This window comes from Cyanistes caeruleus, chromosome 23, assembly GCF_971803275.1.
Source record: "Cyanistes caeruleus chromosome 23, bCyaCae1.hap1.1, whole genome shotgun sequence".
Lineage (NCBI taxonomy): Eukaryota > Metazoa > Chordata > Aves > Passeriformes > Paridae > Cyanistes > Cyanistes caeruleus.
In genome coordinates, this window is record NC_141723.1 from 3,552,491 (window position 1) to 3,613,016 (window position 60,526).

Consider the following 60,526-nt stretch of genomic DNA (forward strand, 5'->3'; position numbering starts at 1 on the left):
TTTGGAGCCAGAAAAGCTCTTTGTGTTTATCCTTAGCCCAGGGTTCTTCTCTTTACAACAACAAACACACACAGAGGGCTGTCCTTGCCCCAAGGATTTAAACAGGAGTGCAAAAATGAAGTTATTGCACACCACAAAAATAGATGAACAAAATCAAGCCTAAATATTTTATGATCAGGGTCTTCTGCCAACAGTAGATCATCGCTTATCCAGGTTTTAATTTGTATAAAATGAAGAGACAGTGAATCTGGCTTGGTAAGTACAAAGAATTAAGAGTTTAACAGGAAAATGTGTGAGGGAAATTAAAGATTGGACTCTACAAAGAAAATGTTTTCTTCCAATTTAGATACAGATTTAGATTTACTGCTGAGCACTGCTGGAAAACCAGGCTGCTGCAGAGGGACAGCAAAATTATCTGTTGGTTCCCAAATTCTCACTTCTGGCATAAACTTCAGGGATCACCCCGAGCTGACTGCCTAAGTTTAGCTGCTCACCCTGTTAAATTAAATTCACTGCATTCAGCAGCATCCTGAAACATGATGTATGTGTTAACTCAGCTCAAAAAAGCAAAAATAAAACCATTGACCCAGCAGTACAACATCTCCAACAGGAACTGCGGGCACTGGGATAATTATATTGAGATTTGGAGCCATGTGTTTTTGAACTAAACTCGTCAATGACTTCACAGATTTCCTTACTTTCTTCCCTCCTGCAAAGAATTATGTTCTCTGTAATGCCAAGCTCCTTTACATTTCCAGCCCACGGGAGAGTTCACAGCATTACTAATTTTGTTCCTCCAAGCCAGCAGGTTTTGATTTAATAAAGGGTAACAGCGTTTTGCCAGCGATATTCCAGGATAATCCAGCAGCATTTCCACAGGGCTGGGATCCCACTGTGAGCTCGGGGCTTTGCCAGCTCAGAGGGGCTTTGGGGGATCCAGGAGAACTGAATTTCCTCCCTGATGTTGTCATGGAGTCAGGGGTGATTTCCTGGTGCTCTTCTGAAATCTGTGCCAGTTATTCCACTCTCAGGGGCACTTTCAGCTGCTCTTGCAGGTGGCTCTAATTCTCTGCACCCCATCCCATCAGCAGGGAACGGGGAGGAATCTCTCCAGATTTCTAAGGGGTGAAGCTGCTGTGGGCTCCTGGGGGCTGGGTTGGCCTGGGGGGGTTGATAATTCCTCTGTTGAGGAAAAGAACAACCCTTGGAGGCAGCAGCAGCACAAAACTGCCCATCAGGAGGAGTTCAGGGAGGAAAACAGGAGGACAAAGTGATTCCCTTTGGGACCAGACCCAGCAGGAGGAGTTCAGGGAGGAGAAGAGGAGGACAAAGTGATTCCCTTTGGGACCAGACCCACCAGCAGGGCCTGAAGGAGGTTTTTGGGCACCACCACCCAAGGGAAAACAGCTCTGGAGGCTGCCAAAATATTCCTGGTGCAAAGAGACAGCAACACCTCTGTGCTGTGTGAGCTGAGGGGAGGGCGAGCAGGAAAAACAAAAAGCTTTTTTCTCCTCTTCCCCACCATCCATTATTCATTTTAAACATTAACCTTTTAGGGAAGTAGAAAACAATCACACATGCTGGAAAGAAAAATTGGTTTGGTCTTTTCTGTAATGGCTTTTTCAGCTCCAAGAAAACGTGAAAGTTAATTTTAAAAACAAAGGCAGAACAGGGAAGGGCTGGGAGGGAGAGGAAGGTGAGATTTTGTTCCTTCCTTCAGCACTCACAGGGCTGCAGAAGGATCAGCTCAAACTCAGCAGCACAAAGCACTTGATTAATGTGAAGAAAACAGGAAACTTTTCCCCGTGGGGAGAAGAGTAAACCAAACCTATGAGGTGACAGAAAACAGTGATTTCATTTTCAGGTTCCTTTTTACTGAGCTAAGATTTTTATTGGGGTAAATAATGGGCACCCTCTTTGCTCCTAGTGCTGTCAGAGCAGCTCTCCAGCCATCTTTTGCATATTTAACAGCAGAAAGGAGGAGAAAGGGGTAGAATTTATAGAAGATGCCATTAATTACTGCTCACCCTTCTGTTCTGATGGCAGAAAGTGATGTATTTGTAAGAGGTGTGCACCACAGGCACAGTAAACAGGCAACAAGCCTGTGACACTCGCAGTGCTGGAAAGGAAATTGTCAGCTAAAAAATCCCCCCACAAACCTGTCAGGAGGAGTTTTATCAGAAGTCATATAAATTCAGTTTATGACCTTTGTTTATGTCTTTGTTCACTTCCACTGATACGGTCAGAGATTTTTAGTTTAGTCAGGGGAAGCTGTGGCATTCCAGGCTTGGGAGATGCCTGGGAGCGTTAAATGCCATCAGAGGAGAGATGGAGGGAGGGAAGAAAAATAGAGGCAGCTGAAATCTGGGCCATGTGTCTTTCAGGAGACAGAAGCTTCATTTAAAATGGGTGGCACGGTTTGAAAGGAAGCGCTGAGCACCTGGCAATGTTTCTGGGGGCTGGGCAGGAGAAACCCTGAGACCTGCTCGGCTTTGAACTGGGCTTGGTTTGCAAAGTCCTGGCTCTGAGGTGTGAAAAAGGGCAGGGGGAGAGGGAACAGAGCCAGGTCAGGGCAAAGCAATCACAAAATAAATACATTTTCCTCAAAAAGATCTTCAATTACTCAGGTACCTTTTAGGAGCAATTGAAGAGACTCAACCTGATGCTTTTGGGATGCTCTTGGAGCACCTTACACAGCAAAGCATCTGCCCTGAAAGCAGTTTCACTCGTGAATTTTGGATTTCTTTCTCCTCTCTGCTGCTTCTGCCCCAGGGCTGGGCTGCCAGCACCCAGGTGCGACTGCAGAGGAAAAGCAGAGCAGCTCCTGGAGGGAGCCCAGGGACATCAGGGACTCCTCTGCTCACACCTGGAGGGAGCCCAGGGACATCAGGGACTCCTCTGCTCACACCTGGAGAGGCAGCCAGGGACATCAGGGACTCCTCTGCTCACACCTGGAGGGAGCCCAGGGACATCAGGGACTCCTCTGCTCACACCTGGAGGGAGCCCAGGGACATCAGGGACTCCTCTGCTCACACCTGGAGAGGCAGCCAGGGACATCAGGGGCACCTGTCTGAAATCCCTGCCCCTCCAAAGAGCTGCTCGCCCTGGGCAGAGACATTCCAGCAGCCACAGGTTCCCCTGGCATCCTCCAGAGGTTTCATTCTCCCCCACTCCTGTGTGTCCTGGACAGTCACCAGTTACACCTTCCACAGCAGATAGGACACTGGCAAAGTGAGGGAAGCAACGTCTGGCACCTCGGTACAGAAAATCTCCTGACACTTACTCATCCCCATCCACTCTGCTATTCATTTCGCTCTTCCTGCCTTAATTATGCTGCTGGCTGAATGTGTGACTTATAACTCCTTTCTTCCCTTCCCACAGACTAATTCTGGAAGCTGAGCCAGCCTCAGAAGGAAAAGCTGCTTGTCCCTCTCAATGGAAGGCTCCCTCCACTTATCTCATTGCCACAGAAAAATGTCTGCTGGAAAGTTTTGGGAATGAAAAGGTGCAAATCTTGGCTTTGTGCTCTCATTCCTCCCCACTCCCTGAAATCCCAGCACCTGTGGAGGAGGCCATGAACTATGTGAGGAGTGCCAGGTGTCAGGAGAATTAATCCACAAACACCACAGGGTTCTGTCCAGAAAGGAGACAGAGGAGCTGTGACTTTATTGGAATAAAGGGAGAGCCCATGGAGGTTTCCCTTGGGGGGCTCTCAGATTTTTAGAGGATTCAGCCTCCTTTTTATCCCAATTTCCCAACCACATTTCCCTTCTTCACCTGAAGGTACTTGAGGTCCAGACTTCCCAAATCACCCAATACAGACCCCTTTGAATGTGTACCCCCCCTTTTCTTTTCCTTGTGCCAATCAATGGAATTTCTCTGGAATTTCTGATTCTTCCCATTGATCCTTTCACAGCATCTATTTATCAGCAGACCCACAGTTTGTTTGGAAGGACAAACCCCTCTCATTCCTTCCACAGGTTGGGCTGACAACACCCAGGTGCTCCTGAAGGGGAAAAGCAGAGCAGGTTCTGGAGGGCCACAGCACCTCAGGGACTCCCAAATTCCACACAAAAAAAAAGCAGAATTTCCCCTGGAGGCAAGGGGAATCAATTAAAATATCTGTTTCAGGAGGTAGAAGGTGTTTATGCCACGGCAGGGATTTTTCCCCAGAGCACCTGAGTTTCATTTTTAGCTTCTGGAAATCTCCTCGCCCTCTCCCAGCCCTATTAATAAATCTGGTTGGCTGTGCCACAGGGCTCTGATGGACCAGCACCTCAGGCAGAGCCAGGAAAAGGCTCTGAGCATGGAAGGCAGGTGAAATAAATGACATTTTGTGTTTCCCCTGCAGTTTTATTCCTTGCCAATTTGCAGACCTCCACAGCAAGTCCCTGTGCGGAGCTGGCTGGGGGCACTAGGGAAATCTGCTGGAGAATGAGAACAGTGCTTTGGAAACTCCACATTAGCTGTGCTCTGGGATAAACTCCACCGCTTCTTTTAGGGATAAAATCCCTCTTTTGCCAAGCAGTTGGCTTTTAGGAAACTTAATTATGAGAGTTTGCCCCGAAACTCTGGATTTGAGCAGCATCCTGTGCCAAATCTCTCTGGCAGCTGCTGTTTGTGCTCAGGTAAAGCAGAATTTCCTTGGCTTTTCCCTCCTTGTTCCATCAGTGCTCCCATTCCTGGTTCTGTGTCCTCTGCAGTTTGCTCCCTGTTTTACCCAGCACAGTCTGTGGGAGCTGTTTCAGCTCTCCAGCAGCATTATTTATTCCTCTCACCTTGTTAATATTTCCTCCCAATCCATGGCTCTCTCTGAAGGGGATGCAAGAAATCCAGGAAAAGCCTGGTGCTTGTTCCTGGAAGTGTTCCCATGTGCTGGCTAATTGAAAGGGGAGAGAAAAATCAGCCAGTGCTTTGCAGCAGTGCTGCAGCAGAACTCTGTTAAAGAGGTGTAAGATCTTCAAAAATTATTGGCTTTTCACATGCTGGCTTTCTGCATTTCTAAATCAGTCCTGGGTTAAGCAGGAAGCATCAATAATTGGGATTTTTTAAAATTTTTCTCTAGAGTTTTGTGGGTTTTTTTTCACAGGGATTGTGTTCACAAAGCAACAAGATGAGGATCTGGGGCTAAAAACTCCCACAGAAGAAAAGCACCACACTGGGTTTTTCCTCTATCAGAATATTTTCATGCAGTTAAGCAAAAGAATTTGATAAAAAGGTTTAATATCTTGCTTCAGCAGTCAGGCAGGACAAAAGTGTGCCAGCTCCTGAGGTTGCTGGAAATGTATTATTTATTTATTGATATAAGTGGGAGGGGTGGTGCCTGTTCACAGTGAGTCCTCCTAGGAACAGCTCCTCAATTTCCAACACTTTGGGATTGATGTGCCACAGATTTTATTTTTTTGTGGCTCATGTTTTATTTGCCTTGCTGTTCTTTTGGTTTGCAAAAATAAAATAATCTCTGATTTAAAAAAAAAATAAAAATTAAAAATCAGGTGATTTTGGGTTTATTTTAATGTGAATTGTAGCTAAGAGTGTTAAATGGTTTTTTTGTTGTCCACATGAAGGTGGGGTGAATGCAAGGGGTTCAAATCTAGGAATATTCACAAAATTAACTTCAGGTTAATTGAGAGGTCAAACCACACATAACAAAACTGTGTTAGATTATTTTCCCTATATATTATAAATATATATTGTAGATCTATATATATATATATATATTATTTTATTTCCAGTGCTGCAACATTTACCTCAGCCCTGCACTCCATCCAGATTAGCCCTTATTTAATTAATCAGAGCTGATTTGCTGGGATTTTCCCAGGAAAAAAAGCAATGAAACTGTTTTTCCACCACCTGAAACAGGTACCAGAAAAGAGATTCCAAACCAGGTCACCGAAACCTCAAGTTTTAGGTTTCCTTGTGTTCTCAAGGACTGATGTTCTCAATTTGATTGTTGAATTGATGTTCTCAATTCAAAGTTTTTTCCCCCTGCAGCGGAGCTCTGGCTGTGATATTCCATCCCCAGTGCTGATCCTTTTTGCATTGTCAGAAGTGATTTCTAACCACTATAAACCCTATTTATAAACCCCCTGTTCCAAATGGATCTCTGCAGGAAGCTCTGCAGCAAATACCTGTCCTCCCTTAAAAATAAAAATATTTTATATTTATTCACTTTTATTTATGTTTTATATTTTACATATGAAAATATTTTATACACTGAAAATATATTATACATTAAATATATTACATTAAATATATTACATTAAATATATTAATATATAACATTAAATATATTGTACATTACAATATTTTCTCTATTTAAACTATTAAATCTTTTAAATATAATTATCTATTTATTATATATAATTACACAATTAAATATAACAAATATATTAAAATACATTCTATATTAAATATATATTAATATATTAAAATATTTTCTATTTCTATATATTTGTAATATTTCATGGTTTATATATTTATATTCATAATATTTTGTAATATTTTTTATTTATTTATTTATATTTATCTATATATCAACCTAGAGCTGAGGAATTGACAAAGGAACAAGTAACTACAGGAAAAAGGGAAGAGCTGAGTTGTTCTCCAAGCAGAGAATCCAGCTCAGAAATGCAGCTCAGCACTTGAGACCATCCCTTTTCCACACCCAGGAACCCTGACGCCTCCTGAGCTCTTTTATTTCCCCAAATTTTAAGTTTCTTGTGAATCAGAGCTCTCTTCTTCAGGGCCTCCACTCCATCAAAATGTGAAACCTGTGTTAAAAAACTCAAACAACAAAACCAAACAAACACAAAACCTAAACAAATAAATTTAAAGAATCAATATTTGAAGCAAACACCTTCTTGCTTTAAACAAAACAAGAGAATGAATCAATAAAGGGTGGCACTTCCACACCTCACTGACTTTAAGGAAAGTAAAAATAACTTTTGCTACCTGGAAAAATGAATATCTTGATTTTTTGGGGGTGCATCTCCGTTTTTAAAACCTTCCTGCGACTTTTATTTGAGGAAGCTGGGGATTAGACGAGGTAAATGTTATCCTTAGAGGTCATTAGCACCCAAGGAATTCTCTTTTGGAAGAGGCAGCACAGCAGATGGTGCTTCTGAGCACAAGGTGGAAAACAGCTGCTCCCCTGCTTATTTATTTCTTGGCTGGCACAGCCCACAGCTTTGGATTGAGGGAGAGGTGTAGAAAGGGATGTGCTGAAGTTGATGTTTTTTGTCCTAATTCTGTTCAAGTAGAGCTCCAAGGTGTGCTCTAAGTTCTTTAAGGGGATTTCAGCAGGAACATTAATGTAGTGATCAACAAGATAAAGGCACTTTGCTGTCCTGGGTCACCTCAGGAGAGCTGGGGATGCACATACTGGTGCTTTTTGGGGATACCTAAAACAGAGGCCAGACAAAATTAAGGGAATAAAAAGCAATTCTATTTATTAAAGGGCTTTCAGGTGCATTTAGGGCAAACAAAGCCCCCCAGGGGCTGCACCCAGAATGGACCATGGGTCACAGGTTTGACACTTTTCTAAGTTTGGTCCATTTGCACATTGGGGTTCATCTCCCAGTTCCAGCTTCAGGGAATGAAGGAATTTCCCCCAAGTTTGCTGCCCCCAACTCCCTTTTGTTCCCATCTCTGGGGCCTGAGGCAGTGAGGTGTCCTTGATTGCCAGGCCTGGAGAGGAATTGTGTGTGCCCAAAGTGGGGAAGCAGCAGCTCCCAGTGTGTGTGGAGTTTGGAGTCACACACTGAGGAATGGCAGGAGTACAGATGTGTGAGAAACAGAAAAGCTGAAATCCTGAGGCATCACAGCAGAGGGGACATCGAGGGAGAAACTTAAACTGGGGCTTCTGAGAAGGAAAGAGCTGAAGGAGAGGGACAAGAACGAGGTGTTTTCTACTTGTGGCACAGCTGGGAATGGGACCAAAGCTGCCATCAGTGCCCCAGAGCAGGGACTGAGCAGCACCCAGGGCAGGAGCTGTTCCAGGGGCTGCTCAGGTCCCTTGAGCAGGCAGAAAAGGCAGTTCAGCAGCTCAGGGTGCTGCTCATGACCTTCCCTTGGCATTTTCCCCCTCCCTGTGCAGCTCCAGCACAGCCCTGCAGCCCCTCTTGGCTCTGCCTGCTCCTCTTTGTGCCTCTCCCTGAAGGATTTTTGCCCCCAGCTGGAGTTTTGGGCAGAAGAAGCCTCAGCATTCTGGGGAGTGCTTAGGTCAGCTCTGAGACCCCTGGAGGAGCCACATGGATGGCACAGAGCTGCAGCAACCAAATTAAAGACTTTTCCTCAGCTTATTCCTCCCAGTCTGTTCAGGAGGAACCTCAGCAGAGCCAGATCACCACTGTCAGCTCCTTGGCACCCCAGAGAGCCCTCCCAGTCCCCACATCTGTGGGTGGGCAGTGCCAGCCCATCCCCTCCTTCCCTCCCTTACCCACTTCCAGCTGCAGCCAAGGCCTCACTGGAGGCAGTGAAAGTGGCTTTTATTGACCCACAGATACAAAGAGCACACAAAGCAAACACTTCCAGCAGCAAAACTGGAGCCCCTTGCTCACCAAGCCTCCCCCACAGCACCCACCACCACCATCATGCATCTGTAAGCATTTACTGCTTTTATAATTGATAGATTTAGGTTGGTAACACTGATGCTGCTCATAATTCTCTTGGACCATTAAACAGAGCAAGTTATTACAACCAGGGGCAGGGAAATCAAACAATGAAAGGAAGATACAAAGCTGCACCTTTGCAGGGTTTCAAAAGGGAGCTTTTACAATCCCAGTGAGAGCAGAGCCAAACAATCCTCACAAGGTGCTTGCTAAGGGAACAGAACCACTTCATTTCCCTGCTCCACCCCTGCCAGAGGGAATGTCTTCTGTGCTCCACGCAGGGTGCAAGCCAGCCAGGAACATGCAGCAGTCAAGCACTTTTAAAGATGACAAAAATAACATCCTCTTATTGTATATAAGAAACACTGTCTTTACCAGTTGTTTTTTTTTTCTTTTTTTGCAGGTATCACACTGGGCACTTGATCCTTTTCCAGCCCACAGGAGCCTCACTTTTGGCTGCTGACTGCACCAGGCTCAGCTTTAGGTTTTATTTCTGGGGTCTTGAGGTTCTTCAGCCACCTGCAGAGAGTGCAGTGCCCTGCCCTGTGCACCCTGCTGCTGGGTCTCTTGTGTAACCCCGAGCTGCTCTTCGCTGTCCCCTGCGTGGTCTCCACTGCAGGCTGCAGAGGGAGGTCCCTCTGTGTCCCCTCTGTGTCCCCTCCAGCTGCCTCAGCTCCTCCCTGAGTCACAGCACGAGTTTTCCCATCTGGATTCATGGCAGGGGGATTGTCCCCAAGCTCCTGCAGCTCTGAGCTTCTCACCATTCCCTGGGCCACTGGTGAGGACCAGGAGGGCATTTGGCTTTTCCTTCCTTGCTCTTCGCCGTGCAGCCCTGCAGCAGCACCCTGGGGTCTCTCGTTCTTAGGGAGGCTCACACTGCCCCAAATCCCTGCACCCTGGGCTGGCTGGGCCCTGGGGACAGCAGGGACATCAGGGACAGCTGTTCTCTCCTCAGCTGGCAGCCTCTCAAACCTCCTGAACCTCCTGCACCAGTACTGCCTGTGGCTGATCTCGTTCCCCATGGCGTGCAGAGCAAGTCCTGCTCACAGCTTCTCCAGGGAATCCCGAGGCTCTGGGGGCACCAACACAGCCTTTAGGAGCAGGCACAGATCCTCAGCCCAGCCTTGCTGAGCTGCCAGGCCACTCCTGTGCCACCTGCAAGAGAGGAAACACCCAACAGAAGCCACTCAGCCCTGTGTCATCTTCCCCTTAAAGATGAAGAACAGATTCCCATTTAATTTCTCAGCCCTGTGTCAGAGCAGAAAGCGCCCCTCTAAAATCAAATTCCATTTCATTTCAGAGCTGCAGGTTTTATTGTTTTTAAGTCAGTCTTAGGAACAGCCTTTTGATGCCACTGAGAGCATTTAGGAAGTCACTCCCTCCCCAAGACTCTCAGCCCACACTGCACTTCACAGTTATTAGTTTATATTCCCAAAGTAAATACTATTTAGGTCTCCTCTTGTTTCCTAAACCATTTATTAATTCTACAAAGAAGTTCACATTTAGCCAAGGAAGCCATTCATAGGCCTGGTAAAATATGGAAGGGAGGAGAAAGGAAAGAAAAAGAAAAAGATCTCCTTATTGAGAGGTGAGAAATAAGTGGATTTCAGGCCCTTGGGTCATTAATTCACTTTTTTAGAAGCCACAGCAATGCCACTGCTTCAAACTCAAACATTAAAGAGGGGCAGCACATTCTGCATGCAGAGAAACATTTCCCTCAGGTTATGTTTGTAAAGGGCCTTTGTACAAGTGCAGCATTGCCAGAAAACTGGGAAGGAGCAGGAGGAATTTGTGTGCAAAAGGGAAAGAGGGACCTGCACCAATTCCCTTTGGAATCTGCCATGCAGATTGCTAGAAAGAGGCTAAAAGCTCATCATTAGGAAGGATAAAATGCCCTGTTTCTGACAGCCACAAAGCAAACATGAATTAAAGCATTTCTTTGCAACACCTCAGCCTTTACTCCTGGCTCAGGGTGATAAAGTTCTGTTCTTGACGAGGGCAGCCAGCAAGTTCAACCCATTTCCCACACCTCAGCCTGTTCCACTCCACATCCTGGGCCACTTTTTATCACTAAATATTTAAAGTAGGAGAGAAGTGCCACAAAACATGATCTGATTACGGCTGTGCTGCAGAGAGCTCAGCTAGGGCAGAGCGAGAGGAGCAGCGGAAAAACAGATCCATAATTTAGGAATTACAGTTTTTAAAGTGGAGCTAATGGATCCAGAGCAGTTTTGCTGCACTGTTTGAGCTGCTTTTATGGGTGGAATCTGTAAAAATATGTGATTCCATGGTGGTTAGGCACTCACTTATAAGACTACATGAACTTAATCACTTAAAACTACAGAGCTGCAAGAAAGGAAAAGCAAGAAAAATGAACCCATCCGCTTCTAGTGGAGGAGAAAAACCAAAATAAAATTAGAGAGAGAGAGAGAGAGAGAGAGAGAGAGAGAGAGAGAGATGCTCTTTGATATCAAAGCTGCAAAAAGGCCAGGTAACAAATAAATGAATGTTTTGTAAGCAATTGCTGCACCAGCAGCAAGGATTTTGTGTAAGTGAATATATCCAGGATATGTTTTGTAGCATTTTGGTAAGGCAGTAAAATGCCAGGAGAGGAAAGGGAAATAATCACTTATTTTCTGTTATACTTAACTTATTTGTCAACACTGCAAAAGCAGCTCAGAATATGACAAAAGACAGAGTCTACTGCTGCTGTCTCCGAAGAGGGTTTGATTTTAAAGACAGAGATATTTATTACCTTAAGATACCAGTTATTTTCATATGTAGGAAAATTATTTCCCCTTCCTCATTTGACCATTTCATGCTGTGAATGTTTCATTTTCAGTCCCATTTTGCCACCAGCAGAATTTTGTTCGAAGCCAAAGACACAAGAAAGGATAATTACAGTTCTACAGGAACCCTTAAAGGCAGAGCTCTCCCTCACTCAGAGAAATCAAACAAAACCCTCAAAAATAAAGTATAAAAAAACCTTCCTTTCCAAAAAAATAACCCCAAAACTCAAATTTGTGCCACTCAGTGTCCACACTCACTTGCAAAGGAAGCACTTCCAGAAGCTCCCAGTAGAGATTGAGAAGGATCACCTGGACCTTAAATAAGGCAGGGCAGCAACACTGAATTTCTTCCACCCAAACCTAATGATTTAATTAATTACTGCTTCCTTCCACAGCTGCCTGGAAGGTGGGGAGCTGTTCCTGCTCCTTGCTTATGAAATATCATAGAAACTTCCACATCAGAGGGTTCTGTGTATTTAGATATTATTTTCCTTTTTTCCCCTGAAGTATTTACACAGAGCTGGAGGGAAATGTTTTGGGGTCTCTTTTTGAGGGATTTACACAGAATAGAGGGAAATCTTTTGTGGTCTCTATTTAAAGGATTTACACAGAGCTGGAGGGAAATGTTTTGGGGTCTCTTTTTGAAGATTTACACAGAGCTGGAGGGAAATGTTTTGGGGTCTCTCTTTGAGGATTTACACAGATCTGGAGGGAAATGTTTTGGGGTCTCCATTTATGGGATTTACACAGATCTGGAGGGAAATGTTTTGGGGTCTCTTTTTGAGGATTTACACAGAGCTGGAGGGAAATGTGGGGTCTCTCTCTGCACAGCACAGGTTGGAGAGATTTCTGACAAGAAGGGGAGAAGGGGGAATGGCTCCAGAGTGACAGAGAATAGTTTAGAGGGGGGATTTAGGAAGAAATCCTTCTTTGTGAGGGTGGGGAGGCCCTGGCACAGAGCAGCTGTGGCTGCCCCATCTCTGGAAGTGCCCCAGGCCAGGTTGGATGGGGCTTGGGGCACCCTGGGGCAGTGGAAGATGCCCATGGCAGGGGATGAAGAGAGATGATTTTTAAGATCCTTTTCAAACCGAACCAGCCTGGGATTTGGTGGCTGCAGAGCAGCAGCAGCACGATAGAATTTAGGAAAAACCCTTTCAGATGAGGTGTTGCAGGCACAGAACATCCTCCCTATCCACAGGAACAGCTCTTGGGTGCTTTTCATCTCCTGTGAGGTGCTGCAGCAGCAAAGGAGGCAGAGCTGGGGGAGATTTGTGATCATGTTTTCTCTCTCTCTCTCAGAAAGGATGTTTTGAGAGGCTTTTGATTCAGAACTTTTCAAACTTTCACATTGTGGTTGGGCCTGGTTTTCAGATCGCTGCAGATTTGGTGATTTTTCCTTGGCTGGAAGGGAGGGAGGGAGGGAGGGAGGGAGGGAGGGAGGGAGGGAGGGAGGGAGGGAGGGAGGGAGGGAGGGAGGGAGGGAGGGAGGGAGGGAGGGAGGGAGGGAGGGAGGGAGGGAGGGAGGAAGGAAGGAAGGAAGGAAGGAAGGAAGGAAGGAAGGAAGGAAGGAAGGAAGGAAGGAAGGAAGGAAGGAAGGAAGGAAGGAAGGAAGGAAGGAAGGAAGGAAGGAAGGAAGGAAGGAAGGAAGGAAGGAAGGAAGGAAGGAAGGAAGGAAGGAAGGAAGGAAGGAAGGAAGGAAGGAAGGAAGGAAGGAAGGAAGGAAGGAAGGAAGGAAGGAAGGAAGGAAGGAAGGAAGGAAGGAAGGAAGGAAGGAAGGAAGGAAGGAAGGAAGGAAGGAAGGAAGGAAGGAAGGAAGGAAGGAAGGAAGGAAGGAAGGAAGGAAGGAAGGAAGGAAGGAAGGAAGGAAGGAAGGAAGGAAGGAAGGAAGGAAGGAAGGAAGGAAGGAAGGAAGGAAGGAAGGAAGGAAGGAAGGAAGGAAGGAAGGAAGGAAGGAAGGAAGGAAGGAAGGAAGGAAGGAAGGAAGGAAGGAAGGAAGGAAGGAAGGAAGGAAGGAAGGAAGGAAGGAAGGAAGGAAGGAAGGAAGGAAGGAAGGAAGGAAGGAAGGAAGGAAGGAAGGAAGGAAGGAAGGAAGGAAGGAAGGAAGGAAGGAAGGAAGGAAGGAAGGAAGGAAGGAAGGAAGGAAGGAAGGAAGGAAGGAAATTATTGTGCTCCTGAAATCCAGGAGCAGGGATCCAACAATCAAAGCAAAGCAAAATTGTTTTGTATTGAACAAGAATATTGATCAGCAATTGCTGCTCTGGATAAGGGAGGAGTTTGGGTTTTGATCAGCTGTTTTCAGAACTTTTTATTTAGTTGTGTAAGAGCTCAGGAGAAACAGATTTACTGTGATGAGGAGGATGATTATTTATAAAGCTGTTTCAAAAGGAAGAGAAACACTGGAGCTCCTAACAGCTCCAGCAGCCTTTAAACACTCCTGAGGTTTTAGTTTGTCAAGTGTAACAGATTCTTTTTTTTTTAGCTTTCCTGCTGAATGACAGGAAGTTTAATTATAAAAGTTCAAAGCAAGAATTCTTAGCAACAGGAGCTAAGATTTCCCAAACGCCAAAAATTTAGATTGCACTCCAAGGCAGTTGTGTGGCTCGGTAATGCTGCTTTAGACTCATTTGCAGAGATTCATCGTGGATTTTAGCAAGGAATTTGCTGCTTATCATCTTAAGAGGGCAGCCTGGAGCCTGGGAACAGCGCTGGGCTCAGCCACACCACTGCACTGGTAATAAATCCTCCCATTAGGACTTGCCTGAAAGGACCAGACAGAGCAGTAAAAGGTGGAAATTGCCTTCACTCAGCAGTGACAGAGTTTGGAGGAGTCAGGGATGTGCTCTGCTGGATGGTTCTGCTGCAGGATGGGCTTTCCCTGCTCTCAGGGCAGCAAGAGGGGTTGAAAGGCATTGAGCTGCTTTCAGACCTCTGCCCTGCTCTAAACGAGTCACATTTGGAAGTTCAGCCTTCCATCTTTAATTTTATCAGGGTTTGAGCACAGAGAGCCCAGTTGGTGCCCCAAGGAAATCACCAGGAGAGGAGCAGGGTTCATTCTGAGGCCACTGGTGTCGATATTCAACATTTTACCAAACACTTCACAAGCTGAAAAGGGCAAAACCATCAGTTCTGGCATTGGGGACAATGCATAGATCAGAAATGAGGAAGAGTCAGCTCTGACAAAGGCAAACCTCTCCCATGTGTAATTTTGGGTAGGTCAGACAAGGACAGTGCAAAGCAGGAAAAACTGAGGGTAAAGCTTAGCTTTACAGAACTTGGGCTTTACAGAACTTGGGGCACATCTGGAACTTGGGGCACTTCTGAAAGCCCCAGATGAACATGATGACAAAAAAGCAGAACTGGAATATTGTGGGAGGAATTTTAGCTGATTTTTTTTCTTATTTACCATGGAACTTTTTACATTGCAAATAGATTGATGTAATTGAAGTCAAGGCACTGCAAAGATCTCTTTCCCAAAATTCCTGTAGCTCTGCATGTGGTGGAAGATTATACCATGATTTTTTTTCTGAAGAAGGATGGAAAAAGTCACTCCTTTTCCAGAGCATGAGGGAATGTCCCTGATTCAGATTGCAGCGTTGTTAATTAGATTTAAACACCAAAATGCCAGCAAAATTGAAGAGCTGCACAGCACCACTTCTGTTGCTGTAATTTGGTGATCACCTGGCAGGTGTTTTGGGAGGATGTTTGTGGGACTCCAGCCCGCAGAATTATCCTGCACGATTCCTCTTGGAGTGGAAATTGATCCCTGTCACCCATTTCAGTGTTGTGTAATTATGTATTAATTGTCACTCTTGATTAGCCCCACACCTTCAGTCACAGGGGGAAGGAGCTGCTGCGTAACTTTAACAGGACTCCATGAATTCTGAGCTGCTTTTACTAAACCACAAAACACAATTCCTGATGTGAACATCCAAGAGAGAGGCAGAGCGATGCACAGAGTTTTTTGTTGCTTTCTGCTTTTCCTCCCATGATTTCCTCAGCCCCCCTCCATTCTCCTGGTGAGGAGGAGCTGCCAACCCACTGATCTGTAAATCTCAATTCCTTGCAACAAGGACATCATCTCCAGCCTGCCAGCAGAGCTGTGCTAGAGGCAGCCAAACCCAGAAGCAGCTGATGGAGGGGCCTTTGGGATCATGAGGAGCAGCCAAGGGCAAGGAACATTCTCTGAGTTATTAAAGTCAGGGCAGATGAGACATTTCCATGGGCAGGGTCTCTCTCAGGGGTCATAAGGGAAAAAAAAGTAATTCAGCAAATCTGGCTGATGTGGAAAGGTTTGGAGTGTGGGAACCTGGTCCTTGGAGCTACAGGAAATCTTTTTAAGGGTACACCGAACTCCTGATGTGATTAAGCACTTAAAGACAGTAAAACCAATCATCCCTTAAATAGAATCGTTGCTCTCCCCATCCTCATCTCCTGGCTTGCCTTTAACCATCATTTCCTGCCTCCTGTGCATGCTGTGAGTGAGGGTGCACACAGGAACACCAGAGCTGGAAATGCTTTCCTCAGGGAGGATCTTGTTCTCCTTCACATTGGACTTTTCCAGCTAATACAAATAATTATTTCCCTTTTAATGTTTTTTTTTAAATCCTCATGAGTTCTAACAGAATAATGTGGTGTAAAAACCTTTTGCTTGAAAGAAATAAGGCTGCATTATTTTCCTGATTCCCTTCAGCACCACATAATTTGTAAATTCAGTGAGAGCAGTGCCACCAGACAGGATTGATGGGAAACCTCCCCTCTACTTAGCACTGTGTAATTAGAGATTAGCATTGGATATGCAGTTGCCAGAAGTTTATTGATTATTTGCAGCAAAATGACCATAAGAAGCTTTTTTTGTTGTTGCTTACAGCTCCTTCCAGAAACCTCCAGTCTGAGCTCCTTGACCTCCACCCAACCAGCACAAAGCATAAGGCAAATGCCAAGTTCTGTGAAGCCAAATTCTGTGAAACAAATGCTCTTACACGAGCCACATTTGGAATCTGAGCTTTCCATCTTTAATTTTATCAGGGTTTAAGCACAGAGAGCCCTGTTGGTGTTCCAAGGAATTCACCAGGAGAGGAGCAGCTTTCATTCTGAGGCCACTGGTATTGATACTCAACATTTTACCAAACACTTTACAAGCTGAAAAGGGCAAAACCATCAGTTCTGGCATTGGGGTCAATGCAGATATCAGAAATTAATTATCAGAATGTTAATAACCCAACATCTCACAGCAGTCAGTTTTAAAATGCACCCATTTATTGATTCCAATTGCAACACACACATCACACAATGTACTTCCAATAGTGGTGACAAGTCAGTGGGGTGAGAGGACAAGTGTAATTAATAAATTATCCATCACTGAACCCTGTGCAGCCACACACAGGGAGAGAACCATGAAGTGGACAGCCCTAGCCAGGGTATAAATACATAAATACACTTTCAGTACCAAGGAACACTCCCTCTCCCAGCAGGGAAGGAAGGAGAGCAGTGCCACACACAAGTTTTAAGTTTAGCATCTTGGTTTTCAGTTTTTCAAAGCAGGTTCTGCCACCACCAGCCTGATTTCAGATTTCTGGGTCCTTCAGGGCACAAGCTCCCTTTGGCATCGCCCTGGCAGGATGGAGGCAGCAGGGTCAGCTCTGGCTGCAGACAAACCCTCAGTGCTCCTCTGCTTTTCCCTCACTGTTAACTTTGATTGTCTCCTCCTCCTGGGTTTCTGGCATCCAGGCTGGGATCTCCTCTGATGTGTTTCCATCACCACAGGCCTCAGCCATCTCTTCAGCTTGCTCTGGCTCACCAGCAGTTCCTGTCACACCTTCAGGATCAGGAATCTCACCTGGTCCCAGCTGGAGATCAGGCAGGGCTTTAGCTTCCTCTGCCCCCTGCTCTTGTGCAGCTCTCTGCCCACTTGTGATGTCTTCTCCTGGCTCTGCAGCCTTCGGGGGCAGCTCTGGCTCCTCCAGGGGACACGGAGCAGCCGTGGTGTCACCTGCAGTCTGCATGGGCACTTCCCAAAGAGCCTCCCCAACACAGGCATCCTCTGCAGTGCTGCCAGCCCCATTCCCCTGCCCTGCACCACTGCCAGCCCCATTCCCCTGCCCTGCAGCGCTCAGCAGCTCAGATCTTGCAGCCTGACCCCAGCCAGGCTCCTCGTGGTCACCTGCAGACACGTGGACATCGACCTCCACCGTGGTCTGGTGGGGAGGTGTCACCCCCTGGTCCCCATGGTGGAGCTCGGGGTGCAAAGAGCTGCCAGGGGCATGCAGGACAGCTCCAGCCTCGCTGCTGTCCTGAGGATTTTGGGATCTTTGTGCCTCTCCAGTGAATCCCTGGTGTTCCATCAGCTCTGGGTGAGGTTTGGCTTCAGGCTCCTGGGACAGCTCAGCCCCTCGTGTGTCTCCAGCAGCCACAGGGACTGAAGCCTCGCTGTGCTGTGCCCTTGGGGAAGTGCCTGGGTCTCCTTCCTCCTCTCCAAACTCACTTCCAGAAGTTTCCATCACCAGCTGGGCAGCAGGAGGCTCAGAGTCCCTCCGAGTCCTCCCAATCCGTGCCGAGTGGAAGTGGCTCTCCCCAGTCCAGGTGGCTGCATCGCAGCATGCCCGGGCAGCCTTCCTGCCCCTGGCCCTATAAACAACCCTGGGGAACACACAGTGTGCCTTGTTCTTCCCAAAAACACCTCCCATGGCCAAAGGGCAGCACAGAAACTCCAAGGGCTTCTCCTGCGAGGCTGCAGGGGGTTCAGGAGGAGCAGGGAGCTCTGGCTCTTGAGGAGCAAGGGGCTTCACACCTGCAAGAAATGGATATTTATTAGCCCACGCTCATTAGGGTGAGTTAATTACCCCATTCTCAGCCAGCAGTAGCTCAGGGATCATGGGAGTGAGCTGAACAGGTGGAATTGCACCTGGTGGTGGGGTCAGGGGAAGACACTGAGTTATTTTAACAAATAACAGTGTGAAAAGAAGGAAAAAAGAGAGATACAGAGATCTTGTAAGAAATAACAGCCTGGAAAAGAGGGAAAAGAGGAATTAGGAGACATTTTTTCCCTCTTTTCAGATTGTTATTTCTTAAAAGATATCTCATTTAAGAAATAAAGCTTATTTCTTATAAGAGGGCTTATTTAAGAAATAACAGCCTGAAAAGAAGGAAAAAAGAGACCATTTGTCAGTCAGAGCACTCTGGAAAACAGTGACAGGTCTCAGGAGCCACTCTTCACTCCAGTCAAGGAAATGTTTAGACTTCCAGTAATAGATGGGGGCAGGAGGGAAGAGAAGCAAGGCAGGCAGGAAAAAATTATAGATAAATTTAAAATTCACAGGACACAGCAGGGTTTTTTCCTGAATAATAACATTAGGAGAGGACTGCAAGAGACACAAACTAAAAGGTAAAATAAAATCTCCCAGCACAAAACAAATTCAATAACTGAGAAGCAAGGCCTGCCTTAAACATCAAAATGAGCTAAAACCAACAAAATTACTTGTGCTCAAAGAGGCCCAGACTGTAAAAATGTGCAGGAATTAAAGCAAGGAACCCATCCCACAAAAACCAAAGAGTGGGAGAGCACACCCAGCCCCTGCTCACCAGCACAGCTCCACTGAAATCCCTCACCTGGGGGGCAAAGCCCTCACCTGGGGTTAAATAGGGCAGGGGGGTCACACTCAATCCCTTCCCCCCTTGACTCCCACTCTTAGTTCCAGCAGGTTCTGAGGTTCCCTTACTCTATTTTCTGTTTTCCCAGGTATTTCCAAGCCATTGGGAACAGGGTGTGGCTGTGCCCCTGAGTGCAGCTGATGGGTGATTGACTTAATTTTGATAATTGCCACTGAATGTCTAAAATAAAGCTCAAGATTTGCACAGAGCAGCCGTGGACAAGACAAACTGACCTCTGCTTCAAAGTGGAGATGCCAAGTGGCAGAAAAACCAGGCTGGATTTGTGTATAACTCACAAATTATTATACTGATGTTGCAATCTCCCATTTTATTTGATATTGAGCAGTTAGAGGTGAAAAATTTCCCCCTTTCCCACTTGTGTGTTGTTTTCAGCTGGCTGAGTGGTGCAATTAGCAGTTTTACAGTGGCTGCAGATGATTTGAACCATCCCAGGCACAGCTGATCAGGCCCTGCCTGTGTCTGCTGGCTGGGAGGGAGCTCCAACGTGGAATTGGTCACACGGGCAAAACACAAAAGCAAATATCCATTAAAAACAAACTAATCCCAGCCAGGAGCGTGAAGGCAGAGCCTAAAAATCCACTGCCAGCAGCGCCAGTGCTGTGGAATGAAGAAAAAAATCAAAATGGATGGATTCCAGGCTTCTTTTATTTACATAAAACCCCCTCAAATCTACAATTTTGGACGGCAGATCTGGTTCAGCATCCTAAGCTTTGCTGAGCTCCAGTGACTCCCTGAGAGCAGAGAACAAAGGAGGAGCATTTGGCGAGGGCAATCCGTGTGTGCATCCAGGGCTGGGAGCAGAACAGGACAATGTTCCCCTCCTGCCTTCTGATGTGCTCCAGCATCTGCTCTGCACCATAACTCTGTGGCACTGCAGTGTCACCAGGCTGGGAGAGCCTCACTCCGTGCCTGGTGGGCTTTTACAGCTTTCCAAAGCTTTTTTTGTTTGTTGGGGTTTTTTATACATCTTTTTAGGCTTCAGTGGAAATGAAATTCAGAGGCAGGTCAGGGTTTATTTGACTGTTGGAAACTTCATGTGCAGGCTGTCACACGGCAGTGGTTGGAAACTCTGGTGGCTTTGGGGACATGGATGCTTAGTAAAACAACACAACTGGAAGGAAATTTCATTCCCAGCTGCTCCTGAGTGGGGAAATGTCAAGCATAGAGAGCTTGGCAAGTGGGTTTCCAAATCCTGCAGATGTTGCAGGGATTTATTTCAGTGTTCTGTGCAATGGGAAGGTGCTCAGTGATCAGCTCATCGTGAGGTAGATGGAATATTGGAGATTTAAAGTGTAGGATTTGAAATACAGATTTAAAGAATTTCTTACCCTTGAATCATGGTGAAATATGAAACAAATATATGAAATAAATATATGAAATATTCTAGTTTAAAAAGTCCAACTTTGACCCATTTGAAACAATCCAGAAAATCTCCTGCACGTGAGCCACCACAGGAAATGGCAACACAACACATGCAAGTGGAGGGAGGAAAATCCTCCTGTCAGAGCAATCACATCTTCCTTTACCAGGCTCAGTCTTTGTTCCAGAAGCCTTTTCCAATCCCTGCTACTTTGATATATTTAAAAGGACTGTTCTAAAAAAAACCATACACTTCTTTTTTTGACAAATAGTAGGAAATAATCCCAGCTCCTCCAAAGAGCCGGGCTCAGCTGTCGGGCCAGGATTGTGCTGCAGGATGGAATGCTGTACAACAGCACCATTACAAAACCTCTCTGTGGCTCCATTGCTTACAAGGAGGAGGCTGCAGGCAGCTCAGGGCATCACTCCTCATGTCTGGGAGTTTTTATTGCAGAGTTCAAGCTGATTCCTGGCAGCAGAACTGTCCCTTCCAATGCCAGGGCCTCTCACTACATTTGGGGCATCAAACCCAGGGGGGCTCTGCCCTCATCCATCACTGAGTTAGCACCACAACACAGGGCTGAAAAGTCTTCTCCTCAAGGAACAGGAAGGGTTTTCCAGCACTGGAGTTCATCAGCTTTGCTTTTCCAACTTGGAAACTCTGCCAGGCCCCACACTGCAGAGCCACAGGCCTCTCAATGGTTAAAGAACATTTTGTGTGGCACAGCTCCTGCTCAGGACCCTCCTCAGCAGAGTTAGATAACCAGCTCATGGGCACAAAAGTGATTGAGGCTGATTTCTCCTCAGGGTTTCTTATTCAAGCCTTTTCCCTGCCTCAGTCTGGGTTTTGGGGGAGGCTGGGACAAAGAGTGGCAAGGAGCAGGCCCTGATCCCTGTGAGACAGCAGCAGCAGGGGAACTTTGGTAACAGCTTGGTAACTTTGGCAGAACAAACAAAATTAAAACATTTGAGTCCAAAAAAAAGGAGCCTTCAGTCAGCTTTGTGTGTATTTATTTAATAACTTCCCACCTTTCAGGGCCACACAGCCCATGGTTTAACAGTACTGCAGACATAGCACACCTGAGCAATAATTGGAGTTTATTAGCTCAGAGAAGTCTTTTGAAGAACAAAAAGGATTCCAGGCACCTCCTCTCCCCACCTCTTACTCACAGAGGGCTTTGCCAGCCTAAGGGTGATTGAAAGGACAGAAGACAACGTGTTAAAAAAGCCCACCCTCTTCCCAAAACATTGAATTTCATCCCCAGCATCACTCATCACACTCAGCTCTTCCTCCTCAGCCTTCAGCTCAGTGCAAGACAAATAAAGAAGCACCTGCAGGACAGTTTATCTGGCACTTTTTCTATCAGCATCCCATTCTTCAGCACTCTTTAATGCCTAAAAATTCCCCACTCCACCACTCTCCCTCCCCTCTACACATCTGGGCACTTTGTGTCGTCAGACCTTGCACCAAAGGCTCCTTTAAAAAGGAGTCAGTCCCTGTTTCTCCTCTGAAGTGTAAAGAAAAGCACTCCACAGTTTTAGCTGTATTCTCTGTTCTCATTTATTCCCAGCAATTAAAATACACTCAGTTTGGGGTTTTGCCATGATTTTTAAAGTGTATTTTATTGGTAGCACAAAGTGGGGAGCATTAAAAGTCAGTAGATTTCAGCTGCAATACACTGACTTCTGCATTCTGGTCAAGACTACATTTTACACATGTTACACAAACACTTGCACTACTACAAAAGCTACAAAGAACAAGCCAGAATTAGGATTTCATCATCTTCCTGTGAAAATATTTTGTTCAACATTGACAAGAAAGCAGGAAGCATCAATTGTACAAGAGAATTATTCAGGGAGGTATTTGAAGTATTTCAGTATTCTGAGGTAGCAGAAGTGGCTGTTGGCCTCACAGAAAACATCTGACCGCTCACAATTAGAGGAGCAGTTTTCTCTTCTGTTTCCAGACTCTTCAGACCAAGGGATGAAACCTCCCATCACCAAACCTCACTGGGGGAACACAGCAACAACATCAGCTCAGTGAGATCCTGATCTGAGTGAATCAGCTCCATCCCAGCGAGGCAGGATCTGAAAAGCAGCTCCTGGGAAAAGCAAGGAACAGATCTGTGACTGAACAAGAACTCGGGAGAACATCTGGAAAGCTCTATGAAAACTTCACAGATCTGTCTGGCAAGAGTTTCTGGAGTCTGGGACACATTCTGCAAAATCCTGAGTCTAACAGCTGGGGTTCATCCCTTCCTGAGGGCAAGGACCTCATCCTTGGCACTGAACAGATGTGACCCCAAGCCCCCTCAAACTTCAATATTTTCAGCCTCTCTTTCCCCACTGCTCCCGATCACTTCAGGCAGTGAGGGGGGCACGTGTGGGGGCTCAGCCTCTTGCTTTACAGGCACAGGAACAAAATCTGCTGGTTCTTTTGGGAACTCCAGTGCCGGCTGAGTGACCCCGTGCTGCGGCTCTGCCTCAGGTCCTGGGGTGCACCCCCTGCTCCCCTCCTGTCCCAGCTCACACAGGTCTCCATCCTGAGGCTGCTGCAAGATCTCACTCAGTCCTGCAAGCCCTGTGCAGCACAGGCTCCCCACGCCCTGGGCAGGGGCCAGGCTGCCGTGTGTGCCCTGCTGGAAGAGCTCCAGCAGCCGGCCTGGTGGCTCCAGGGACCCCCACTGTGGGCACAGCGGCTCCCAGGACTCGGCAGAAGTGGCGTAGAGCTCCGGCAGCCCCCTTGCAATGACCTCCAAAGCGCTCTGCAGGGTCAGGAGAGGCATCACTTCCACCAGGCAGGTGAGCTCTGCCCTTTGGGTGGATTGAAGGCTCATCTCAGCAGCTTTAGCCCTGTCTGTGCCCTGCAGGGGCTCAGCACACAGACAGGGCTCAGCCTGCCCTGCCACCTGCACAGCACACAGCAACATCTCCCTGCCCACCAGAGCCCCCGTGGTGCCTGCAGGAGCTTCTGTCCCACAGCCTTGGCCAGGCTCAGCTTCACTTGAGAGCTCCACGAGGCTGAAAATATTTCCCTCCTGTAGGGTTATCCCAGCACACAGGGCTCCCTCTGTGCCAGGCTGCTCCTCCTCTGCCACAGGAACAGGTTTCATTTCCTCTTCTGCTTCCTCCTGGGTTGAGTCTTCAACTTCTCCTTCAGCCTCCTCATCATCATGGGCCACAAAGAAGTCCATGGGATTCCAGGCTGCCTCCCACCCCTCTGCAGCAGAGCAGGGCTCTCTGTTCTCCTCCAGAGCATTGTTTGAGGGCTGCTGGTGCTGGCTCAGGTCCTTGGAGGCCTGTTTGGGGACTTTCAGAGCTGGGGTGGCGGGCTGTGTATCCAAGAACGTCCGTGTGTCCCCGGGGCTCTGCAGGATGGGCTTGGTCTCTGCGGGCTCTGCCTCCTGCTCCCTGCACCTCTGGCAGGGCACACAGCACAGCTGCTGGCTCAGGCTGCTGCCCATGCTGCCACCCCACAGCACCTGCAGGAAAAACACCATTTCAGCACTCTGCAGCACAAATGTTTGCTCGCGTGCCATGGGTTTGTTGGTTTAGCTCCTCAGACACCTGTGACCTTCAGGAAGGCTCCTGCACCAAAGCACAGCCAAGGTCTGGCCTTGGCTTCTCCCACCAGAACCAAGCCCAGCTTCCCACAGCTGGAAGCGTTTTCCTACCACACCTTGGGCAGGCGTGACAAAAACACCACCAACCCAAGCAGCAAGAAAACAAGAGGCTTTCAGAGCCCAAACCCCAGCACTCAATCCCCGATTCCCATCACTCACCCAGGCAGGCTTATTAATTATTTTATTAATTAGCAGAGTGGAAATCAGCAGCCAGGAGTAGCTGCTGTTAATTGTGACAAGTAACAGCTCAGGTGCAGCATTTTACAAGGAAAACTCCTTCAATTGGAAGGGAAAACTGAGTTTAGACTTGCAACTGGGAAATAGACTTACAGCCCCACAAAATAACAACAAACCCACCCAAGCAAATGCTCCTCATTAATTAGAATAAAAGACTTGAACTGCCCACAGAGAAAATTATTTTCTTCTGCTTGAAGCCACTAGGGCTGGGACAGAAAAAGCCATTTTCAGTCTGTGGGTTAATCAACAGCATAACCCAGTAATTGTGTTGTAGGCCCAGGCCCAAATGTTTTGGAGCAGGACATTTTCCAGCCTCTCCCCCAGCATCATATTTACAAGAGCTGTTAGAAACATTAAAATCTGAAGGCATTAATTTAAAATATGGGCCCTTAAACACCAAAATATTGTGGAAGCCCAAGCTTATGTTCTACCTTTGTTCTGCATCACAACAGAACACTTGTCTTCAGAACCAGAATTCCCAATAGTCAGGTGGTTTCTACCAAATTTCTACTTCTATATTTGTATTTCCTTTAAGAAAATGACAAAAAACTCCAGGAGAAAGCATTTTATGTTGTCCTCTGAACACATAATGGAAAATTAAACAATTAACATCCTTTCACTAGAAGGAACCTCAGTTTTGAGTAGCAGTTTCCTCATGTGAATGAAAACTAAAAAGTAAATTTACAGATTATCATTTAAGGGCTCAAAGTGAGCTAAAAACCACACAGGATTATCCCAGCAATTTATAATTCACACAGTTCCCCAACACCATAATTAGTCAAATGAAAACTAAAGAGCTGGGTTAAAAAACATGGCCAAAAGTAGTGACTTACCAGCTTAGAACAAAAGAAACAACCAGAACACAACAAAAACCTCCCAAGTACCTTTTGAGCCTCAAGCTCAACCTAAATACTACCCAGGGGTCACACAAAACCACTTCCCCCCAGCTCCTGGAGCATCAATCCCCTGAACCTTTGGTTCCTTCCCACTCTGATTCCCTTTGGAAACAGCTGCTATGGCCCCATCCTTTATTTTACAGCTGAGGGTGTTTTCCTGCTCGTTCTGTGCTGCTTTTTATCAGGGAGCAAAGTGAAAATAAAAAGGTGGGTTCTGTTTATGTCCAAGGAGTGATCACCAGAAATATCCTGGAATAACACAGTGGCATAAAGCAGAGGAATGTTCCAGAAGCAGGATGTGGGTTTGGGATTTCCCATGGGCAGCTTGGGGTTTCCCTTGGCTCTGTTTGCCATCTCCAGAGGGAGCAAATTCCCAGGTGTGGCTGGATTTTCTGCAGGGGAAATGGGGTTGTTGGACACCCACCCTGCTCTCCCACCTTTGGAATATCAGTACAAGGGTGATGATAGAGGTAATTGCAGGAGAGCTGAATTAGCCCTTAGCCTGGGCTTTTAGGCTGGGCTTTTCTCTCCCTTCTCTTACTCAGTTCTTAGGTCTGGTTACAGCATCTCAGAAAACAGAAAAAAAACCCAGCTTTGTTGTAACTGGTGGCTGAGCCAGGTGGAAAACACTCCAACCACAATTCCAGCTGCAGTTTTCCTTAGGTCCTGCACTGGTTTTGGGGCCCTGAACCCACCCAAGGCCTTCAGAAAACTGCAATTGCACAAGAACTCTAAAATCCGTAGGGTATCCTCATGCCTACAGCCAAGTCTCTGTAGCACAAGGCTTGGTGCATTAAGAAGCTTCACTAATGGTGTGGAAAAATATTTTCAAGTCTATGTTCAGCTGTTCAGAGTGCTCCTGTTTAGTCTCCCAGAAGGCAGATACTCATTTAATAACACAGAACACAATCAGTTCAAATGTGCATCTGGCAGGAGCAGGCAGCTCCAGTCACTAAGGACAGATCCAAAGGACACTGGGAATGTCACTTTGGAGCAGTCCCTGCCACATCCCTCGGGTCCCACATCATTCCCTGCACCTCCCACTGGCAAGAGGAATACCCAGGCTGCATTAAAGACACACAAAGTTCCTGTGAAACCCCCAGAAATTGGGAATTTTGTTGAGCAGGTGTGGAAACCCAGACATAAAGAGGCTGCTTGGTGACACCCATCATCTTCTGGGAGCTGCCAGCACCACTCCTCCAGCTGGAAACAGGACAGGAAGGGCTTCAGACTGAAAGAAGGGAAATTTAGGATAGATATCAGGAAGAAATTCCTCTCTGGGAGGGTGGTGAGGCACAGGGTGCCCAGAGCAGCTGTGGCTGCCCCTGGATCCCTGGAAGTGTCCAAGGCCAGGCTGGACAGGGCTTGGAGCAGCCTGGGACAGTGGAAGGAGATTTTTAAGTCCTTCCAACCCATCCCATCCTCTGCTTCTATTCTGTGAGTGCAGCCTGCCAGGAGAGTACAGACTTTTATAGAAAATTAAACCTGCCTCTTTTAACTCCCAATCTTTTCTACTCAAAATCAGTGCAGGGACACCCTCCCCTTTGCCCAGGGCTGCTCAGGGGTCAGCACCACAGCCACAAGAGGCCTTTTGGCCACAAAATCTCCATCAGTTTAAGAAGCTGGACAGAAGACAAATGGGAAAACACACACAACAACATGGGCATTTCATCCAGCAGACAAGTTAAAATCGGATTTCTAATATCTGGCACCACAGTAATAATTATACTGCTCATAACAGACTCATTTAATCCAACGGGGCTGCTCCCATAATTGCACAGAAGTGTCTCTGGAGGACAGTTGCAAACACCCATTACAATCATCCCCACAGAAGTGAGTGGTGCTGGCAGGAGCACAAATCACCTCCTGCCAGAGCAGCTTCCAGAGCTGTTAGGGGAGCACACGTCCTGCTGCTGACAGTAAAGGAGCTGCTCGCTGCACTTAGGCTCTTTATTCTTTGTTTCTCCCTAATTACACTAATTTCCAGACAACGCTGATGGCAGCCCAGCAGCATTTGTTCCTTCAGCAAAGCAGCTCTTGATGCCAGGTCAGGCTTAAAAATAGACTCCTATGTGTTGTGGAGCTCAGTTTGGAGATGATTTCTTGTCTAGAGCGTGAGTGATTACATGGATGAATTTATCTTACAGCTCTCCAGCTTGCTTTTCCCTTCCCAACCCACTAAAACCTCATCTGTAATCACACAGTAGATTGCAGCAGGCCATTAGTTTGCAAAATAATCTGCAGGATGTTATAAATGTTATGCCCCAACCAAAACTTCTGCTGAGCTCCTTTACATTCATCAGCTCAGAGTTTTTTGCTCCTGGAGGGGCAAAACTCAAGTTTTCAGCAAGGTGGATTGTCACAGTTGGAAATAAAATGAAATTTAAGCTATTAAAGCCCTTTTGGGAGTTGAGAAGAGGTTAAAAGTGCCTGCATAGACACAGCCACAGCTGAAAGGCCTGTGAGGTCACTGTGCTGTGACTTAAATTGAATTAAGAGGTGCTTCCACAGGGACAAAAAGGCTTCTGAGGTAAATGCAGCGTTCAAAGGGCACGGAGCCAGGAACTGGCAGCAGTGTTGTGTCAGATAAAAGCCTTATCCCAAACTTCAGCCTCACCTCCTGCAAGCAGCTGTCAAGTGTCTCTTGTACACACAGCACAGCCAGGAGGGCTCAGAAGGAGCGCTCTGGAAAGGAGCTGATAGAAAACAGCTCAGTCCTGCCAGCCTCACACAACCCAGCAAGCACAGAACATATGCACCAGCTCTCACTGGGCAATTAAACACCGAGCCCAGGCCTGGAAAAAGGTGTTTAACATCTTCCAGAGAGCCCCTGCAGCAGGGATGGCTGCTCGGCGTGCGAGCTTGTGCGTCTCGGTCTCCAGGCCAAGGGAAAAATTCATCCCTGGAATGAACGGTGCTGTGAAAATTCAACAGCTGCTCAGTCACAGGCCAAAAAATCCCAGCCTGTTGCTTTTCCTGTGCCTGATTTGTGCCACCCAGCTCCTTTTTTTGTGTGTTTCCACAAGACAAATAATACCAGCCTGTTGCTTTTCCTCTGATTTGTGCCATCCTCCACCTTTTTTTGTGTGTTTCCCAAACCAGCGCTGCTGTGAGCAAGCATTTGAAAATGGGAATGGTGGATCAGCACCGTCTTTATGGGTTGTTGTGAAATTGTCTTTCACTCAACCATTGTATTGTAATTTCAGAGGGTAACAAAAATAAGGAAGAACCCTAAAAATAACCCTGGATAAAGGTATATGTGCTCTGGGCTCCAGGAACACATCCAGGGTAACACACTGGGATTGGATTTTAAAATCTGACTGAGTTTAGGACTAAATTGATGCCAAGTCAGAGCCTGCCAGCACTCCCTCGCTTCCACCCAAGTGTCAGGATGAGTACAAGAGGTTACACAGATAATTTACACCCAAATCAGGGTAGCACTCGCTTCATAAAAACCACAGCGAGCTCTCTGGAGAGCAAAGTCTGCCTTTATCTGGGCAAACAGCACTTGCAGCAACACAAACATCTTCTCAGGTAGTCCCTAATCTGACAGGGAATTACAGGAGCTGCTGATTTGCTTTGCTTTGTTTTTCCCTCTCCACAGTTCTTACCTCTGAGTTACTCCACAGAATGCACAGCAGTTCATAAATGATTGATGGCCACGTTAAGCTTTGCAGAGCAAAACACCAAACTGAATTATGCTGCTGGTTTTAAAAGAGCAAAGAAAACTCCTACAAATATCCTGATCCCTCTGAATCATTTTAATGTCAGAAATTTATTCTCAGCAGCCTGGAAAGTCTCAGATATTGATGAAAGGCAGGGATTTTTAAATACCTACACATCTCTAACAGGCTTTGTGCTGCAGGATTTCCCCTGAGTCGTGTCTTGAGATGAAAGTTCTTGTTCATAAGGAACACAAAACCAAACAGCCCCTGTGTTAACAGGTCCTGGGGATGAGGAGCAGCAGGGAACACACAGAAATGGAAATTAAATTAGAAGTATAAATTGAGCAGCACTGTGAATTTGCAGCAGCCTGGGATTCACACACCTGGAAGGGGTGTGAGAAAGGGGCAGCTCCTGTCAGTGCTGCCACAATGGGGGAGGAATTTAATTCCAGCTTTTTCAACTCAAAAAAACCCAAAAAAACCCACTGTTTCATGGGTGAAACCATGAGTGGCACCAAAGCTTGTGCTACCAGGTGGAAAGGACATTTATTATAAACAAAGGTTGGGGTTTGCTTCCACAGAACCAAAGACCCCAAAGTTAATATGAGAAGCTGAGCTGGCAGTTTTAAGTCAAGACTAAGTTTGCTGGTGACTAAAACTAGGCTGGAATTCCTCCACTGGAGCTGTTAATGGAATGAAATCATCAGCCAAGAGCTCATCCAGCAGCAGCTGAGATGTTGGGTTTCAAATGGAAAGAAGACAGAGAATTTCTGCGGATAAAGGAAAGATGGATAAAAAGGACCGAGAAAAGGCAAAAAGGAGACTCCAAGGAAGATTTGCTGACAAAACAAGACCCAGAGTTGTGGGATTGGGGAGATACAGCCCTGGTGGTGAAGGGAGAGGGCAAAGAGGGATCTCAATGTGTTCCAGAGGATTTGGAGGCAGAGGAACACTGAGTGAGCAGTCGTGAAGAGCTGCTTCGAGCTCAGTGAAAGCTCCCGAGGGCAGAACAGCTCTCTGTGCTCCCAGCTGTCAAATCTCACCTTTTCCTGAAGCTTCACCTCATCTGGAGCTGCTCCCATTATTGAAATTGAGTCTGAAAATAAAGAGATTAAAGCTCTGATGGGGAATGGATGGGTGACATTTCCTGGGGCTGCCAGGGATGCTCTACAGAAGGAGCCCAGGCACACAAAACCTCCCAATTAACAGAGCACAAGAGTAATTGCAAGAACAAAGCCATGCAGGAGTCTGGACCGTGCCTTTCCCCTTTTTTTTAGCAAACCAAATGAAAGCTGCCTCAGAAGAAATAGGGACATAACCATCGAGCAGTTTTGAAAAGAAGAGCTGGTGGAAATGAATAGAACTTCAAAAGATAAAACGAAATTTTTTAAAAGGCCCTCATTATTGTAGCAGAGAGAAGAAAGTGTTGGGTCAGAGGAAGTGCCCAGGATTGTGTGGAAGCAAAGGGAAAATAAAGGCACAGAGCTGATAAAGGCAACTGATAAAAATTGTAACTCCCCTGTCTGGGACAAAGCTTCCCCTCACTTAACTGCAACCACAGCAGCATCAATCACATCCATGAAACCACCACAAAGCTCAAAGGCTTCAGCTGAAGAACCAAATTCAGCCCCCACAGTGTTCACAATGCCCCCCACACAGCCCTGCCCTGGTGCCACCTCTCGGGAGGGTTTCACGCTCAGGTCTGGGGCAGCACCTCTGCTGTTTCCTGCAGACACAGCCACACACATCTTGGAAATTATTGAAGCAATCTCCCTTCTTTTTACTTCTTCTGGGGGCCAAATTCAAGTGAAAGCACCCCAGACTTTCCAGCTCAAGAAATCAAAAATACACATGTGGTTTTTAATCCCATCACTCCTCACTCTCAGCCATCCTTTAAAACTCCAAATAACACCCTTTATAACCAGAGTAAAATCTCCATGCTCAATTCAAATGTTAATTTTCCATTTTGAGCCTTTTTTGTTAGCATCTATTTTTGTCTTAAGGTTTATTTTTATGTTAAAGGATTCTACTTTTTGTTTGAGGGAATTTGGGTGGTGCAAACATGGGATAAAAGCTGTGCCAAGTTAAAAATACCTGGGTTTGTGGTGTGGGCTCTTATTGTCCAGGTAAGAAAATACCTGCCTAAATGCACTTTTAGTTGTATCAGATAAAATTCAGGATGTGTTTCTTGAGGTGAAATTCAGGATGTGTTTCTTGTTGGTGATTTTTATCTATTTCAGTGCAGCTGAGGAGAAAAAATAAAAATTCTTTACTTGGTATAAATAAGGAGCATAACCACCAAGGAGAAAAAAATAAATAATTCTCCTATTCCCTCACTTGCAGAGCTGCTGGAGGTAAAATTTAATATAGAAAAGCAGAAAGGAGAAAGTGAAAGTTCAGCAAGATGAAATTTCATCAGGCTAAAGTGAGTTAGTCCCTTGTCTGGAAGATAATCAGTTTGGGAGTTGAGGCTGGGAAGTGAAGTGTGGCTGACCCTGTCTGGGATGTGGGGCAGGGGCTGAAATGGGAAAATATCAGGAGATGAGTGCTGGAAAAAAGTGTTCCAGGTGGTTTTAGAGACAGCAGCTGTTCCAAAACCTGATTCAAAACTTGATTCTTGTCGTTCTGTGATCTTACCACGCCTGGCAAAGCCTGGCTTTAGCTTTCACTGGTGTTGAGAGGGAATATTTGTAAGACAACTTGGCTTATTTTGGCTCTTTAAGTTACAGGGTCAAAGAGCTTCTTTGTGAAGGAGCTTCTGAAGTGGATTTTCTATCTGACAGATAGTCCTGAAACTGGGATCAAAGTTTTTGCCCTGACAGAAACTCTTCCCGTTCTCTATCTAGGCCATAATTGAGGCTTATTTAGTCCAAGCTGAAAGCTTACTTGAGAGGTCCAGACTTCCCAGAGTGCCTGATACCTAAGATTCCCCTCTAATGTATAAACCTCTCTTAATTTTTAATTCTTATGGAATTTATGGTGTTTCCCCATTGTCTTTTTCATCTCTCAATATCCAATTTTATTTACCAGCAAACCTACAGTGTGTAAAGGCAAATATCTTCATTCATCAATCAGTGGGATCCATCCCACTGATTCTTCTATTTCTCAGTGCTAGTTTTATTCACCAGCAGACCCACAGCTTGTTTGTAAAGACAAATCCATCATTCCTCTCACTCTCCTCGTGGCTGGCTGTTGAGAAGGGTTTTTATGAAGTAGTTAATTAGTCCTTGCTCAGAGAAAGCAGGCAGAGTGCTGGCTCCTCAGGAAGGAGTGACTGAAGAGCTCAGTGACTATTGCAGGTAATTAAATAACTGTATTTTCAACCAAGAAACACTGATTAAATGGCACCGAGGGTCACAGTTAGATAAGTGCTGTGCTATTGATAGAGAAATTAAACCACATGTGAACTGACTGTTCTGACCCCCAGAAATAAGCTGAAGTTACCTGGCTTTCTGTCTGAAATGGATTAATTTGCAGTGGTATTAGGATGCAGCAGAATTTATGGCAATTCAGAGATGGAAGGGTTTGCATTTGGCATATTCCTTGCTGGAATTTGGCCTTTTTTTGGTTACTTAAAGACATTGTACCAGCTGCTGTGGCCTTGATCTGCTCCAGAGCAGGTGAGGCTGAGAGAGCTCCTGTCCTGAAAAATCAGGAATCTGTGGTGGAGCTGCTCTTCCCTCTCCATCCATCCTCCCTTGTAAATGCTGAGTGCTCCCTGTAAATCCAGCCAGAGATCCTGAGCTGTTCTCTCAGACTCTCCAGGCTGTCTGCATTGTTTTTACAAGTTATAAACTGGGAAAATTCCAAAGGCTGGGCATAACAATGCATTCCTGGGTGTGTGATAAGCTCCTGGCCTTGCTTTTCAGTTTAGAGCTGGAACACTGATCAGCCTTTAGAGCTTTTAATGGAGTTTTAATAAGTCCTGAGCCTTTGGAGAGCTTGAGAGACAGGCTGAATGTAATTTTTGGCTCCCTTTGTGGCTGAAAATATAACAAATACCTAAATGTCTTTACAGACTGCAATTAAGGTTTAAGAGAGAAGGATACAGATGCTGGATCATAGGCAAACACTTGGTACCCCAGAATCATCTGGCACACGGGAATATTCAATATTTGGGACTCACACAGCTGTGGAAGCTCCTTCTGGGAAGGGAAATACACAGAGGGCTCTGAACAAGATTTCACAGGAATCCTTTAATTGTAATTTTTTTTCCCCTTGACCTTTCAAAAGCCCCTCAAGACTCAGCACTCAGGCACTTGATTTTAGAAACCAGATTTGGGCTGGAGTCCTCCAGCAGCAGTAAAGAATAATCTGTTCCTATTTCAGGGCAGCAGCTGTGGCTGGAACTGCCTGCCTGAGATGGATGTTGCCCACGAGAGTGGCATTTATTGACAGGTTTTAATTGTCTTGTGAAGGGCAGGATGATAGGTACAGACAAACTTTTTCTCCTTCAGGGCAGCTGATAAGTAAATATAATCGTGGTGGGTCCCTACCTAAAAGGTTTGAGTAAATGCAGAGTAAATTTTGTTCATCTGTGAATAGCATTTTAATCCTGGGCTGCATTTCTGGTGCACAAACCCCGTGATGGATAATGAGAGCTCCGGGGAGGTTCATTTACATGAGAGAGAGGGGAAATGGGCTTGCCAGGAATGAGAATGAAGAGCTTGGTATTGTGTGAGTCACAAAGTGCTTCTCAGGTGGGGAAAATCTGAAGTTATGGGAAAGGGGTGTAAAAAAGGCCTTTAAAGTGATTGTTGGCTTTTATTTCTCCTTTGACTTAGAATAAGAGGAAGCCTCTTTGTTTGTAGATACTTGGAAGAGGCTTTAACTTATCCTTTAGGGAGCTGGGGGTTTGTCCTGCCTGTAAAATCCTGACTGCAGCCTGTTCTCCAGAAGAGAAGCCCAGGAATTTACCTCCAGCAGGAAATCCCAGGCTGTTTCCAAGACTTCTAAACTGGAATTTTGCCTGCCAAATTCATATTGTATAGTCACAGTTTGGGTTTGTGCTTGTTTATCAGTTGGGTGTCTGATTTATTCTGCACTGCTTTGATAATATTGAAGAGTTTGAGCTTTGCCTTGGTTTGGTGATACAGGATTTGGTGTTTTCACAAGCTCTGATAATTTGCAGGGCTTTTGATGGAGGTGCCTCGACTGTGTCAGGCGGGTTATGGCAGATGGGAGGAATATAAATCACAGAAATTCAGTGTTTGACATGAAATACAGCCGAAAATGCACTGAGTGTCCTTTTGCTGCAGAAGGAAATCACCACCTGAATAAACTCATCTGTTTTTTCCTGAGAAAAAGAGAAACTTGGGAGAGTTGGCCTGGCAGTGAAAGCACCTCCTTGGGGAGGAATGATCCCTTGTAGAGTGAGAGGCAGAGAGTGAAGATGGATTCATCAGTTTCTCTTGAAATGGAGGAGTTTGCTGCTTGTTATTTGATGGGAACATAAAAAAAATGAACCAGACTGATATTCCCCGTGCTGCCATTGAGACCCTGTGAATTCATCACCTTGTCACCTGAAATGGTGAATTAAGTGCAGAGGGTAAGAAGTGGTTTTTTGGTCTTTTTCCCCCAGTGCTCCCAAGCTTCATTTAAATCAGGAATCCACGGGTGGCAATTTACAAATGCCAATTTTCCCTGCCTAGTGAGAAAAACAAACTCCTTTAGGGAATGATTTGCATCAGCCCTGACTTAGCTCCAACTTCTGCTGCATTTTGCAGCAATTGGCTTCCTTAGCTGAATTTAGCCCTGAGTGCTCCCAGAGGTGTCAGGTCCATCACATTCCTGAGGAACACCGAGATCCTGGGTGGGATCCTGCTGGAAAATGAGTGTTCTAAATATTCCTCTGCCCTAAAGCTGCTGGTGCAGCTGTGGGGAAAAACACTGGCTGAGCATAAAGTGGGTTTTCCACCCAGGAAAAATTGCAATTCTTCTGTTTATAAAATATATTGGTCCTGTTTATAAAATATATTGATCCTGCTTATAAAATACATTGATCCTGTTTATAAAATATATTGATTGCCCACAATCCTGAGCTGTGCCTTGTCTCAACTGGAAGCTGCTGGAGCAATCCTGGGAATGAGTGGGCGCTCAGGCAGAGGCAGGAGGTGCCACCCAACCTGATCCAAAGCTTTTTGTGGATGTGTGGGGATGGCTGAACACCACATGCTTTAATCAGGGCCTCTTGTGTTTGAACCTTTGTTTGTATTTCACCTGGAACACCCAAATTGTTCATTATCAGCACGGATTTGCCACCGAGGAGAAGCAATTTTTTATCCCTGGGAGCTGAATGCTGATGGGGCTGGAAGAGGAAACAGTGAATGTGCCTTACTGCAGCTCTGAGGGTGTTTTTGGGGAGGGGATTTATGTTTTCATGTGCTTTAATATTGCCAAAACACTTGTGGATCTTGGCCTCATCATCTTGTTTTGTTAACTACGACAGCCATTTAAAGCAGGAGTGTTTCTGGGCTGAATTATCTGATTTTGGCCCTTAAAAACCCATCTGGAAAAGGAGTTGTTGTTGCAGCTTGAGCTGTCAGCGGTGCTGAAACCAGAGGTCGGGAGATAACAGGATTGCAGAGCGTGTTCCTGAGGGTTTTATCCGGAGAACAGCTGGGACTGCAGGAATTCCTGCCCTGGAACACATCAGGCTGATGTGAGTGGGCACCTAGAACAGAGTTAGAGAATAAACTGAGCATTTATTAAATGTCTTTAACAGTTATACCCTGGGCAGCCAAAGCCTCCCAGGGGCTGCACCCAGGCTGGACAATGGGCACGAGTTTTTCACACAATTATAAGTTTGGTCCATTTGCATATCAGGGGTTAATTCCCCAATTACAGATCCAGGTAATGAAGCCACATCCCCCCAGTTTGCTCCTCCCCACTTCACTTTGGTTTATCCTTTTTGGGGCTTGTCAAGTGTCTCTGGGTTCCAGGCCCAGAGGAATTGTTTTGTCTGACCAAGATGTGAAGAGTTAACTACACTTTATATGGAGTTTAGAATTTAGTTTAGAGTTTAGAACGGGATTTGTAAAATATAAGAACTAAAATCATAAATCATCAATGCTCTGAGGGGAGCCAGCAGAGCATCCTTGGGACAAGGTGGGAATGGGGAAGGTCTGCCAGGCACTGCTGGCTCAGGGGAATAAAATGGCCCAGGTAATTCCATGCAGGAATGATTTTATTTATATTGTTGAGGGAACACGTGGGATGAAATGGGGCTGCTCCTATTGCTGTGAACTTGGTGTAAATTTAATCCTGGAGGTGCTGGTGCCTCACAGATTAACAAAGCTGAATTATTGCATCCTGGACATCCCCACTGCTCCTGGAGCACTGATGGGTGCTGGGACGCTGGATGGGAACCCATCCTGAACAGGCTCTGATGTCAGGCTGGCACCGAGGTGGGAGGAGAGGCTGAAAGGAAATATCTCCTCCAGCTGGAATAAAACAATCCCTTTAAAAGTGACCAGGAGCCAGCAGCTCTGCCTTCCTGCTGCCCTTCCATTGCATTGTACAAACAGCCCATCATCTGCAATGTGTGCTTCCCTACGTGCCTTCTTTGTCTTTCAGCTCCCTTTTTGTCTCGTTTTGTGGAACTGTGATGTGCTGTGATAGTTCACATCCCTTCCTGTGACCTCAGCTCATGAGAGATAAATTCTTACAAGGATTTGCACGAGATGAAACCAGACAGAAATTACATTCCTCTGTGTTAACATGGCCCTTCCGTAATTGAAATTAATTTGTGGTTAAGGCTACAAGAGAATTACAATTTTCTGGAAGTAACATGAAGGGATAGACAGCTTTGTATGAACAGAGCCTGCAATAATTATGTGTGAATGTCACAGAAGGGTTGGAGAACTTTTCTCTGTGTGGCTTCACATTTGTGCAGTGATTTTCACATGGCCCCTGCTGGAGGATCTCAACATCAAAAGGCAGAAAAAACAGTGAGGTTTTCACTGATTTTGAGCAGATTTCCGTTTTCTGCTGTGCTGGAGCACTTAAAATTTCTATTTGGGGCCTTGAATCTATTACTTTTAGATCTGAAATAATTAACTGATGGATAATGACTGGGCTAGGGAGTGAAACACCTGAAAACACTGAAACACCTTCCCCCAGAACGTTCCCAAGAACAAACACTCATCACTCTCCTTGTTAGCTCGGTCAAGTGGCCTCGAGGAGTTTCCAGGCATGAACAAAACCCTGCAGATGCTCCACCTTCATTATTATTCACACAAACCTGCCTTTCCTTCTGCTCAGCATTTCATGGTCCAATAAGCAGGACAGCACATCCTGGAAGGGAGCAGAGCCAGCCCAGCCCTCCATCCTTTCCGCTCGGCTGGAATTCCTATAAATAGACTGGACAAGGGCTCCTGGCCTGGCTCTGGCTCCCTCCTTAGCATTTGGGTTTTTCACCAGAGCTGCCTGATGTGCTCCTTGGACCTTGAGGAGTTTCTTCCCCACTGGCTGAGAGGTGTGGGTGTAAACACAGGATGTGTCTGAAACTCAGGGAATTATCCCAGGGAAAAATCAGCCAAAGCTCTGTGGGTGTCCCTGCCCTGCACAGCAGGAGGAGACCCCCCTCTCGTGGCATTTTTCATTTGGGATGAATCAATTCTCAGTGTGTTTGGGGCACAATGGGTGATCCCTCTCCAGCCTTTCAGTTTTTGGGGTGATGGAGAGCCCTGTCAGAGCTCAGACCAAAGAGCAAAGGTCAGCTGAAGCTGCTTCAGTGGTTTATCTTTTCCTGTTCAGGGCTGGCAGCGGTGCAGAAGCGTGAAAATGAATTAACCTGAGCACTGAATTGTGCTGATCTTCATGCAGGATCATAAAACACCCCGAGATGAACTGGTAATGTTTATGTGTTAATGTGTTTATGGCCAGCTGAGGAACCCAGGGTGATGTTGCTCCCCTGAGCCTGTGGGGGAAAACCACTGGCATTCCTTGGTTTGAAGTGGTTTGAAAGCCACTGACATTCCAGTGTCAGGACTGGCCTGTAAGAATAATTTAGTTTCAAGTTTCTGCTGTTGGACAAAAGTACTTTGCAAAAAAAACAAATAAAGAAATGCCTTAGATGAGGGCTGGCTGGAGGTGTCCAGTTGTAAGGTTTGGTTTAGGAGCTGAGAGCCTGGTGAAAAGGCAAATCCCTTCTTTTCCCCTCTCAAATGATGCCCAAACTCCTCCCCCAGTGATCTCTGTGCCAATCCATGCTATAAATCACTGTGATATAAAGCTATTTACTGGAGATGACATGACTTCTATGCTCTAAACTTCCTCCCTGGATTGGGAAACACTCAAACCTCCCAGCTTTTAGCCAGGAAAGGATTCATCCTCGGTCTCAAGTGCCTCTGACAGGCTGACAAGTGCTCAGTGCTTTTATGTCAGCTTATGGACAACATTCTGTGCAATTCAGCTGCTGCAAGGACCCAGAGCTCTCTAGAACTGCATTTTTCTCGAGCTGATAAAGCAATAACATCCTTTAAGGGAATAGCTGCCCACAAACAAGCAGAGAGCAGCAAACCAGGCTGTTGTGGGAGCAGAGCCCTGCTGCTTTCCTCCAGGACCAACCCCTGGCTGTGTGAAAATGCTTTCCCACCCCTCTGGCCTCTGCACGTGAGAAAAGAGGAAAAAAACACAGCTCGTTTTCTCCCAGGGCCTTTTTGTCCTCCCTGGGAAGTGAAACAGCTGGGAGGAAGCAGTTCCCATGGAAACCCCCGGCTCTCCAGCAGCTTCTCCAAAGGGCACAAGCTGTGGATGCCTCTGAGTAATTATGTTCTCATGTTCCTGAGCATCATCCTCGGGCACCAGCAGATCCCTGGCAGGGGTTGCCTTGGTGATGGCGTTTTCCACCTTGTGGGCAGCCACGGGCACGTTTGCAATGCAAAGTGGAGATTTCTGCACCTCTTGGAGCCTCTGCTGAAATCTTGGGGGTCCTCTCTGAGCTGGTTCCTGCCTAATGGAAGAGCTGAGTGCCTGCAGAACTCCTGGATGGGTGGGAAAATTCTCATTCTGGGTGATGACCCCGTTTAAGAGGTCTGTGTCCTGGAAAATGAGACACTCGATGGGAAATTTGGTGTGGGTTGATTTAACAGTTTCTCTGCTGTCTTAAAAGGGTTAAACCCTTGCTTGAGTACTTGAAACTTTATTTTGTCGTTACATGTCAAAAGTATTGACAGATACCCAACTTCCCTTGATATGCAACAAATCTCTTTTGATTCAATAGACTGCTTTCAGTCTGCTGGTTTTCCTCTGCTGGAGCTGTTGTGAGCTGTGTGGCTTTATGGGGCACCATAACAACAAAAAGCACCAGCAAAGACTTTTGCAGTTCACAGGAAGTCTGATATAAACTCTGCTGTATTTGTAGGCTTTCTATATAAAGTGCAACATCCACTAAAATAAAAATAAATGGATGCTTGCTGTGAGTGCACTGAAGTGGAGGGGGAGAAGGGAAAAGGACACTTTTTCCACTGAAATTGCAGCAATAATTTAGGGGATAGAGAGAATTGCTCAAGGTTTTTTGAGCTGGCGTCTTCATTTTAATGGCTAAGGGCAGTCTGGTGTTTCTTATTCAATTTTTTTTTCAGTGTGTTTGAGGGTGAAGCCACTTCATCGCTAGAACATCCTCTTGTTTCATGCTGAGTTCTCTGGGGAAGTAAAAATGGGAGAGGGAGGGTGAAACTCCTGACCCAAAGTCCATCCTGGGTGGAGCCAGGGCCGGGCTCTTGCAGTGCCCAAGGTGATCCTTGGAAGGGCTTTTAATAAATCCCTGCTTTATTCCTTTAACTCTGGCCAGCCCCTGCTCCAGGAGCCTCCCCAGGCATCAATCCAACAAAACCTGTGTCAATCCAAGCCTTGACCTCCTTGTGCAGTCGGTATTCCTCCTTTCCATGGGCAAATAACTATGGGAGGGGATGCAAAATCCAGGCCAGGGAAGGGCAGGTTTGTTGGTTTTTTACAGGACCCTCACACGGAGGGAGGACTTTTCTCCTTCTGCCTTTTCCTGGCTCTGAGAAAGCTCAGCACTGGCAAGGCCCATTAATTTTTAATTTAGTCCTCTCTATGCTGCACTGCTATTGTGGTTTATGAGGATATTATGCTGGAACAGAGGCCTGTAAAACAGGATTTTAAAGTTTGGGAAAGGAATGGTTGTCATACATAATATGCACGCTGTAGTAGAAATGAGTGGGTATTTATAGCACAGCTAATATTAATTATTTTTATTGTGATGTCAGCCCTGCAGGTCAACTGAAGAATAAGTTGCTGTAGAAGCCAGAAATCTCCAGGCATTAAATTATATTAATATGAAATGTTGAAAAGTGGTTAATTTGTACCGCTGGTTTTGTTTAAAATGTTTTCCTGTATAAAGCCATATCTCCAGTGTGATAGATTATTGTTAAGAGGGATATAATTCAGTCCCATTACAGGGGAAGCCCATGTGCTTTATGAAACCCCGAGCTGGGAGTCCTGCTCTGCCTAAAATAAAGAGCTACAGCAAAATAACACTTTTTTTTTAATGGCAAATTGCTATTTTTAATTGCTAACCACATCTCTCTGTCGCTCGTGCTTTGTCAAGGTTATTGGCAATATGAAAATCTTCCTGTTTCCTCCAAACTTTCACAAATTCCTCCAAGGGATGATTGATTCCCCCTGCTTCATGGCAAACCCCCTGTGAGGGGAAGCTGCCAGGAAAACACTTGCTGTGGTTCTGTGAAGCTCTGGGAGGAAAGTTTGGGAGGATCAGGGGAAAAACCCTGCAGTGCTGCTCTGGCCCCATTGTGTGCTGGATCCCTGCAGGATGTCTGAGATGGGGGCTTTTGATGTGTAAGAGGGAGAAATTGCTTCCCCTAAAATCTCCTCCTGAGCTGATAGTTTCCTAAAAGCTCAAATTCTGGCATTTCCCTATGATGGACTCCTCTGCCCTGGGTGTTTCACCAGAGCTGTGCCCCAGCTGATTGCGAGGAAATAGAGACTCAATTGATCTTTAAATAATCAGGGAATGATTTGGCTTTGATCTGCTCAAGGGGAGAGTTAATGGATGAATGTTTTCAAAATATCTGCACTCTGTGTGCCTCAAAACTCCCAAGGTGGAAGTCTCACAGCTTTGGGGCCAGGTGAGGAACAGCTCAAGGTGAGGAACAGCTCAAGGTGAGGAACAGCTCAAGGTAAGGAACAGCTCAAGGTGAGGAACAGCTCCTGCTGTGACCTCATCTGGAGATCCTGTTTGGATCACAGTGAGGGCAAGGCTGGGGTTGTTCTCTCTGCCCCAGCATGTGAGAACACTCAAATGTGGAAATAGAGAGCACCAGAAACACTTTGGATCTGGCTTGTTTGTTTGTGGGCACGATGAAGAAGCAAGAACTCGAGGCAAGGCTCGATCTGTGCTGTGCATTGCCTGGAGAGCTTCAGGCCAGCTGACTGCTCTTGCTCTTGAAGAGGTTGCTGCCAGAGAGGGTGACCAATTTGAGAGGCTCATGCAGCCTGAAAATTGCAGCATTTTAAATCCCTGAAGCCTTCCTCCCTGCAAAAACACAGAAAGATAATGAAAACTTGATGAAGCGCAGGAGGAAGTTCCTCGTCAGCACACTGCAGCGGTGGGGAATCGGATTTTCACAGCTCACTAACCCCTTAAGTGTTTCATAAATCCAAGAGATCTGCTCCAAGGATAAGGTGGCCCTGGTATCTGAGCAGACAGACTCTACCTGCTGTCATCTTTCTTAAAGCTGACCCTGCTCAGCAGGACCAATTACCCAGCTAACAAAGTGGAGACAAGTGTCTCCCCGCTGCCACCCTGTCCCCAGAGCTGGAGGCGTTGTGGTTGCCATGGCAATGTTGCTTGAGATCCTGATAACAGCACGGTTGAGATAAAGTAACCGAGAATAGGGGATGGAGGATTTCCTCCTGCTTTTTTGCATGGATTTTCCTGGTTATTCGTGTGCTGCTGCACTGGCAGGCTGAGGAATGGGCTGCTCCAAGCAGCTGTGGCCACTCTCTGTGGTAAATTGGCAAGTTGGAAGTGTGGTGGGTGCTGAGGACAGGTTGGTGAAGGAGTTTCTGTGCTGACCATGAATATCCACAGGAAAAGTCTCCTTTGTGCAGGGAAACCACATCCCAGGCTGTCCCAAAAATCACCTTTTGAGCTGTCGTGCCTTGTGTGGGTGACACTTGTTCTGCGTGGCAGGGTAAGAATTCCTGTCTCTCCACCCTCATTCCTTGAGGAATTCCTGCTGGCCATGGATTGTAGATCTGGGAAAATGAGGATTTCAAAGCTGAGACCCTTCCCAGGAGAGGACAGCTGATGGGACCAGGCCACTGATGTCCCAGTCAGCTGCTGGTGACAGGAGGTGCCTCAAAACTGATCTTGGGGATGAGCTGCTTGTCTCTCCACCCTGGAGAATCCCTCTGGAATGTGAGCATCCATGCTTTATTTTTAGGAGAATTCTCCTGTTTCCAGTTTCGAGTTCTTGAACTTAAAACTCTTAAAAAAGGCTTTGGCTTTTGAAAACTCGGAGATGCTTTTCAGTGTTTGAAAAATATTGATCAAAAAGGGCAACTCTAAAGTTTTCCCCTTGTTTTTACAGCCTGGCTGTCTACACAGAATTATGAAAAGTCTGAATTTATCTTCTGACAGGTTGCCTTGAGTCTTTGAACAATCCAGCAAAATTTGAGACAAGTGGAGCCAGCTTTGATGCAGGAGATCCAGGACTGGCAGTCAGCCTGATTTATTGATATTATTGTTTAGGGAGCTTAGGAAAATTGTGTCTGACCTTCTTACCTTGATTTTCAATATTAAAAATACTGACTGACCTTGACTCATTTAAATCTGGTTAACATTCCTCAAGCTGGGGAGGATTTAAAATTCCATGTCCTGATGTTGCAGGTAACCAGATTGTCCCAAACCAAATTATTTTCTCTGCACAGAACAGGTGTATTTTGTGCAGTTTTATTCTTTTTTTGCCCTGTCAGAGCAGTGATTTATGACCATGCCTGTTCAAGTTTGGCTTTCCTAAGGCTCAGCTCTTACAGCTGCAGTTGTGGGTCAGAGCAATCCAACCTGGCCCAAATAATTGCTGATTAAACTGGCCAAGCTCGGGCTCAATCCTAAAACCAGGCTCTGGTTCTGTAGACCTGAGTTACAAGTGGTTTTTTTTTAACAAATCCTGTAAGAAATAAAGCATCTGTGCCCTTTGGGGATGTGAGATGTGTGAGCACACAGACCTGGAGTGGCAGCAGCAAGGCATTGATTTGCATACAGAAGGCAAATCCTTTACACAGTGCAGATAATGCACATTGTAAAACAGTTACAATAACATTCACTGCAGCCATGAAAACAATTTTACAGCAGATTAAACACACTTAGAGAAAGGGGAAAGATGAGTGAGAAGGCAATGCTGACACTAAATTAGACTTGAGTCAGCAGCAGCGAGAGAACAGAGGAGAAAATGAGAAAATGTTCCAACTGTCCTGCTATGTTTTTTTCCCCCCAGGCCAAGTCCATTCTATGCTCACCTGTTTTGTTGGATTGGGAAGCTTTGGTGCTCTCTGAGATCGTGGTAATCAGTGGAAAATTCTGGAACTGAGGTGAGCACTGCCTGGAATAGTGCACAGAGGGCAAGGCAGTGACACTGCTCTGGACAAAGGTTTTTAGTGGGTTTGGTCTTCTCTGTCAGGTGAAAAACCTGGGAGTGCTTGAGAGCATTGGAGCCAGGTTTGAGAGGAATGATGGATTTGTCTTTACAAACAAGCTGTGGGTCTGCTGGTAAATAAAATTGGATATTGAAAGATGAAAGAAACAATGGGGAAAAGCCATAAATTCCATAAGTGTTAAAAATTAAGAGAGGTTTATACATTAGAGGGGAATCTTGGGTATCAGACACTCTGGGAAGTCTGTGCCTCTCAAGTTCCTCAGGCAGTGGGGAAAGAGAGAGGGAAATTGGGATAAAAAGGAGGCTGCATCCTCCAAAAATTGGAGAGACCCCACAGGAAATGTCCCATGTCCTCTCTCTTTATTTGAATAAAGTTACAGGACTCCTCTGTCTCCTTTTTGGACACAAACCTCTGGTGTTTGTGGATGAATTTTTCCTGACATGTTCCAGTGGATCACAGAGCCAGCTCCCAGCACTGTGTGATTTCAGGTGCATTTTCAAGGGTGTGTTTCCCCTGCACGGTTTGGGATGTCTGCCAGCTGAATTGTTTGTGTGAAGGCACAGAAGCTCAGGAAAATGCTGCGTTTTGGTCCACACGAGGTCCTGAAAAAATGAGTTTTGTGCCACTCTAAACCTATAGGGGGCTTGTAAACCACAAATATGGATTTCTGGATGATCCTTTAAATGCTGTTTTTTTACCTCCAGGCTCTGGATCACACAGGCAGAGGAGCCAGGAGGTGCTGGAGGCCTGGCACCACTGAAGGTTCAGATGAGATGTGGGAGGTCAAACACATTTGCTGCAGCTGCTTGGCTGTGTCTATAGAATTTTCATTAATGAGCCGTTGCTTCTTGACTTTACATGTGTGTGTGATGGTTGATTATGCAGGATTATCTTCCCAGCACACAGACACCTGCTAAAGAGGGAGTAATCTTGTTAGGAGCCCAATCTCATCTGATCGTTAAACACGGTGTGCTTACAACCCACTTGTCAGCTCTGCTTAATTCAGCATGCAGGGCTCTGTCACAGCAGCTATTGATCCAGGGGGATTGCTTGGAATCTTTGGAGATGATGATCTCTGTGTCTGACAAGCTGCTGGGCCCTTGCAGGAGTCATAAATGCCCCGGGCTGTGGGGCTGTGTGCGGTGTCCTGGCTCCTGTGAGGCTGCTCCTCCTGCTCAGGGGGTTTGGGACAGCCCTGCTGGCTTCAGGCGTGCTGTGGGTGACAGTGGACACGGGGGTTCTTTGCTGGTTTGTGTCCCACAAACCTTTGGAGGACATCAGTGGCCTTTGTGGCTCTGTGGGATGAGGGCCTGGGTGTTGTTACAGGAAATTTGTGTCTGCTGGTTGTGAAACATCCGTCCCAAATGATGTGTTCTGCTTGGAGCTGGGCTGAAGGGGTGTGGGTGATTCCTCAGAAGCTCCTGGAGCAGGGGCTGGCCAGAGTTAAAGGAATAAAGCAGGGATTTATTAAAAGCCCTTCCAAGGATCACCTTGGCCACTGCAAGAGCCCGGCCCTGGCTCCACCCAAGATGGGCCCCGGCTCAGGAGTTTCACACTTGGATCAGTTCTGGTCCATTTCCATCTCGGGGTGAATTGTGCAATTGCAGCTGCAGGTGATGCAGTCCCATCCTCCCAGATTGCTCTCCTCAATTCCCTGCTGCTTGTGCTTTTTGGGGCTGGAGCTGCAGCGCTGCCCTTGGCTGTGGGGCTGGGGAAGGATTGTTGTGTGTGATGGCAATGATCATTTCTTATAAAACAGCCGTAAGCTGCACCAAGGGCAGCTCAGGTGAGTCAGAAACTCTTCACTGAAAGGGTGATTGGGCACTGGAATCATCTGCCCAGGGAGGTGGTGGAGTCACCATCCCTGGAGGTGTTGAAAACACGCCTGGATGTGGCACTCAGTGCCAGGGTTTGTTTGATGAGGTGTCAGAGGTTGGACTCGATGATCTTTTCCTGCCTAGTTCATTCTGTGTGATTCTGTGATTTCTCTCATAGCCCTCTACCAGTATTTCCAGTCAGATCCATTCACTGATTAAGGTGAATCTTCTGGTCTCTGCAAATTTTCCCTTTTTTTGGTTAAAATTGAATAATTTCTGTAGCTTTTCTACCTTTAATGCCTGCCCAGAAACTGCTGCCCCTGTTTCTCCAGGACACTGCTCAGTGAAAGGAATGCCTGGAAGGTTTGGATGTATAAACACTGCTGAAAATTCCTAAAGGAGGGCAGAAAAACAAATTTTCCTCCCAAGGAGGGAAAATACCTGTAGAAAACATCCTTGTAGAAATTTTCTTGTGATTTGAGCTGATGCCAAAGGCCAGAGGGTTTTCTGAGACACTGAAGTGGCTCCCCTGGGGACGTGGAAGGATGATCTCCCTGTTGTCCCCACTCTTGTGCCTGTCTTGATATTGCCGTGAGTTTATTCTGATGGAAGCTTGCAGAAGTTCTGCCTCCTGAAGGATGAGAGCAGGTTAAATGAAAGTCAAGAAGTTGATTCTATCAAGATCATCTGGGATTTCCCATCCTGGCAGATTCATTACTTCCAGAAATGATAACTGATTGTATCTGAAGAGGTGAAGGGAAGAGTGATTTAAATCGTGTCCATTACCTGTCAGCAAATAATTCTGTGTGCAGCTGTGAGGAGTGAAAGGAGAGCATCTGACACTGTTGTAGCCTCTCCTATTTGACTCTTGAATCAGAACCACTATTTGTGCTATTCTTTTTTTCCTTTTTTACACATCCACACCCCATGGAAACTTCAATTATCACGACAGGAGGGAGAGGAACCTGTGGAATGTGTGCAGTGAGTGCTCCTGGATAAGGGAGACAAGTGGAACAATTTGTTATATGTTAAATCTCGCAGTCACTGAAAAACCTGGCCTGATGCAATATTCTGATTTGCTAATCACATTTCTACATGGCAAACACCTTTCTGGAGCGTTGTTTGCACTCTATCTCAAAGCAAATATGTATTTTTGATTTGAGAATAATTCCAGGTTTAAGTAACTTCTGCTTCCCCGTTAACAAAAGTCATTGCTGTTAATTAGTCATGGGCAGAGATGAAATATGTGTTTGTTTTTATTTTACTTCTCACTGTGTCCTGACGTGGATGTTTAGGGCTGGGGCTGGAGGAAGAGCGTAGTTCTTGTAATCTGTGACCAGAGCAGACAAAGCCTGGCTGAGGGAGCCACCAAACCCCTGTGGAATTCCCAGTGGGATGTGTTTGTCAGGCTGCCCAGCAGTGCTGGAATGGCCCTGGCTCTGTAACAGGAAATTCAGTGCCTGCAATGAGTTGTTCAGCTGGGGAGTGCCCGTGCTGTTACAGCAGAGGCCGCTTGACTTCTCTGCAGTTTATTTGCTTTTTCAATGTGCTCTCCTCGTCCCCTTCCAGCCTTGCTGGTTCTCCATATTTTAGGAATTAATTGGATTTGGATTAGACTGTTAATTTTCACCTGTTACACGTGCACACAGCTCCAGGTGGGACGTGGTGAAAGCATCTCCTGGCCCGAGTGGAGTCCCCAGGAGCTCAGATTCCATCCTGAGAGCTGCCAGTTATCCTGAAAATTCCATCCTGAAAATTCCATCCTGAGAGCTGCCAGTTATCCTGAAAATTCCCTCCTGAAAATTCCATCCTGAAAATTCCATCCTGAAAATTCCATCCTGAGCCTGCCTGCCATCCTGAAAATTCCGTCCTGAAAATTCCATCCTGAAAATTCCATCCTGAGAGCTGCCAGTTATCCTGAAAATTCCATCCTGAAAATTCCATCCTGAAAATTCCATCCTGAAACCTACCTGCCATCCTGAAAATTCCATCCTGAAACCTACCTGTCATCCTGAAAATTCCATCCTGAAAATTCCATCCTGAAACCTACCTGCCATCCTGAGAATTCCATCCTGAAAATTCCATCCTGAAAATTCCATCCTGAAAATTCCATCCTGAAACCTACCTGCCATCCTGAAAATTCCATCCTGAAAATTCCATCCTGAAAATTCCATCCTGAAACCTACCTGCCATCCTGAGAATTCCATCCTGAGAATTCCATCCTGAAAATTCCATCCTGAAAATTCCATCCTGAAACCTACCTGCCATCCTGAAAATTCCATCCTGAAAATTCCATCCTGAAAATTCCATCCTGAAACCTGCCTGTTATCCTGAAAATTCCATCCTGAAACCTGCCTGTTATCCTGAAAATTCCATCCTGACTATTCCATTCTGAAAATCCCATCCCTAAAATTCCATCCTGAACCTGCCTGCCATCCTGCAGGACTGCTGGAACCTGCCTCAGAGCTGATAAATCCCATTTCTCCATCTGTTCCAGCTCCTGTGTGTGAAACCTGCTCTCTCCCAAGTTAAATTCCTGTGGTGGTGCTGTGAGGCTCATTAAGAAGTAGGGCTTGGAATATATTCCAAGACTTTTATGGGAAAGGCTCTCAGCAGTGTGGAGAGGTCGTATTTTGGTTGATTTCCTTGTGAAATAAAATGCAGAGTAGCTTGTGCTCACTATTTTGGGGGTGTAAAACTTGTTTACAATGTGTGAAGCTTATATGCAGTTTTAGGTTTTAAAACCTTACTTTTAAGGTTTTTTGGGCTGAAAATTAATAGAGAAATAGCTTTAAATTCTAGGTAGTGGAGTAAAACCATGGTTAAATTTTTGGAGAGGGACAGTTTTTTGCAGAGGGCTGTATTTTCTGCCAGCCTAAAATGACCAGAATTTGGGGTAGAGACTCTCTCAGTGCAGTTGAGCAGAATTTTTGATTTCAATCATAGCAGTTTCCTATAAAATGAATCCCCTGGCAAACCAGAACTTCCACTGGATTTAAATACCTGGAAGCTGTTTAATTAAATGGGATTTCTGGGAACAGAGGTGAAGGTGAAATTGGAGATCCATGTGAAGGGTGATGGATTTGTAAAACCTACAAAGCAGAAATACTGACAGCACCAGGTAGGACAAAGTTCTGCTGCTGAGGTTTTTAGGAGAATTTTGCTCATTTCTTGTGGGTTTCTGATCCTTCCTGATGTCCTGAAGGATAATTAAGTGCAAAGGTGCTGAGATGCCAAATATGACAAAATTGAGGCTGTAATTTTGGATTAAGGGGTATAGAAGAAGGCAGTTTATGCATTGAAAAGTTAAAAATCATCATCATCTGGGCACATATAGCTGGAAAACATCTTTCCCTTCAACACAGCTTTGTGGTAGTGAGTGAACCTGAGAGCTTTAGCAGGGCTGAGGGGGATTTATTTAAGTGCAATTTTATTTTCAGATTCTTTTGGCTGTTTTGACACCTCCTGGCAATTTTCCTAAGTGTTTAAACTGCACATTACAGTGAGGAATGTTTTTAAGCAGCTCCACATTGAAATTGGGTGAGGCTTATTTACTGTTTGACTCCTGCCTCTGACAGCATTTATTTCTCCCAACGATTTCTGCTAAATGAGTTATTTTTCAGCCGGATTGAGCAGGTTCCCACACTTGTATCTCCTTTCCCATTTGCATTTCCTTTCTTTCCTGGCAGTGCCAATCACAGAGATCCCTGGGTAAATGATGATTTCAGGAGCCAAATGTTGCCTGACGTGGTTTGTGCAGCAAAGAAAAAGCAAAAGAGGCTGAGGAGAACCTTGAAGCTTTGAGCTCTTGACTGGCACAGGCAGCTGGATGAGAACAACAACTTTATTTCATTTTATTCCTTGTTTTCCAACAAGAATGTATTGATGAAGCAGAGGAGAGAGACACAAAACCCAAATAATGGTATTTCTACAGAGGAGTTTTGTGTTGCCTGGATTAAGAGCTCTGAAGGGCTTTGGGATCCTCATTTCCCACATCCATTTCCCATTTTCCATGAGAAAAATGGAGTGGGCAGAATGCTCAGACTTCATCTGACGGGCAGGATTTAATGGCCAAGGAGAGATGGAAGTTATTTCAGAATGGAGCTCCTCTGGGACTTTAAAAAACACCTGATTTGAGCTCGTTGTGCCCTAGATGTGAACTGAGCAGAGGAAGCTGGGTGTGTTTATATCCTTGATTTAGATTTTTGCTGCTTTTGGAGCTCAGATCTTAATTCTTTACCAAGCATTCAAATAGGAAGGGGATTAAAAAACCACAGATAATCCACAGTGGCTTTTCTTTTGCCTGCCAGCACTCAGGTATTGCTCTTGTGAGGAAGAGAAGGAAGATACTGGTGCTGAAATTAAGAATCTTCAATTCCTGGGCAGTATTTTTGGTCTCTTTCTCCCTTGGCTTCGGCTGTTGGACAAGAAATCACTTTGGTTCTTTAGGTTTTGTGTCTGTCTCTTGTTTACATGATTTTTTTTTGATTTTTTTTTATTTTTTTTGTGGTGAGTTTGTGTTTCTGCCACAGAATTTCTGTAATTCAGATCCCACTGTGCTGTTGATTCTACACGTGTAGAATTTGTCTTTGCCAAAAGGAATATGTCTTTATTTATATTTGTGCCTGTTCAATTGAAATACAGCTGAAAAAACCAGAGGATTTTGGGGCTTTTTCATCATTTGTGCTTCAGCTTCTGCCTCTTTAAGCCTGCTGTGCTTAGCAGAAGAATATTCCAAGTTTTGACCTAGGAAAATTCCCTTGGTAATTGGAAGTTTGCTTCCAAACAATCAATAACAAATGTCATAAAGCACCAATCTATTCAGGAAATTAATTGGAGATGCTCAGGAGAAATTAATAATGAATGTTCAAGTGATAGTTCCTTTTTAACCTTGCAACATTATCAAGACAAAGTAAACATCAGAGGAATTATAGTAAAGCAGACAAACTGTGGGGGAAATTAAGTATGCAAATGAGAGAACTGCATAAATCTCCATGTTATTAATTGGGGGAGAGTTCCTGAAATTATCATCTGGGCTGAATATTAAGTGTCATAAATAAAAATGAAATGCAGAGGTGCTCAGTGGGGGGAATTGGGAATTGGGAGGAAGCATTGCAGGAATCCCTGGAAGGATTGCAGCTTTTCCCGGTGCTGGATGATGAACATGATGGGTGTGATGCTTTAAATGGATCCTGTTTCCTGCCTGTGCAGAAAATGGAATGATCAAAGCCTGGAATAAGGAACTTTTCATTAGAAACCTCTCTAATTGCACAGCCATTGTGCTTTACCTCCCACAGCCCCGGGCTTTTCTTGAGGAATTTTAGCTCAGAAGAAAAGCAGGTAATTCACATTCCTGCTGCCTTCTGAAAATGGCTTCAGGACGTGCTCTAAAGGTTCCTCCTGCTGAAATTTCAGAGGTGTTTCAGGTGCCTAAAGCACTTGGACAAAATTCTCTGAATAAGAAAAAATCCATTGAACCATCTCCCTGTTTGAGATCATGTGGAGCGCACATTTTACCGAGGATTTCCACTCAAAGAAAGGTTTCCACACTAAAGAAAGGTCTGGAGAATGTTTGAACTGATCCTGGTAAAGCAGTTTAGAGCTGTTATTTATACTATTCACAGCTTTGTCTCCTCTGGTAGAATCCAGATGCCTTAAACACAAGCTGTATCTTCAAATATGCAACTGCTATCTTCCCAGATGCCATTAGGTTCCCTGGAAATATGTGGGAACACTGTTTAATAACTGGTAAAACTCCTGAGATTGAGAGTTTGGCTGCATGGCTCCAAAATGAGTGGTAAAATTGCTGTCAGCTGTTACTGCAGTGAAGGTTTTGGGATCTTAGCCCTAAAAAGCCACCAGTGGCAGCTCAGGAGATGCTTCTGAATCTCCTCTCCATAAATCTCTTCCCTTTCTCCCTCTTTAAGGCACAAAAGCGTTTGCTGAAATGCCCATTATCTCATTTGGTGATGAAGCTGCATTATTCATGAGGCACCACATCCCAATTTATCACTTCCAAACAACGTCCTGCAGATGCTCTTTGTGAGGTGTCCAGTAATGCCCCTCGGGATTATTTCCAGCTGCTAAAAGCCTGAAATTGCTCCTACCTTAACTCAGAGTGCTGCAGTTAGGTGAGGATTTAGTCTTAGCTCTGAAAATTCAACCAGAGGGGTCTGTGCTTAAAAATCAGAGCAAGGAGGTGAGTGGAGATTTTCAGGACTGCTCTGAACTTGTATTTGCCTTGAAATAAGAAGTTGTTTTCAGCTTGAATATCTGCAAATGCCTGATGTCTGTGATGCCTCACAACTGCTATTAAATCTCTGCACAATATGCCTTTTGTTTCTCTTTTCCAATTAAGATTGAGGCATCGCTTTCATTCTTCCCAAGCAGTTATTGAAGAGCTGAACCTGCCAAATGTATGGCTCAAACTGTTTGGGGACATCTTTCTGGCTTTATGCATTTCCCTGGGACAAAAAACTGCTTTTGTGAGGAGTATTATAATTGATTAAACAGGAAATTAATGTGGGGAGCTGCCATCATTGTAAGTGGGAAAAGATTAAATTTCTTCTGTCTCACTTTTCATTATGAGCTTGAAAAATGAGGGTGTTGAGATCCTGAGGGAAGTGACAGCAGAGAGGGTGGGGATGGAGATGGGAGGGACTCCAGGAGGGATCCTCTGCTCAGCTCTGCTCAAATGTGAACCTGTTCCCCCCTCCCATCCTTTTTCAGTGCTGGAAAACTTCCCTTGGACACAGCCCCTCATTTTTTATCACTGAAAGGAGGGAAAAGGGAAACAGCTCAGCAGGTTATTGGCTAAACCTCACTTGTTTTGTGTTTAAAAATTGTGTCACAATATTGGTTTATTTCTGCTTTGATGTGAATAGTTGAGAGTGGATATTCTGTTTATTTCTTCATCTGCTCAGGGAGGCCAAACAGCTTTGGGGTGGCATTAAAGAGGGTCGAGTTTCTAACTGAGCTCCTTGCTGGACAATGACTCCTCTTGAGGGAAAACACCAGTGGAAAGAAATTGGAATACCCTTAAAAATATCCCAGAAACTTCCCCCCGTGGCATCAGGATGATCTATAAAATGTAGACTCTGTGGAATCTTCACTTTTCCCCCAATTCCAGGCATTAAAAATGATGCAAAAATTATTCAGCAGGAGTTGAGCTCTGATGGTGCTGCCAACACCTTGGAGGAGACACCTCTTAATTCTCCTTCAAGTCCAGGGACCTGGAGCCTTGCTGAGGGGATGGAGGAGTGGATATTCCTGCAGAACAAAAGCTTTTGGGATTGAAATGTAAGAGGCAAAATGTTCATTCTGCTGTGGATTTATGAATTGAACATTGGGAGCTCAGGTGCTCTCTCTTCATGTGCCCTAATTTTTGTCCAGGAAAAGCAGTTGAGTGAATTTTGGTTTGTTTTATTTTTTTGTGAGAATTCTCTCCAGCTCAGAGAACTGGGTAATTAACAGAAGTAACAGTTTCAGGATTGTGCCTGAACACCTGATACTTCTCTGCAGCACAGCCAGAACTGTACAGCTGCAACTCTTAACAGTTCCTTTGGTTTCCCTCAAGAAAATCTGTTTCCATTGTGGGAAATTATTTCCTTACTTGTTTTTATAAGGGATGAGATCCCCTGCTACCATTTTTGGGATAATTGGCTTCTCCTGTGACTCCTTTGACACAGAGTGGTTATGGCAGGGCTGAACCTTCCTGTCTCAGCTCCAAAAGTGCTGTTTCCTGCATGGTTTATTTACCTAATATCCTTTTTCACTCTTGGATTTAGTAGAGATGTTGATCCCTTCAGCTTGTTTGGGGTCTGGCCTCTGGTTTCTGCTGGGTCTGAAGGCAGTTTTTAATGTAAAGTTGAATGGGTTTGGGTTTTTTTCCCCTACTAAAAATTGAAACGTCATCCAAAGAAGCACAAAAACACCTCAGTGAAACATGACTGAGAGATGGAGACTCGGAGCTTTGAAATAGCTGCATTTCCTTGATTTTTTTCTTGGATTTGTAGCCTGGTGTGGGGCTTCCATCAGGGACTCAGGTTACAGATAAAGCTGCCCTGAAAAGTGGCATCATTTGTGGTCAGTGACTGCAGCTTCAGAGCGTGGCACCCAGGGAGGGCAAGAATTCATCAATACCTTTAATTCTCCCCTTAGAGAAGGACTAAGGTTAAATTTCCCTGTGTTCCTCTGCTATACAATGATCTCACGTGCTTTATTCTGTGTCAGCTAAAACACACAACACTCCCCAAAAGTAGAATTTGAAATTCCCTTTAGACCCCTTGCTGCTGTTCTTTCCCCAACCACCGTGTTCTTCTGATGATTAATATTGGTTCTCACTGTAGGAAAGCCAGATGGGTTTCCACACCTGCTGTGCCATCCCAAAAATAAAGCACCTTTCCCCTGAACTTGCATTTCCCCCACTTTGGTGGGAGCTGGAGCTGTAATTTCCCTCTTCTGAGGTTACTCGGTGCTGAAATGGCTTTGGAGCTGGTGGCAAATGTCTTGGTGCTCAAAAGCAGAGATTGAAGAAGGAAATGAAAGCCCAGAACGGAGAAGAAAATGAAACCTCCTGCTTGGAAAATGATCCTCTTCTACTTCTCATGAATACAACTCGTTCTCCCCAGGTCCTTTCCCTGCCAAGATTTCCCAGTTCCACCTCTCAAAATGGTGTTTTTCTGCCTTTGTCTCTCTGAGCTGACAATTTCACTGCAGTTCTATTTCCTGAAGGGTCTCCAGCCCTGACCTTGCCATGATTGCAGGGTCCAAAGGGAGGCAGAATATGAAAACGAGCGCTGGGATTGCTGTGGCAGCTCGGCCAAGGACCAGGACAGCTCCTCAAACTCACACTGGGAAAACACTTCCCACTCCTTCAAGCCTCTGACATTTCACCCACTTCAGATTTTACAGGTCTGTGGCGTTGCTAATGGCAGAGCTAATACAGCTTTGGAGAAAATAACCCATGTCTGTGAATTCCTGCAAAAATCACCTGATTTTCTGATTATTTTAAGCCGCTTTCACTTTTTTGGCATCTTCTCCTCCAAATCTCAGCTGCTGATGAAGCAAGGTGATGGTGCTGGTGGCAGACATGTGGCTCCTGGCTGTGTCCCTGCTCCAGGTGCCCCTTGGGGGCTGCTGGGGCTGGGAAGTGCCAGCTGTAACCCAAAGATCACCCGGGGGAACTGGGGGTCAAAGCCAAACTGGTTTCCACGACAGGAACCACAGCAGCTGCTGGTGGTGCAGAGCATTTTGGAAATGAAAATGAAAAAAAACCATGAAATCTCTGCTGAGTTATTTGAGAAGGTTTGAGCTGCTCCATGAAGTGTGGGCAAGTTTTCCTCTCCTGAATGAGGATGGAACCTGAAGCCAAGGGGTGAGGAGGAAAATCTTCACTGTCCTTGCAGAACGACAGAAAACAAATTGTAAAAATCTCCAGCTGCTGCTAAAACAGCCCCTCTGTGTCACCCAGCCCAGCTGAGCCTCAGTTTTTATTTGTAGAATCCCATCCTTCCCTGTTAAATTTGGGTTTGGTGCAGGGTGACACATCCACTGCATCCCAGGGAGCAGCAGGATCGGTCCCACACCGGATTTCAGGAGTGCTGGGTGGGAATTTCTGTGGCATGAGCTGAGGAGAGAACCCCTGGGTGAGTGCAGCTGTCCCCTAAGAGAGCTGCTGTCCCAAATTTCACATGCAAACAATAATTCCAGCAATAAATGCTCTGAATGCAAATTCTGTTTAGAGCTGGCTTTGAAATGATTTCTCTTTCCTGCTGCAATGGGGACGGGAGAACAATGGGAGTGAAAACCATTGTTTTCACAGAAAATTCTTTGTGAATATCCTTGTGGCTTTAAAGGAAAACAGAGGACAAAAAACATAAATACAAAATGCTTTAGTTTTAGAAGTAGAATTGATGTTCTTTTTCTTCAGATGTAAACAAAATATGTAAATATCAAGAGAAAACAAGTTTCAGTCCTTTTTCTCCCCACCAAATGCTTCTCACTTGGTGACATTTCACCAAGCAATCCTTTTGTCTTCCTTGAATTTCCAGTAAGAGAATCTAACTTGTGATTGGTATTCTTGGAAATTGGTCAAACAGGCTTTCCAGGCAAGTTGGATGATTTGAAGTGAGCTCAGCTATTAAAGACTGACATTTCTTCCTCTAAGAGCTTGGCTCTGTGCAGAATTGTAACACTTGTAAGTCTTCCAGGACTCAGATTTCCAGAGAAGTTAAGGTCGAGAGAGAAGTCACATCTGTAACTTTTGGGGTTATTTTGATGAAAAATATCTCAATGTAGAGGACTTTTAAGTGCTCATTCCTGCCATTCTTGCTCATGATGAAGAATAAGTAAAATTGGATGCCAGGCCCAGAATTGAGTTTCCAAGTGCTAAAGAAAATTTCCATGGGTAAGAACAGCTCCAAGTGACCCTGAAATGTAGGAAATAAATTCATTGCTGCCTTTGTCCAGCAGAAATGATGATCAACAAATTAGGAGTCAGCAGTGTGATCTCCCAGGAGGGAGATGGGATTCCTGTAAAGTCCTTCTCCAGGCAGAAAAATAAACCCTTAAATTTTCCAGTTGTGGCAGCTCAGTAGGAAAATGAGAGCAAAGTGATGGTGGCTAGAAGGAGCAAGGGGAAAAGGGGAAAAACATAGATGGCAGTGCTGTAAAAAGGAAGGAGCTGAATGAAGATAAATGAAGATAAATGAGGAGTGGAGACAAAGAAAAAACAACAAGTGTGGGGGAAACTTATAAATTGGAATTGGAGTGGAACAAGGGAACTAATCTTAGCTGGGGGTTAAACACTGCCCCAGCGCTGAGAGGTACAAAATTAAACACAGATCCTTCACTTTGTAAGAATCCCCATGTTTAGTTCACCTGGTAAAAGAGATGAATTGCTCTGAAAGGTGCCTGCTTCTGTTTTTCTAAGGGAAAAACACAGTTTAAAATGGAAAGAAAACAGATCAGTGAGAAGCAGCTCCTTAGTTCGCACTGTCCAGCAAACCTGAAATGCTGAACAATGAAATCAAAAATCCTTTTTGCAGCAAAACCTTTCACCCCCAGCACTCAGGGAGCTGCCACCCATCCCTGTGTGTTTTGTTCAGGAGGGAAAGAACTGCCTGCAGTCCTTGGGGCAGGGGATGTGCAGTGACAGCAGGGGACAAGGGGCTTGTGTGTTGTGACACTGCTCAGCACCAGCCTCTCCAGCTCACCAAATTACCCAACAAGGGGAGAAGCTGCTGCAGAATTAATCTCTACCTGGAAAACAATTTCATGCTAGGCTAAACAGGGATTAAAAAAAACAAACACAACACCTCCCTGGATTGTTTCACAAGCCAAGCCTTGGGTTTGGAAAGGAATAAAACTGTTATCTGCAGGTGGGACTACAAATCTGTCCTGTGAACAAGGGCTGGGGAGGGCTGGCCTGAGCCAAGTGAAGATCTACAGGACACTTGCCTACTTTAAATTATAAATTATAGATTATAAATCTATTAAACAGTATTTTTTTGGGGGGACATCTGCAACCTGAGTGAGTGGGGAAGGAGGGATAATGGGATGGCATCCAGAGAATGGGAGGATTTGTCAAAATTTGTCTAATCCAGAGTCCAGATGTTTAAAACCAAGTTCATTTATCCTGCAGAGTGTTTGAACCTGGGGCTGGATGGTTTTCTTCGTAGTTTGCACTGACCTGAAGGAGCACATGGACAAGGATCTGAAATGTAGCATTTGTGGGATTAAATGTTCACTGGGAGTGGCCACTTTAGGGCTATTCCCAGGTTTGCTGGATGGGAATAACCAACAATCCACACAAATTTACTGGCTGGATGGGAATAACCAACAATCCACACAAATTTACTGGCTGGATGGGAATAACCAACAATCCACACAAATTTACTGGCTGGATGGGAATAACCAACAATCCATCCAAACTTACTGACTGAATGGGAATAACCAACAATCCATCCAAACTTACTGGCTGGATGGGAATAATCAACAATCCATCCAAACTTACTGGCTGGGTGGGAATAATTTTTCCTGAAGGATTTAATGGAGAAATATCTGCTGGAATCTCAGGTTCTGTAGTGAAACAGCAGATTGAACTGGGTGCTTGCAGAAAATGTTCTGTTCAGGTGGAGCAGGAGGCTCTTAAATTTGGGAATTCTGGGGCTCTGGTCCCTGCTGTGCTTTAAATTCGTTTTGGCTTCAGGCAAGGCACTAAAAGGAGAGTTTGGAAAAGCTTTTAACGCTGCACCCTAAGGCACTGCCACTTCTGGAAGGTACCTGGGCATCCAGTGGAGCAGAAACCCCTCAATTCCAGGGTGTTTTTCTCTGTTTTAGCCAATTCCAGTCAAACCAGTAGGAAACTTGTGTAATCACACAGGATGCTGAAGGGTTGGGGGTGTACCTTGGTTAGCACAGAATGGAACCTCCCCAAAAGCTTTTCCTTCATGGATTTGCATCGAATATTCTGCAGTATCCCAGGGGTAAAACACATTTGGTGCCCTGACTCAGGAGGATTTTCCTGTGGGTGACAGGAGGGAGTTTGTAAATAAATGTAACAGCTCTGAGAATCTGCTGAAAAGCTGTGCCCTGCCCTCTGATCTTGATTTTTCCTTCTGTAAAAACAAAACAAAACAAAAAAAAAAAAGAGTAAGAAATGTTCAGAGAGAAGCACCAGAGTTCAGAGACTGAGGTTTTTTTTGTCATGTTTCACTTGGCAGAATTTTCCAGAGCCACTTTCTCCATTAGAAGTGCTGCCACTCAGAGATGTGTCCCCTGTTTAAATTTCTTCCTCTTTTTTTTTCTTTTTTTTAAGCCTGTAAAGTGGATCTTTGAGGAAAAAAAAAAAACCTAAATGAACTTTCAGGCAAAGCTTAAATGAACTTTTTAGTGCTGCTTGCTGAGTGACAGTGACTCACCAGCACAGAAAAAACCCCATTATATAGAGCATGGCCTTTGTTCCAAGGAATAGGAGATTTTAACAATAACTTTAGAGAGTTCTCTACAGTGAGGGAAGAAGTTTCATCTCTTCAGTTCCCTGGATGCAGCCTTGGTGCCTGTGCTAAAATTCCCCCTGGAAATAGGGGTGAGCTCCAGAAACTCGGCTGACAGAAGATATTGCAGTAGAAAAAGGGATCTGAAAGATGCTTGGAAGAATGGAGTCAGGTTTTCAAGTGCTTTTTTCATAATTGCTAAAGCTTCCTGACACTCTTGGAGCAGGTAAAAGTGAGATAAAGAGGCTGTTCAAGTGTTTAAGCTTGGAAATGAGAAATAATGATTTTTGAGCACGCTGTGGAGAATAAATCAGGAATGTGGATTTAACACTTTTTTTTTTCTCTGCTCTTATCAATTCCAGTGGATGCAAGGCACCTTTAATTCAAGCTGTACTTGTACAGTGCTGGCTCTATAAAACTTCCAGGGATAAGTAAACATCCAAGAAGCTTTGCTCAGGGCTGCAAAATGAGTCCAAGCCACAAACTTGGACTCACAAAATTTGGGATCACATTGGCTTTTAAAGATGATGTTTCCTGACAGGAATTCAGTTTTAATAAATGGCCTTTAGTTGCAGTTAGATATTGTGAGAATATTAAATATTAATGAAAATATTAGATATGAAATATTAATATAAAATATGTTCATATAAATATGAAAATATGAATTATTTTCAGCTTTGAAATGAGTTCCTGATGGGATGCAGCTGGCCTGAAGTTTTTCCCCCTGGATGGACACGTTGGTTTCATTGTCAGAGCTGCTCAGAGCTTTCATCTGGATCTGAGCATTTCCACAGGAGACATCTCTAACATCTCTTTTGTCAGGACTTTGGGATGAAGAAGGGAGAGATCATTAAATGCCTGTGATGGGTTATGTGAGCTCCCTCCAATACAACACTTGCAGCTTTTGATAAATTACCAGCCTGATGTTTTGAAAGCCTTTTTTTTTCCCCTCTTGTCCAGAACTCCTTTCAATCATTTCATATTCTGTTGCTGGCACTCACTTCAGCCTTTTCCTCTTTCTAAACTCTGGCTCTTAAGCTGCCAGCTTGGCCTTGGAGACTTCTGCCACAGACCAATTTCCCTGCTAAAATCTTCTGCAAGGTCTTGGCACGGCTTAAAAAGAGTTCCTTCTGCTGCTGCTGGCTGACAGAATTGATCCTGGCTTTGAGAGGATGTACAAGACTTTCAACTTTCCTGTCCCCTGCAAGAAGAGGCTTTTTTGAAGGGGAACACTCAAAGCAAAATTTAAATCTGCACTGGTTATGCTGATGCCTTTGTTTTGTTACCTACTCCTGTGATTTTATTAATTAAGGAATGAGGCAAATAAATAATGTCAGTGGCGGGGGGCACTTTGAAATTAAAGCGCAATTTTGTTGGAGTCAGCAGCTGCCTCTGCTTTTCTGCTGTGGCAGCAGTTTGGTTTGCCAATAAAATGCAGAGCAGGGTCTCTCCAAAGCAGATCTGGTGCTGGTTGGAGCCTTTAAACCCCAAACTTTAAACTAAAAAATGATATTTCTGCACTGTGTGCTAATTTGTCGGTGTGTGGAAAGGGTTGGGTTAGCTGGACTCCAGTTCTTGGGTGTTGAGAGGATTTTTTTTGTGTTTTAAGGTTGGACTCGATGCTCTGGGAGGTCTTTTCTAACCTGGAGGATTCTGTGGTTAAATCCAAGGTACAGCATCAAAGCTGCACGTTCCTACTGGTATTTACAGACTTCAGACCCTCCTGGGGCTGTGCTTCAGCTTTAGCAGAGGAAAATCCAGAATTCTGGGAGGCTGCAGAGAGGAAGGGTCAGTCTGGTCCTGCCCATCTCACAGAAGGATTTTCTGCTCTGAGACAAGTGGGATAAATGCTCTGAGATCATCAACAGCACTTGAAGTGTTTAATGAAGTTCGATTTGCAGTGGGGCAGGAGACAGAATTGATCCATCAACAGGTGTGGAGCAAACCGAGGGAGTCTGGCCTGTCTGAGAGGGATTAATGAGTGCTTTTAGGGATTAATGAGTGCTTTTAGGGATTAATGAGTGCTTTGAGCAGCATTTGTCACCGGAGCTGGGAACACCTGGGGCTCCCACATCCCCATCTCTGGCAGGGAGTGCCTCTGTCTGTCTGTGCTGCCCCTAAATTCCATTTGTTGTGTGTTCCACCGCTCCCTGTCACAGCTGAGTTTCATGGAAATACATCTGGTACAGGTTATATCAGTGCTGTGTCGAATCTCA

General features: G+C 45.3%; 2 protein-coding genes and 2 long non-coding RNA genes across 4 annotated transcripts; 1 reads left to right on the top strand and 3 right to left on the bottom strand.

Moving 5' to 3' along the window:
• Nucleotides 1–8,468: 8,468 nt before the first annotated feature.
• Nucleotides 8,469–12,060, bottom strand: LOC147649478 (uncharacterized). The gene is made up of 2 exons (XR_015278858.1): nt 11,660–12,060; nt 8,469–9,767 (listed from the first exon to the last, which is right to left on the bottom strand). It is a non-coding gene; the product is annotated as an uncharacterized LOC147649478 (long non-coding RNA).
• Nucleotides 12,061–16,635: 4,575 nt separating this feature from the next.
• On the bottom strand, nt 16,636–19,075 carry LOC111939243 (uncharacterized). Its single transcript, XM_023941360.2, has 2 exons — nt 19,027–19,075; nt 16,636–18,188 (listed from the first exon to the last, which is right to left on the bottom strand). The coding sequence occupies exon 2, from the start codon at nt 18,082–18,084 to the stop codon at nt 17,059–17,061; it is 1,026 nt and encodes a 341-aa protein (XP_023797128.2). The 5' UTR covers nt 18,085–18,188; nt 19,027–19,075; the 3' UTR covers nt 16,636–17,058.
• A 2,889-nt stretch (nt 19,076–21,964) lies between these two features.
• LOC147649479 (uncharacterized) lies at nt 21,965–25,296 on the bottom strand. Its single transcript, XM_086861342.1, has 2 exons — nt 25,122–25,296; nt 21,965–23,910 (listed from the first exon to the last, which is right to left on the bottom strand). Exon 2 carries the CDS (start codon nt 23,890–23,892, stop codon nt 22,741–22,743), a length of 1,152 nt encoding a protein of 383 aa, XP_086717468.1. The 5' UTR covers nt 23,893–23,910; nt 25,122–25,296; the 3' UTR covers nt 21,965–22,740.
• A 15,789-nt stretch (nt 25,297–41,085) lies between these two features.
• On the top strand, nt 41,086–44,352 carry LOC111939411 (uncharacterized). Its single transcript, XR_015278876.1, has 3 exons — nt 41,086–41,215; nt 43,336–43,429; nt 44,200–44,352. It is a non-coding gene; the product is annotated as an uncharacterized LOC111939411 (long non-coding RNA).
• The last annotated feature ends 16,174 nt before the right edge of the window (nt 44,353–60,526 follow it).

Bases quoted from the DNA above. Each gene is read 5' to 3' on its own strand.
- LOC111939243 (XM_023941360.2), bottom strand. From the start codon at position 18,084: ATGGGAGGTGTTTTTGGGAAGAACAAGGCACACTGTGTGTTCCCCAGG.
- LOC147649479 (XM_086861342.1), bottom strand. From the start codon at position 23,892: ATGGGCAGCAGCCTGAGCCAGCAGCTGTGCTGTGTGCCCTGCCAGAGG.